Below are 72,089 nucleotides of genomic sequence, written 5' to 3'. Positions count from 1 at the left end.
TTACTTGCATTTTGCATGCATTTTATCGCGCTATCTTGCGCATCGAGCTATTTTGCGCTGTGACCATTACTTGCATTTTGCATGCATTTTATTGCGCTATCTTGCGCACCTCATCGCACTGTTTTCTGCACATTACTTGCGTTTTGCATGCATTTTATCGCGCTATCTTGCGCATCGCGCTATTTTGCGCTGTGACCATGACTTGCATTTTGCATGCATGTTGTTGCGCTATCTTGCGCACCTCATCGCACTGTTTTCTGCACATTACTTGCATTTTGCATGCATTTTATCGCGCTATCTTGCGCACCTCATCGCACGGTTTTTTGCACATTACTTGCATTTTGCATGCATTTTGTCGCGCTATCTTGCGCACCTCATCGCACTTTTTTCGGCACATTACTTGCGTTTTGCATGCATTTTATCGCGCTATCTTGCGCCCTCATCGCACTGTTTTCTGTACATTACTTGCATTTTGCAAACATTTTATCGCGCTATCTTGCGCACCTCATCGCACTGTTTTCTGCACATTAATTGCATTTTGCATGCATTTTATCATGCTATCTTGCGCATCGCGATATATTGCGCTTTGACCATTACTTGCATTTTGCATGCATTTTATCGCGCTATCTTGCGCTCCTCATCGCACTGTTTTCTGCACATTACTTGCATTTTGCATGCATTTTATCGCGCTATCTTGCGCACCTCATCGCACTGTTTTTTGCACATTACTTGCATTTTGCATGCATTTTGTCGCGCTATCTTGCGCACCTCATCGCACTTTTTTCGGCACATTACTTGCATTTTGCATGCATTTTATCGCGCTATCTTGCGCCCCTCATCGCACTGTTTTCTGCACATTACTTGCATTTTGCATGCATTTTATCGCGCTATCTTGCGTACCTCATCGCACTGCTTTCTGCACATTACTTGCATTTTGCATGCATTTTGTCGCGCTATCTTCCTCACCTCATCGCACTCTTTTTTGCACATTACTTGCATTTAGCATGCAGTTTATCGCGCTATTTTGCGCATCGCGCTATTTTGCGCTGTGACCATTACTTGCATTTTGCATGTACTTTATCGCGCTATCTTGCACATCGCGCTATTTTGCGCTGTGACCATTACTTGCATTTTCCATGCATTTTATCGCGCTATCTTGCGCACCTCATCGCACTGTTTTCTGCACATTACTAGCATTTTGTATGCATTTTATCGCGCTATCTTGCGTACCTCATCGCACTGTTTTCTGCACATTACTTGCATTTTGCATGCATTTTATCGCGCTATCCTGCGCATCGCGCTATCTTGCGCATCGCGCTATTTTGCGCTGTGACCATTACTTGCATTTTGCATGTGTTTTATCGCGCTATCTTGCGTAGCTCATCGCACTGTTTTCTGCACATTACTTGCATGTTGCATGCATTTTGTCGCGCTATCTTACGCACCTCATATTTTGCGCTGTGACCATTACTTGCATTTTGCATGCATTTTGTCGTGCTGTCTTGCGCACCTCATCGCACTGTTTTCTGCACATTACTTGCATTTTGCATGCATTTTATCGCGCTATCTTGCGCATCGCGCTATTTTGCGCTGTGACCATTACTTGCATTTTGCAAACATTTTATCGCGCTATCCTGCGCACCTCATCGCACTATTTTCTGCACATTACTTGCATTTTGCATGCATTTTATCGCGCTATCTTGCGCACCTCATCGCACTATTTTCTGCACATTACTTGCATTTTGCATGCATTTTATCACGCTATCTTGCGCATCGAGCTATTTTGCGCTGTGACCAATACTTGCATTTTGTATGCATTTTGTCGCGCTATCTTGCGTACCTCATCGTACTGTTTTCTGCACATTACCTGCATTCTGCATGCATTTTGTCGCGCTGTCTTGCGCACCTCATATTTTGCGCTGTGACCATTACTTGCGTTTTGCATGCATTTTGTCGTGCTATGTTGCGCACCTCATCGCACTGTTTTCTGCACATTACTTGCATTTTGCATGCATTTTATCGCGCTATCTTGCGCATCTCATCGCACTGTTTTCTCCACATTACTTGCATTTTGCATGCATTTTATCGCGCTATCTTGCGCACCACATCGCACTGTTTTCTGCATATTACTTGCATTTTGCATGCATTTTATTGCGCTATCTTGCGCATCGCGCTATTTTGCGCTGTGAACATTACTTGCATTTTGCATGCATTTTGTCACGCTATCTTGCGCACCTCATCGCACTATTTTCTGCACATTACTTGCATTTTGCATGCATTTTGTCGCGCTATCTTGCGTACCTCATTGCACTGTTTTCTGCACATTACTTGCATTCTGCATGCATTTTGTCGCGCTATCTTACGCACCTCATATTTTGCGCTGTGACCATTACTTCCATTTTGCATGCATTTTGTCGTGCTATCTTGCGCACCTCATCGCACTGTTTTCTGCACATTACTTGCATTTTGCATGTATTTTATCACGCTATCTAGCGCATCGCGCTATTTTGCGCTGTGACCAATAATTGCATTTTGCATGCATTTTGTCGCGCTATCTTGCGTACCTCATCGCACTGTTTTCTGCACATTACCTGCATTCTGCATGCATTTTGTCGCGCTATCTTGCGCACCTCATATTTGGCTCTGTGACCATTTCTTGCATTTTGCATGCATTTTGTCGTGCTATGTTGCGCACCTCATCGCACTGTTTTCTGCACATTACTTTCATTTTGCATGCATTTTGTCGCGCCATCGTGCGCCCCTCATCGCACTTTTTTCTGCACATTATTTGCATTTTGCATGCATTTTATCGCCCTATGTTGCGCATCGCGGTACATTGCGCTGTGACCATTACTTGCATTTTCCATTCATTTTATCACGCTGTCTTGCGCACCACATCGCACTGTTTTCTGCACATTACATGCATTTTATGGCGCTGTCTTGCGCATCGCACTATTTTGCGCTGTGACCATCACTTGCATTTTGCATGCATTTTGTCGCGCTATCTTGCGCACCTCATCGCACTGTTTTCTGCACATTACTTTCATTTTGCATGCATTTTGTCGCGCCATCGTGCGCCCCTCATCGCACTTTTTTCTGCACATTATTTGCATTTTGCATGCATTTTATCGCCCTATGTTGCGCATCGCGCTACATTGCGCTGTGACCATTACTTGCATTTTCCATTCATTTTATCGCGCTATCTTGCGCACCTCATCGCACTGTTTTCTGCACATTACTTGCATTTTGTATGCATTTTATCGCGCCATCTTGCGCGCCTCATCGCACTATTTTCTGCACATTACTTGCATTTTCCATGCGTTTTATGGCGCTATCTTGCGCACCTCATCGCACTGATTTCTGCACATTACTTGCATTTTGCATGCATTTTGTCGCGCTTTCTTGCGCACCTCATCGCACTGTTTTCTGCACATTACTTGCATTTTGCATGCATTTTATCGCGCTATCTTTCGCATCGCGCTATTTTGCGCAGTGACCATTACTTGCATTTTGCATGAATTTTATCTTGCTATCTTGCGCACCTCATCGCACTGTTTTCTGCACATTACTTGCATTTTCCACGCATTTTATCGCGCTATCTTCGCACCTCATTGCACTGTTTTCTGCACATTACTTGCATTTTGCATGCATTTTATCGCGCTATCTTGCGCATCGAGCTATTTTGCGCTGTGACCATTACTTGCATTTTGCATGCATTTTATTGCGCTATCTTGCGCACCTCATCGCACTGTTTTCTGCACATTACTTGCGTTTTGCATGCATTTTATCGCGCTATCTTGCGCATCGCGCTATTTTGCGCTGTGACCATGACTTGCATTTTGCATGCATGTTGTTGCGCTATCTTGCGCACCTCATCGCACTGTTTTCTGCACATTACTTGCATTTTGCATGCATTTTATCGCGCTATCTTGCGCACCTCATCGCACGGTTTTTTGCACATTACTTGCATTTTGCATGCATTTTGTCGCGCTATCTTGCGCACCTCATCGCACTTTTTTCGGCACATTACTTGCGTTTTGCATGCATTTTATCGCGCTATCTTGCGCCCCTCATCGCACTGTTTTCTGTACATTACTTGCATTTTGCAAACATTTTATCGCGCTATCTTGCGCACCTCATCGCACTGTTTTCTGCACATTACTTGCATTTTGCATGCATTTTATCATGCTATCTTGCGCATCGCGATATATTGCGCTTTGACCATTACTTGCATTTTGCATGCATTTTATCGCGCTATCTTGCGCTCCTCATCGCACTGTTTTCTGCACATTACTTGCATTTTGCATGCATTTTATCGCGCTATCTTGCGCACCTCATCGCACTGTTTTTTGCACATTACTTGCATTTTGCATGCATTTTGTCGCGCTATCTTGCGCACCTCATCGCACTTTTTTCGGCACATTACTTGCATTTTGCATGCATTTTATCGCGCTATCTTGCGCCCCTCATCGCACTGTTTTCTGCACATTACTTGCATTTTGCATGCATTTTATCGCGCTATCTTGCGTACCTCATCGCACTGCTTTCTGCACATTACTTGCATTTTGCATGCATTTTGTCGCGCTATCTTCCTCACCTCATCGCACTCTTTTTTGCACATTACTTGCATTTAGCATGCAGTTTATCGCGCTATTTTGCGCATCGCGCTATTTTGCGCTGTGACCATTACTTGCATTTTGCATGTACTTTATCGCGCTATCTTGCACATCGCGCTATTTTGCGCTGTGACCATTACTTGCATTTTCCATGCATTTTATCGCGCTATCTTGCGCACCTCATCGCACTGTTTTCTGCACATTACTAGCATTTTGTATGCATTTTATCGCGCTATCTTGCGTACCTCATCGCACTGTTTTCTGCACATTACTTGCATTTTGCATGCATTTTATCGCGCTATCCTGCGCATCGCGCTATCTTGCGCATCGCGCTATTTTGCGCTGTGACCATTACTTGCATTTTGCATGTGTTTTATCGCGCTATCTTGCGTACCTCATCGCACTGTTTTCTGCACATTACTTGCATGTTGCATGCATTTTGTCGCGCTATCTTACGCACCTCATATTTTGCGCTGTGACCATTACTTGCATTTTGCATGCATTTTGTCGTGCTGTCTTGCGCACCTCATCGCACTGTTTTCTGCACATTACTTGCATTTTGCATGCATTTTATCGCGCTATCTTGCGCATCGCGCTATTTTGCGCTGTGACCATTACTTGCATTTTGCAAACATTTTATCGCGCTATCCTGCGCACCTCATCGCACTATTTTCTGCACATTACTTGCATTTTGCATGCATTTTATCGCGCTATCTTGCGCACCTCATCGCACTATTTTCTGCACATTACTTGCATTTTGCATGCATTTTATCACGCTATCTTGCGCATCGAGCTATTTTGCGCTGTGACCAATACTTGCATTTTGTATGCATTTTGTCGCGCTATCTTGCGTACCTCATCGTACTGTTTTCTGCACATTACCTGCATTCTGCATGCATTTTGTCGCGCTGTCTTGCGCACCTCATATTTTGCGCTGTGACCATTACTTGCGTTTTGCATGCATTTTGTCGTGCTATGTTGCGCACCTCATCGCACTGTTTTCTGCACATTACTTGCATTTTGCATGCATTTTATCGCGCTATCTTGCGCATCTCATCGCACTGTTTTCTCCACATTACTTGCATTTTGCATGCATTTTATCGCGCTATCTTGCGCACCACATCGCACTGTTTTCTGCATATTACTTGCATTTTGCATGCATTTTATTGCGCTATCTTGCGCATCGCGCTATTTTGCGCTGTGAACATTACTTGCATTTTGCATGCATTTTGTCACGCTATCTTGCGCACCTCATCGCACTATTTTCTGCACATTACTTGCATTTTGCATGCATTTTGTCGCGCTATCTTGCGTACCTCATTGCACTGTTTTCTGCACATTACTTGCATTCTGCATGCATTTTGTCGCGCTATCTTACGCACCTCATATTTTGCGCTGTGACCATTACTTCCATTTTGCATGCATTTTGTCGTGCTATCTTGCGCACCTCATCGCACTGTTTTCTGCACATTACTTGCATTTTGCATGTATTTTATCACGCTATCTAGCGCATCGCGCTATTTTGCGCTGTGACCAATAATTGCATTTTGCATGCATTTTGTCGCGCTATCTTGCGTACCTCATCGCACTGTTTTCTGCACATTACCTGCATTCTGCATGCATTTTGTCGCGCTATCTTGCGCACCTCATATTTGGCTCTGTGACCATTTCTTGCATTTTGCATGCATTTTGTCGTGCTATGTTGCGCACCTCATCGCACTGTTTTCTGCACATTACTTTCATTTTGCATGCATTTTGTCGCGCCATCGTGCGCCCCTCATCGCACTTTTTTCTGCACATTATTTGCATTTTGCATGCATTTTATCGCCCTATGTTGCGCATCGCGGTACATTGCGCTGTGACCATTACTTGCATTTTCCATTCATTTTATCACGCTGTCTTGCGCACCACATCGCACTGTTTTCTGCACATTACATGCATTTTATGGCGCTGTCTTGCGCATCGCACTATTTTGCGCTGTGACCATCACTTGCATTTTGCATGCATTTTGTCGCGCTATCTTGCGCACCTCATCGCACTGTTTTCTGCACATTACTTTCATTTTGCATGCATTTTGTCGCGCCATCGTGCGCCCCTCATCGCACTTTTTTCTGCACATTATTTGCATTTTGCATGCATTTTATCGCCCTATGTTGCGCATCGCGCTACATTGCGCTGTGACCATTACTTGCATTTTCCATTCATTTTATCGCGCTATCTTGCGCACCTCATCGCACTGTTTTCTGCACATTACTTGCATTTTGTATGCATTTTATCGCGCCATCTTGCGCGCCTCATCGCACTATTTTCTGCACATTACTTGCATTTTCCATGCGTTTTATGGCGCTATCTTGCGCACCTCATCGCACTGATTTCTGCACATTACTTGCATTTTGCATGCATTTTGTCGCGCTTTCTTGCGCACCTCATCGCACTGTTTTCTGCACATTACTTGCATTTTGCATGCATTTTATCGCGCCATCTTGCGCTCCTCATCGCACTATTTTCTGCACATTACTTGCATTTTCCATGCGTTTTATGGCGCTATCTTGCGCACCTCATCGCACTGATTTCTGCACATTACTTGCATTTTGCATGCATTTTGTCGCGCTTTCTTGCGCACCTCATCGCACTGTTTTCTGCACATTACTTGCATTTTGCATGCATTTTGTCGCGCTATCTTGCGCACCTCTTCACACTGTTTTCTGCACATTACTTGCATTTTGCATCCATTTTATTGCACTATCTTGCGCATCGCGCTATTTTGCGCATCGCGCTATTTTGCGCTGTGACCATTACTTGCATTTTGCATGCATTTTTTCGCGCTATCTAGCGCACCTCATCGCACCGTTTTCTGCACATTACTTTCATTTTGTATACATTTTGTCGCGCTATCTTGCTCACCTCATCGCACTGTTTTCTGCACATTACTTGCATTTTGCTTGCATTTTATCGCGCTATCTTGCGCTGTGACCATTACTTGCATTTTGCATGCATTTCGTCGCGCTATCATGCGCACCTCATCGCACTGTTTTCTGCACATTACTTGCGTTTTGCATGCATTTTGTCACGCTATGTTGCGCACCTCATCGTACTTTTTTCGGCACATTACTTGCGTTTTGCATGCATTTTATCGCGCTATCTTGCGCCCCTCATCGCACTGTTTTCCGCACATTACCTACATTTCGCATGCATTTTATCGCGCTATCTTGCGCACCTCATCGCACTATTTTCTCCACATTACTTGCATTTTGCATGCATTTTATCGCGCTATCTTGCGCATCACGCTATTTTGCGCTGTGACCATTACTTGCATTTTGCATGCATTTTATCGCGCTATCTTGCGCACCTCATCGCACTGTTTCCTGCACATTACTTGCATTTTCCATGCATTTTATCGCGCTATCTTGTGCACCTCATCGCACTGTTTTTTGTACATTACTTGCATTTTGCAAACATTTTATCGCGCTATCTTGCGCACCTCATCGCACTATTTTCTGCACATTACTTGCATTTTGCATGCATTTTATCACGCTATCTTGCGCATCGCGATATTTTGCGCTTTGACCATTACTTGCATTTTGCATGCATGTTATAGCGCTATCTTGCGCTCCTCATCGCACTATTTTCTGCACATTACTTGCATTTTGCATGCATTTTATCGCGCTATCTTGCGCACCTCATCGCACGGTTTTTTGCACATTACTTGCATTTTGCATGCATTTTGCCGCGCTATCTTGCGCACCTCATCGCACTTTTTTCGGCACATTACTTGCGTTTTGCATGCATTTTATCGCGCTATCTTGCACCCCTCATCGCACTGTTTTCTGTACATTACTTGCATTTTGCAAACATTTTATCGCGCTATCTTGCGCACCTCATCGCACTGTTTTCTGCACATTACTTGCATTTTGCATGCATTTTATCATGCTATCTTGCGCATCGCGATATATTGCGCTTTGACCATTACTTGCATTTTGCATGCATTTTATCGCGCTATCTTGCGCTCCTCATCGCACTGTTTTCTGCACATTACTTGCATTTTGCATGCATTTTATCGCGCTATCTTGCGCACCTCATCGCACTGTTTTTTGCACATTACTTGCATTTTGCATGCATTTTGTCGCGCTATCTTGCGCACCTCATCGCACTTTTTTCGGCACATTACTTGCATTTTGCATGCATTTTATCGCGCTATCTTGCGCCCCTCATCGCACTGTTTTCTGCACATTACTTGCATTTTGCATGCATTTTATCGCGCTATCTTGCGTACCTCATCGCACTGCTTTCTGCACATTACTTGCATTTTGCATGCATTTTGTCGCGCTATCTTCCTCACCTCATCGCACTCTTTTTTGCACATTACTTGCATTTAGCATGCAGTTTATCGCGCTATTTTGCGCATCGCGCTATTTTGCGCTGTGACCATTACTTGCATTTTGCATGTACTTTATCGCGCTATCTTGCACATCGCGCTATTTTGCGCTGTGACCATTACTTGCATTTTCCATGCATTTTATCGCGCTATCTTGCGCACCTCATCGCACTGTTTTCTGCACATTACTAGCATTTTGTATGCATTTTATCGCGCTATCTTGCGTACCTCATCGCACTGTTTTCTGCACATTACTTGCATTTTGCATGCATTTTATCGCGCTATCCTGCGCATCGCGCTATCTTGCGCATCGCGCTATTTTGCGCTGTGACCATTACTTGCATTTTGCATGTGTTTTATCGCGCTATCTTGCGTACCTCATCGCACTGTTTTCTGCACATTACTTGCATGTTGCATGCATTTTGTCGCGCTATCTTACGCACCTCATATTTTGCGCTGTGACCATTACTTGCATTTTGCATGCATTTTGTCGTGCTGTCTTGCGCACCTCATCGCACTGTTTTCTGCACATTACTTGCATTTTGCATGCATTTTATCGCGCTATCTTGCGCATCGCGCTATTTTGCGCTGTGACCATTACTTGCATTTTGCAAACATTTTATCGCGCTATCCTGCGCACCTCATCGCACTATTTTCTGCACATTACTTGCATTTTGCATGCATTTTATCGCGCTATCTTGCGCACCTCATCGCACTATTTTCTGCACATTACTTGCATTTTGCATGCATTTTATCACGCTATCTTGCGCATCGAGCTATTTTGCGCTGTGACCAATACTTGCATTTTGTATGCATTTTGTCGCGCTATCTTGCGTACCTCATCGTACTGTTTTCTGCACATTACCTGCATTCTGCATGCATTTTGTCGCGCTGTCTTGCGCACCTCATATTTTGCGCTGTGACCATTACTTGCATTTTGCATGCATTTTGTCGTGCTATGTTGCGCACCTCATCGCACTGTTTTCTGCACATTACTTGCATTTTGCATGCATTTTATCGCGCTATCTTGCGCATCTCATCGCACTGTTTTCTGCACATTACTTGCATTTTGCATGCATTTTATCGCGCTATCTTGCGCACCACATCGCACTGTTTTCTGCATATTACTTGCATTTTGCATGCATTTTATCGCGCTATCTTGCGCATCGCGCTATTTTGCGCTGTGAACATTACTTGCATTTTGCATGCATTTTGTCACGCTATCTTGCGCACCTCATCGCACTATTTTCTGCACATTACTTGCATTTTGCATGCATTTTGTCGCGCTATCTTGCGTACCTCATTGCACTATTTTCTGCACATTACTTGCATTCTGCATGCATTTTGTCGCGCTATCTTACGCACCTCATATTTTGCGCGGTGACCATTACTTCCATTTTGCATGCATTTTGTCGTGCTATCTTGCGCACCTCATCGCACTGTTTTCTGCACATTACTTGCATTTTGCATGTATTTTATCACGCTATCTTGCGCATCGCGCTATTTTGCGCTGTGACCAATAATTGCATTTTGCATGCATTTTGTCGCGCTATCTTGCATACCTCATCGCACTGTTTTCTGCACATTACCTGCATTCTGCATGCATTTTGTCGCGCTATCTTGCGCACCTCATATTTGGCTCTGTGACCATTTCTTGCATTTTGCATGCATTTTGTCGTGCTATGTTGCGCACCTCATCGCACTGTTTTCTGCACATTACTTGCATTTTGTATGCATTTTATCGCGCTATCTTGCGCATCGCGCTATCTTGCGCTGTGACCATTACTTGCATTTTGCATGCATTTTATCGCGCTATCTTGCGCATCTCATCGCATTGTTTTCTGCACATTACTTGCATTTTGCATGCATTTTATCGCGCTATCTTGCGCACCTCATCGCACTGTTTTCTGCATATTACCTGCATTTTGCATGCATTTTATCGCACTATCTCGCGCATCGCGCTACTTTGCGCTGTGACCATTGCTTGCATTTTGCATGCATTTTATCGCGCTATCTTGCGCACCTCATCGTACTGTTTTCTGCACATTACTGGCATTTTCCATGCATTTTATCGCGCTATCTTGTGCACCTCATCGCACTGTTTTCAGCACATAACTTGCATTGTGCAAGCATTTCATCGCGCTATCTTGCGCAACTCATCGCACTGTTTTCTGCACATTACTTGCATTTTGCATGCATTTTATTGCGCTATCTTGCGCATCGCGATATTTTGCGCTTTGACCATTACTTGCATTTCGAATGCATTTTATCGCGCTATCTTGCGCACCTCATCGCACTATTTTCTGCACATTACTTGCATTTTCCACGCATTTTATCGCGCTATCTTCCGCACCTCATCGCACTGTTTTCTGCACATTACTTGCATTTTGCATGCATTTTGTCGTGCTATCTTGCGCACCTCATCGCACTTTTTTCGGCACATTACTTGCATTTTACATTCATTTTATCGCGCTATCTTGCGCCCCTCATCGCACTGTTTTCTGCACATTACTTGCATTTTGCATGGATTTTGTCGCGCTACCTTGCGCACCTTATCGCACTGTTTTCTGCACATTACTTGCATTTTGCATGCATTTTATCGCGCTATTTTGCGCATCGCGCTATTTTGCGCTGTGACCATTACTTGCATTTTGCATGCATTTTATCGCGCTATCTTGCGCATCGCGCTATTTTGCGCTGTGACCGTTAGTTGCATTTTCCATGCATTTTATTGCGCTATCTTGCGCACCTCATCGCACTGTTTTCTGCACATTACTTGTATTTTGCATGCATTTTGTCGCGCTATCTTGCGCACCTCATCGCACTGTTTTCTGCACATTACTTGCATTTGGCATGCATTTTATCGTGCTATCTTGCGCATCGCGCTATTTTGCGCTGTGACCACTACTTGCATTGTGCATGCATTTTGTCGCGCCATCTCGCGCACCTCATCGCACTGTTTTCTGCACGTTACTTGAATTTTGCGTGCATTTTGTCGCGCCATCTTGGGCACCTCATATTTTGCGCTGTGACCATTACTTGCATTTTGCATACATTTTGTCGTGCTATCTTGCGCACCTCGTTGCACTGTTCTCTGCACATTACTTGCATTTTGCATGCACTTTATCGCGCTTTCTTGCACACCTCATCGCACTATTTTCTGCACATTACTTGCATTTTGCATGCATTTTATCGAGCTATCTTGCGCATCGCGCTAATTTGCGCTGTGACCATTACTTGCATTTTCCATGCATTTTGTCGCGCTATCTTCCGCACCTCATCGCACTGTTTTCTGCACATTACTTTCATTTTGCATGCATTTTGTCGCACTATCTTGCGCACCTCATCGCACTTTTTTCTGCACATTACTTCCATTTTGCATGCATTTTATCGTCCTATTTTGCGCATCGCGCTATTTTGCGCTGTGACCACTACTTGCATTTTCCATGCATTTTATCGCGCTATCTTGTGCACCTCATCGCACTGTTTTATGCACATTACTTGCATTTTGCATGCATTTTATCGCGCTATTTTGCGCTCCTCATCGCACTGTTTTCTGCCCATTAGTTGCATTTTCCATGCCTTTTATCGCGCTATCTTGCGCACCTCATCGCACTGTTTTCTGCACAGTACTTGCATTTTGCATGCCTTTTGTCGCGCTATCTTGCGCACCTCATCGCACGGTTTTCTGCACATTACTTGCATTTTGCATGCATTTTGTCGCGCTATCTTGCGCACCTCATCGCACAGTTTTCTGCACATTACTTGCATTTTGCATGCATTTTGTCGCGCTATCTTGCGCACCTCATCGCACTGTTTTCTGCACATTACTTGCATTTTGCATGCATTTTGTCGAGCTATCTTGCGCACCTCATCGCACTTTTTTCGGCACATTACTTGCATTTTGCACGCATTTTATCGCGCTATCTTGCCCCCCTCATCGCACTGTTTTCTGCACATTACTTGCATTTTGCATGCATTTTATCGCGCTATCTTGCGCACCTCATCGCACTGTTTTCTGCACATTACTTGCATTTTGCATGCATTTTATCGCGCTATCTTGCCCATCGCGCTATTTTGCACTGAGACCATTAATTGCATTTTGCATGCATTTTATCGCGTTATCTTGCGCGCCTCATCGCACTGTTTTCTGCACATTACTTGTATTTTGCATGCATTTTGTCGCGCTATCTTGCGCACCTCATCGCACTGTTTTCTGCACATTACTTGCATTTGGCATACATTTTATCGCGCTATCTTGCGCATCGCGCTATTTTGCGCTGTGACCATTACTTGCATTGTGCATGCATTTTCTCGCGCTATCTCGCGCACCTCATCGCACTATTTTCTGCACGTTACTTGCATTTTGCGTGCATTTTGTCGCACCATCTTGGGCACCTCATATTTTCCACTGTGACCATTACTTGCATTTTGCATACATTTTGTCGCGCTATCTTGCGCACCTCGTCGTACTGTTTTCTGGACATTACTTGCATTTTTGCATGCATTTTATCGCGCTTTTTTGCACACCTCATCGCACTATTTTCTGCTCATTACTTGCATTTTGCATGCATTTTATCGAGCTATCTTGCGCACCGCGCTAATTTGCGCTGTGACTATTACTTGCATTTTGCATGCATTTTGTCGCGCTATCTTGCGCACCTCATCGCACTGTTTTCTGCACATTACTTTCATTTTGCATGCATTTTGTCGCGCTATCTTGCGCACATCATCGCACTGTTTTCTGCACATTACTTGCATTTTGCATGCATTTTGTCGCGCTATCTTGCGCACCTCATCGCACTGTTTTCTGCACATTACTTGCATTTTGCATGCATTTTGTCGAGCTATCTTGCGCACCTCATCGCACTTTTTTCGGCACATTACTTGCATCTTGCATGCATTTTATCGCGCTATCTTGCGCCCCTCATCGCACTGTTTTCTGCACATTACTTGCATTTTGCATGCATTTTATCGCCCTATCTTGCGCACCTCATCGCACTGTTTTCTGCACATTACTTGCATTTTGCATGCATTTTGTCGCGCTATCTTGCGCACCTCATCGCACTGTTTTCTGCACATTATTGCATTTTGCAGGCATTTTATCGTGCTATCTTGCGCATCGCGCTACTTTGCACTGAGCCCATTAATTGCATTTTGCATGCATTTTATCGCGTTATCTTGTGCACCTCATCGCACTGTTTTCTGCACATTACTTGTATTTTGCATGCATTTTGTCGCGCTATCTTGCGCACCTCATCGCACTGTTTTCTGCACATTACTTGCATTTGGCATGCATTTTGTCGCGCTATCTTGCGCATCGCGCTATTTTGCGCTGTGACCATTACTTGCATTGTGCATGCATTTTGTCGCGCTATCTCGCGCACCTCATCGCACTGTTTTCTGCACGTTACTTGCATTTTGCATGCATTTTGTCGCGCCATCTTGGGCACCTCATATTTTGCGCTGTGACCATTACTTGCATTTTGCATACATTTTGTCGCGCTATCTTGCGCACCTCGTCGCACTGTTTTCTGGACATTACTTGCATTTTGCATGCATTTTATCGCGCTTTCTTGCACACCTCTTCGCACTATTTTCTGCACATTACTTGCATTTTGCATGCATTTTATCGAGCTATCTTGCGCATCGCGCTAATTTGCGCTGTGACCATTACTTGCATTTTGCATGCATTTTGTCGTGTTTTCTTGCGCACCTCATCGCACTGTTTTCTGCACATTACTTTCATTTTGCATGCATTTTGTCGCGCTATCTTGCGCACCTCCTCGCACTGTTTTCTGCACATTATTGCATTTTGCAGGCATTTTATCGTGCTATCTTGCGCATCGCGCTACTTTGCACTGAGACCATTAATTGCATTTTGCATGCATTTTATCGCGTTATCTTGTGCACCTCATCGCACTGTTTTCTGCACATTACTTGTATTTTGCATGCATTTTGTCGCGCTATCTTGCGCACCTCATCGCACTGTTTTCTGCCCATTACTTGCATTTGGCATGCATTTTATCGCGCTATCTTGCGCATCGCGCTATTTTGCGCTGTGACCATTACTTGCATTGTGCATGCATTTTGTCGCGCTATCTCGCGCACCTCATCGCACTGTTTTCTACACGTTACTTGCATTTTGCATGCATTTTGTCGCGCCATCTTGGGCACCTCATATTTTGCGCTGTGACCATTACTTGCATTTTGCATACATTTTGTCGCGCTATCTTGCGCACCTCGTCGCACTGTTTTCTGGACATTACTTGCATTTTGCATGCATTTTATCGCGCTTTCTTGCACACCTCTTCGCACTATTTTCTGCACATTACTTGCATTTTGCATGCATTTTATCGAGCTATCTTGCGCATCGCGCTAATTTGCGCTGTGACCATTACTTGCATTTTGCATGCATTTTGTCGTGTTTTCTTGCGCACCTCATCGCACTGTTTTCTGCACATTACTTTCATTTTGCATGCATTTTGTCGCGCTATCTTGCGCACCTCATCGCACTGTTTTCTGCACATTATTGCATTTTGCAGGCATTTTATCGTGCTATCTTGCGCATCGCGCTACTTTGCACTGAGACCATTAATTGCATTTTGCATGCATTTTATCGCGTTATCTTGTGCACCTCATCGCACTGTTTTCTGCACATTACTTGTATTTTGCATGCATTTTGTCGCGCTATCTTGCGCACCTCATCGCACTGTTTTCTGCACATTACTTGCATTTGGCATGCATTTTGTCGCGCTATCTTGCGCATCGCGCTATTTTGCGCTGTGACCATTACTTGCATTGTGCATGCATTTTGTCGCGCTATCTCGCGCACCTCATCGCACTGTTTTCTGCACGTTACTTGCATTTTGCATGCATTTTGTCGCGCCATCTTGGGCACCTCATATTTTGCGCTGTGACCATTACTTGCATTTTGCATACATTTTGTCGCGCTATCTTGCGCACCTCGTCGCACTGTTTTCTGGACATTACTTGCATTTTGCATGCATTTTATCGCGCTTTCTTGCACACCTCTTCGCACTATTTTCTGCACATTACTTGCATTTTGCATGCATTTTATCGAGCTATCTTGCGCATCGCGCTAATTTGCGCTGTGACCATTACTTGCATTTTGCATGCATTTTGTCGTGTTTTCTTGCGCACCTCATCGCACTGTTTTCTGCACATTACTTTCATTTTGCATGCATTTTGTCGCGCTATCTTGCGCACCTCCTCGCACTGTTTTCTGCACATTATTGCATTTTGCAGGCATTTTATCGTGCTATCTTGCGCATCGCGCTACTTTGCACTGAGACCATTAATTGCATTTTGCATGCATTTTATCGCGTTATCTTGTGCACCTCATCGCACTGTTTTCTGCACATTACTTGTATTTTGCATGCATTTTGTCGCGCTATCTTGCGCACCTCATCGCACTGTTTTCTGCCCATTACTTGCATTTGGCATGCATTTTATCGCGCTATCTTGCGCATCGCGCTATTTTGCGCTGTGACCATTACTTGCATTGTGCATGCATTTTGTCGCGCTATCTCGCGCACCTCATCGCACTGTTTTCTACACGTTACTTGCATTTTGCATGCATTTTGTCGCGCCATCTTGGGCACCTCATATTTTGCGCTGTGACCATTACTTGCATTTTGCATACATTTTGTCGCGCTATCTTGCGCACCTCGTCGCACTGTTTTCTGGACATTACTTGCATTTTGCATGCATTTTATCGCGCTTTCTTGCACACCTCTTCGCACTATTTTCTGCACATTACTTGCATTTTGCATGCATTTTATCGAGCTATCTTGCGCATCGCGCTAATTTGCGCTGTGACCATTACTTGCATTTTGCATGCATTTTGTCGTGTTTTCTTGCGCACCTCATCGCACTGTTTTCTGCACATTACTTTCATTTTGCATGCATTTTGTCGCGCTATCTTGCGCACCTCATCGCACTGTTTTCTGCACATTATTGCATTTTGCAGGCATTTTATCGTGCTATCTTGCGCATCGCGCTACTTTGCACTGAGACCATTAATTGCATTTTGCATGCATTTTATCGCGTTATCTTGTGCACCTCATCGCACCGTTTTCTGCACATTACTTGTATTTTGCATGCATTTTGTCGCGCTATCTTGCGCACCTCATCGCACTGTTTTCTGCACATTACTTGCATTTGGCATGCATTTTATCGCGCTATCTTGCGCATCGCGCTATTTTGCGCTGTGACCATTACTTGCATTGTGCATGCATTTTGTCGCGCTATCTCGCGCACCTCATCGCACTGTTTTCTGCACGTTACTTGCATTTTGCATGCATTTTGTCGCGCCATCTTGGGCACCTCAAATTTTGCGCTGTGACCATTACTTGCATTTTGCATACATTTTGTCGCGCTATCTTGCGCACCTCGTCGCACTGTTTTCTGGACATTACTTGCATTTTGCATGCATTTTATCGCGCTTTCTTGCACACCTCTTCGCACTATTTTCTGCACATTACTTGCATTTTGCATGCATTTTATCGAGCTATCTTGCGCATCGCGCTAATTTGCGCTGTGACCATTACTTGCATTTTGCATGCATTTTGTCGTGTTTTCTTGCGCACCTCATCGCACTGTTTTCTGCACATTACTTTCATTTTGCTTGCATTTTGTCGCACTATCTTGCGCACCTCATCGCACTTTTTTCTGCACATTACTTGCATTTTGCATGCATTTTGTCGTCCTGTTTTGCGCATCGCGCTATTTTGCGCTGTGACCACTACTTGCATTTTCCATGCATTTTATCGCGCTATCTTGTGGACCTCATCGCATTGTTTTCTGCACATTACTTGCATTCTGCATGCATTTTATTGCGCTATCTTGCGCTCCTCATCGCACTGTTTTCTGCACATTACTTGCATTTTCCATGCGTTTTATCGCGCTATCTTGCGCACCTCATCGCACTGTTTTCTGCACAGTACTTGCATTTTGCATGCATTTTGTCGCGCTATCTTGCGCACCTCATCGCACTGTTTTCTGCACATTACTTGCATTTTGCATGCATTTTGTCGCGCTATCTTGCGCACCTCGTCGCACGGTTTTCTGCACATTATTTGCATTTTGCATGCATTTTGTCGAGCTATCTTGCGCACCTCATCGCACTTTTTTCGGCACATTACTTGCATTTTGCATGCATTTTATCGCGCTATCTTGCGCCCCTCATCGCACTGTTTTCTGCACATTACTTGCATTTTCCATTCATTTTATAGCGCTATCTTGCGCACCTTATTGCACTGTTTTCTGCACATTGCTTGCATTTTGCTTGCATTTTATCGCGCTATCTTGCGCATCGCGCTATTTTGCGCTGTGACCATCACTTGCATTTTGCATGCATTTTATCGCGCTATCTTGCGCACCTCATCGCACTGTTTTCTGCACATTACTTGCATTTTGCATGGATTTTGCCGCGCTATCTTGCGCTCCTCATCTCACTGTTTTCTACACATTACTTACATTTTGAATGCATTTTATCGCGCTATCTTGCGCATCGCGCTATTTTGCGCTGTGACCATTACTTGCATTTTGCATGCATTTTTTCGCGGTATCTAGCGCACCTCATCGCACGGTTTTCTACACATTACTTTCATTTTGCATACATTTTGTCGCGCTATCTTGCGCACCTCATCGCACTGTTTTCTGCACATTACTTGCATTTTGCATGCATTTTATCGCGCTATCTTGCGCATTGCGATATCTTGCGCTGTGACCATTACTTGCATTTTGCATGCATTTTGTCGCGCTATCATGCGCACCTCATCGCACTGTTTTCTGCACGTTACTTGCATTTTGCATGCATTTTGTCGCGCTATCTTCCGCACCTCATCGCACTTTTTTTGGCACATTACTTGCGTTTTGCATGCATTTTATCGCGCTATCTTGCGCCCTCATCGCACTGTTTTCTGCACATTACTTGCATTTTGCATGCATTTTATCGCGCTATCTTGCGCTCCTCATCGCACTATTTTCTGCACATTACTTGCATTTTCCATGCATTTTATTGCGCTATCTTGCGCACCTCATCGCACTGTTTTCTGCACATTACTTACGTTTTGCGTGCATTTTGTCGCGCTATCTTGCGCACCTCATCGCACAGTTTTCTGAACATTATTTGCATTTTGCCTGCATTTTGTCGCGCTATCTTGCGCACCTCATCGCACTGTTTTCTGCACATTACTTGCATTTTGCATGCATTTTGTCGAGCTATCTTTCGCACCTCATATTTTGCGCTGTGACCTTTACTTGCATTTTGCATGCATTTTGTCGCGCTATCTTGCACACCTCGTCGCACTATTTTCTGCACATTACTTGCACTAGGCACGCATTTTATCGGGCTATCTTGCGCACCTCATCGCACTGTTTTCTACACATTACTTGCATTTTGCATGCATTTTGTCGCGCTATCTTGCGCACCTCATCGCACTGTTTTCTGCACATTACTTGCATTTTGCATGCATTTTGCCGCGCTATCTTGTGCACCTCATCGCACTGTTTTCTGCACATTGTTTGCATTTTGCATGCATTTTATCGCGCTGTCTTGCGCTCCTCATCGCACTGTTTTCTGCACATTACTTGCATTTTGCATGCATTTTATCGCGCTATCTTGCGCATCGCGCTATTTTGCACTGTGACCATTACTTGCATTTTGCATTCATTTTGTCGCGCTATCTTGCGCATCTCATCGCACTGTTTTCTGCACATTACTTTCATTTTGCATGCATTTTGTCGCGCTATCTTGCGCACCTCATCGCACTTTTTTCTGCACATTACACTCATTTTGCATGCATTTTATCGCCCTATTTTGCGCATCTCGCTGTTTTGCGCTGTGACCATTACTTGCATTTTCCATGCATTTTATCGTGCTATCTTGCGCACCTCATCGCACTGTTTTCTGCACATTGCTTGCATTTTGCATGCATTTTATCGCGCTATCTTGCGCTCCTCATCGCACTGTTTTCTGCACATTACTTGCATTTTCCATGCGTTTTATCGCGCTATCTTGCGCATCTCATCGCACTGTCTTCTGCACATTACTTGCATTTAGCATGTCTTTTGTGCCGCTATCTTGCGCGCCTCATCGCACTGTTTTCTGCACATTACTTGCATTTTGCATGCATTTTATCGCGCCATCTTGCGCACCTTATCGCACTGTTTTCGGCACATTACTTGCATTTTGCATGCATTTTATCGCGCTATCTTGCGCTCCTCATCGCACTATTTTCTGCACATTACTTGCATTTTGCACGCATTTTATCGGGCTATCTTGCGCACCTCATCGCACTGTTTTCTGCACATTACTTGCATTTTGCATGCATTTTATCGAGCTATCTTGCGCATCGCGCTAATTTGCGCTGTGACCATTACTTGCATTTTGCATGCATTTTGTCGCGTTTTCTTGCGCACCTCATCGCACTGTTTTCTGCACATTACTTTCATTTTGCATGAATTTTGTCACACAATCTTGCGCACCTCATCGCACTTTTTTCTGCACATTACTTGCATTTTGCATGTATTTTATCGTCCTGTTTTGCGCATCGCGCTATTTTGCGCTGTGACCACTACTTGCATTTTCCATGTATTTTATCGCGCTATCTTGTGCACCTCATCGCATTGTTTTCTGCACATTACTTGCATTTTGCATGCATTTTATTGCGCTATCTTGCGCTCCTCATCGTACTGTTTTCTGCACATTACTTGCATTTTCCATGCGTTTTATCGCGCTATCTTGCGCACCTCATCGCACTGTTTTCTGCACAGTACTTGCATTTTGCATGCATTATGTTGCGCTATCTTGCGCACCTCTTCGCACTGTTTTCTGCACATTACTTGCATTTTCCATGCATTTTGTCGCGCTATCTTGCGCACCTCGTCGCACAGTTTTCTGCACATTATTTGCATTTTGCGTGCATTTTGTCGAGCTATCTTGCGCACCTCATCGCACTTTTTTCGGCACATTACTTGCATTTTGCATGCATTTTATCGCGCTATCTTGCGCATCGCGCTATTTTGCGCTGTGACCATCACTTGCATTTTTCATGCATTTTATCGCGCTATCTTGCGCACCTCATCGCACTGTTTTCTGCACATTACTTGCATTTTGCATGCATTTTGCCGCGCTATCTTGCGCTCCTCATCGCACTGTTTCTGCACATTACTTGCATTTTGAATGCATTTTATCGCGCTATCTTGCGCATCGCGCTACTTTGCGCTGTGACCATTACTTGCATTTTGCATGCATTTTTTCACGGTATCTAGCGCACCTCATCGCACGGTTTTCTGCACATTACTTTCATTTTGCATACATTTTGTCGCGCTATCTTGCGCACCTCATCGCACTATTTTCTGCACATTACTTGCATTTTGCATGCATTTTATCGCGCTGTCTTGCGCATCGCGCTATCTTGCGCTGTGACCATTACTTGCATTTTGCATGCATTTTGTCACGCTATCATGCGCACCTCATCGCACTGTTTTCTGCACATTACTTGCATTTTGCATGCATTTTGTCGCGGTATCTTGCGCACCTCATCGCACTTTTTTCGGCACATTACTTGCGTTTTGCATGCATTTTATCGCGCTATCTTGCGCCCCTCATCGCACTGTTTTCTGCACATTACTTGCATTTTGCATGCATTTTATCGCGCTATCTTGCGCTCCTCATCGCACTATTTTCTGCACATTACTTGCATTTTCCATGCATTTTATCGCGCCATCTTGCGCACCTCATCGCACTGTTTTCTGCACATTACTTACGTTTTGCGTGCATTTTGTCGCGCTATCTTGCGCACCTCATCGCACTGTTTTCTGAACATTACTTGCATTTTGCCTGCATTTTGTCGTGCTATCTTGCGCACCTCATCGCACTGTTTTCTGCACATTACTTGCATTTTGCATGCATTTTGTCGCGCTATCTTGCGCACCTCATCGCACTTTTTTCGGCACATTACTTGCGTTTTGCATGCATTTTATCGCGCTATCTTGCGCCCCTCATCGCACTGTTTTCTGCACATTACTTGCATTTTGCATGCATTTTATCGCGCTATCTTGCGCTCCTCATCGCACTATTTTCTGCACATTAGTTGCATTTTGCATGCATTTTGTCGAGCTATCTTGCGCACCTCATATTTTGCGCTGTGACCATTACTTGCATTTTGCATGCATTTTGTCGCGCTATCTTGCACACCTCGTCGCACTATTTTCTGCACATTACTTGCACTAAGCAGGCATTTTATCGGGCTATCTTGCGCACCTCATCGCACTGTTTTCTACACATTACTTGCATTTTGCATGCATTTTGTCGCGCTATCTTGCGCACCTCATCGCACTGTTTTCTGCACATTACTTGGATTTTGCATGCATTTTGCCGCGCTATCTTGTGCACCTCATCGCACCGTTTTCTGCACATTATTTGCATTTTGCATTCATTTTATCGCGCTGCCTTGCACACCTCATCAAACTGTTTTCTGCACATTACTTGCATTTTGCAGGCATTTTATCGCGCTATCTTGCGCATCGCGCTATTTGGCACTGTGACCATTACTTGCATTTTGCATTCATTTTGTCGCGCTACCTTGCGCATCTCATCGCACTGTTTTCTGCACATTACTTTCATTTTGCATGCATTTTGTCGCGCTATCTTGCGCACCTCATCGCACTTTTTTCTGCACATTACACTCATTTTGCATGCATTTTATGGCCCTATTTTGCGCATCCAGCTGTTTTGCGCTGTGACCATTACTTGCATTTTCCATGCATTTTATCGCGCTATCTTGCGCACCTCATCGCACTGTTTTCTGCACATTACTTGCATTTTGCATGCATTTTATCGCGCTATCTTGCGCTCCTCATCGTACTGTTTTCTGCACATTACTTGCATTTTTCATGCGTTTTATCGCGCTATCTTGCGCACCTCATCGCACTGTTTTCTGCACATTACTTGCATTTAGCATGTCTTTTGTCGCGCTATCTTGCGCGCCTCATCGCATTGTTTTCTGCACATTACTTGCATTTTGCATGCATTTTATCGCGCTATCTTGCGCACCTTATCGCACTGTTTTCGGCACATTACTTCCATTTTGCATGCATTTTATCGCGCTATCTTGCGCTCCTCATCGCACTATTTTCTGCACATTACTTGCATTTTGCACGCATTTTATCGGGCTATCTTGCGCACGTCATCGCACTATTTTCTGCACATTATTTGCATTTTGCATGCCCTTTGTCGCGCTATCTTGCGCACGTCATCGCACTATTTTCTATACATTACTTGCATTTTGCACGCATTTTGTCGCGCTATCTTGCGCACGTCGTCGCACTGTTTTCTGCACATTACTTGCATGTTGCATGCATTTTATCGCGCTGTCTTGCGCACCTCATCGCACTGTTTTCTACACAATACTTGCATTTTGCCTGCATTTTGTCGCGTTTTCTTGCGCACCTCATCGCACTGTTTTCTGCACATTACTTTCATTTTGCATGCATTTTGTCACACAATCTTGCGCACCTCATCGCACTTTTTTCTGCACATTACTTGCATTTTGCATGCATTTTATCGTCCTGTTTTGCGCATCGCGCTATTTTGCGCTGTGACCACTACTTGCATTTTCCATGCATTTTATCGCGCTATCTTGTGCACCTCATCGCATTGTTTTCTGCACATTACTTGCATTTTGCATGCATTTTATTGCGCTATCTTGCGCTCTTCATCGTACTGTTTTCTGCACATTACTTGCATTTTCCATGCGTTTTATCGCGCTATCTTGCGCACCTCATCGCACTGTTTTCTGCACAGTACTTGCATTTTGCATGCATTTTGTCGCGCTATCTTGCGCACCTCTTCGCACTGTTTTCTGCACATTACTTGCATTTTCCATGCATTTTGTCGCGCTATCTTGCGCACCTCGTCGCACGGTTTTCTGCACATTATTTGCATTTTGCATGCATTTTGTCGAGCTATCTTGCGCACCTCATCGCACTTTTTTCGGCACATTACTTGCATTTTGCATGCATTTTATCGAACTATCTTGCGCATCGCGCTATTTTGCGCTGTGACCATCACTTGCATTTTGCATGCATTTTATCGCGCTATCTTGCGCACCTCATCACACTGTTTTCTGCACATTACTTGCATTTTGCATGCATTTTGCCGCGCTATCTTGCGCTCCTCATCGCACTGTTTTCTGCACATTACTTGCATTTTGAATGCATTTTATCGCGCTATCTTGCGCATCGCGCTACTTTGCGCTGTGACCATTACTTGCATTTTGCATGCATTTTTTCGCGGTATCTAGCGCACCTCATCACACTGTTTTCTGCACATCACTTGCATTTTGCATGCATTTTTTCGCGCTATCTTGCGCTCCTCATCGCACTATTTTCTACACATTACTTGCATTTTGCATGCATTTTGTCGCGCTATCTGGCGCACCTCACCGCACTGTTTTCTGCACATTACTTTGATTTTGCATGCGTTTTGTCGCGCTATCTTGCGGACCTCATCGCACTTTTTTCTGCACATTACACTCATTTTGCATGCATTTTATCGCCCTATTTTGCGCATCTTGCGCTGTGACCATTACTTGCGCTGTGACCATTACTTGCATTTTCCATGCATTTTGTCGCGCTATCATGCGCACCTCATCGCACTGTTTTTTGCACATTACTTGCATTTTGCATGCATTTTGTCGCGCTATCTTGCACACCTCATCACACTTTTTTCGGCATATTACTTGCGTTTTGCATGCATTTTATCGCGGTATCTTGCGCCCTCATCGCACTGTTTTCAGCACATTACCTGCATTTTGCATGTATTTTATCGCGCTATCTTGCGCACCTCATCGCACTGTTTTCTGCACATTACTTGCATTTTGCATGCATTTTATCGCGCTATCTTGCGCTCCTCATCGCACTGTTTTCTGCACATTACTTGCATTTTCCATGCATTTTATCGCGCTATCCTGCGCACCTCATCGCACTGTTTTCTGCACATTACTTCCATTTTGCGTGCATGTTGTCGCGCTATCTTGCGCACCTCATCGCATTGTTTTCTGCACATTACTTGCATTTTGCCCGCATTTTGTTGCGCTATCTTGCGCACCTCATCGCACTTTTTTCTGCACATTACTTGCATTTTGCATGCATTTTGTCGCGCTATCTTGCGCACCTCATATTTTGCGCTGTGACCATTACTTGCATTTTGCATGCATTTTGCCGCGCTATCTTGCGCACCTCGTCGCACTATTTTCTGCACAATACTTGCATTTTGCACGCATTTTATCGGGCTATCTTGCGCACCTCATCGCACTGTTTACTACACATTACTTGCATTCTGCATGCATTTTGTCGCGCTATCTTTCGTACCTCATCGCAAATTTTTCTGCACATTCCTTGCATTTTGCATGCATTTTATCGCGCTATCTTACGTATCGCACTATTTTGCGTTGTGACCATTACTTGCATTTTGCATGCATTTTGTCGCGCTATCTTGGGCACCTCATCGCACTGTTTTCTGCACATTACTTTCATTTTGCAAGCATTTCGTCGCGCTATCTTTTGCACCTCTCCGCACTTTTTTCTGCACATTACTTGCATTTTGCATGTATTTTATCGCCCTATTTTGCGCATCGCGCTACTTTGCACTGTGACCATTACTTGCATTTTCCATGCATTTTATCGCGCTATCTTGCGCAACTCATCGCACTGTTTTCTGCACATTACTTGCATTTTGCATGCAATTTATCGCGCTATCTTGCGCTCCTCATCGCACTATTTTCTGCACATTACTTGCATTTTCCATGCGTTTTATGGCGCTATCTTGCGTACCTCATCGCACTGTTTTCTGCACAATACTTGCATTTTGCATACATTTTATCGCGCTGTCTAGCGCACCTCATCGCACTGTTTTCTGCACATTACTTGCATTTTGCCAGCATTTTGTCGCGCTATCTTGCGCACCTCATCGCACTGTTTTCTGCACATTACTTGCATTTTGCATGCATTTTATCGCTATCTTGCGCATCGCGCTATGTTGCACTGTGACCATTACTTGCATTTTGCATGCATTTTGTCGCGCTATCTTGCGCACCTCATCGCACCGTTTTCTGCACATTATTTGCATTTTGCATTCATTTTATCGCGTTATCTTGCGCATCGCGCTATCTTGCGCTGTGACCATTACTTGCATTTTGCATGCATTTTGTCGCGCTATCATGCGCACCTCATCGCACTATTTTCTGCACATTACTTGCATTTTGCATGCATTTTGTCGCGCTATCTTGCACACCTCATCACACTTTTTTCGGCATATTACTTGCGTTTTGCATGCATTTTATAGCGGTATCTTGCGCCCTCATCGCACTGTTTTCAGCACATTACCTGCATTTTGCATGTATTTTATCGCGTTATCTTGCGCACCTCATCGCACTCTTTTCTGCACATTACTTGCATTTTCCATGCATTTTATCGCGCTATCTTGCGCTCCTCATCGCACTATTTTCTGCACATTACTTGCATTTTCCATGCATTTTATCGCGCTATCCTGCGCACCTCATCGCACTGTTTTCTGCACATTACTTCCATTTTGCGTGCATGTTGTCGCGCTATCTTGCGCACCTCATCGCATTGTTTTCTGCACATTACTAGCATTTTGCCCGCATTTTATTGCGCTATCTTGCGCACCTCGTCGCACTTTTTTCTGCACATTACTTGCATTTTGCATGCATTTTGTCGCGCTATCTTGCGCACCTCATATTTTGCGCTGTGACCATTACTTGCATTTTGCATGCATTTTGCCGCGCTATCTTGTGCACCTCGTCGCACTATTTTCTGCACAATACTTGCATTTTGCACGCATTTTATCGGGCTATCTTGCGCACCTCATCGCACTGTTTTCTACACATTACTTGCATTTTGCATGCATTTTGTCGCGCTATCTTGCGCTCCTCATCGCACTGTTTTCTGCACATTACTTGCATTTTGCATGCATTTTGCCGCGCTATCTTGCGCACCTCATCGCACTGTTTTCTGCACATTATTTGCATTTTGCATGCATTTTATCGCGCTGTCTTGCGCACCTCATCGCACTGTTTTCTGCACATTACTTGCATTTTGGATGGATTTTATCGCGCTATCTTGCGCATCGCGCTATTTTTCACTGTGACCATTACTTGCATTTTGCATTCATTTTGTCGCGCTATCTTGCGCATCTCATCGCACTGTTTTCTGCACATTACTTTCATTTTGCATGCATTTTGTCGCGCTATCTTGCGCACCTCATCGCACTTTTTTCTGCACATTACACTCATTTTGCATGCATTTTATCGCCCTATTTTGAGCGTCGCGCTGTTTTGCGCTGTGACCATTACCTGCATTTTCCATGCATTTTATCGCGCAATCTTGCGCACCTCATCGCACTGTTTTCTGCACATTACTTGCATTTTGCATGCATTTTATCGCTATCTTGCGCACCTCGTGGCACTGTTTTCTGCACATTACTTGCATTTTGCATGCCTTTTGTCGCGCTATCTTGCGCGCCTCATCGCACTGTTTTCGGCACATTACATGCATTTTGCATCCATTTTATCGCATTATCTTGCGCATCGCGCTATTTTGCGCATGCATTTTGTCGCGCTATCTTGCGCACCACATCGCACTGTTTTCTGCACTTTACTTTCATTTTGCATGCATTTTGTCGCGCTATCTTGCGCACCTCGTCGCAATTTTTTCTGCACATTACTTGCATTTTGCATGCATTTTATCGCGCTATCTTGTGTATCGCACTATTTTGCGCTGTGACCATTACTTGCATTTTGCATTCATTTTGTCACGCTATCTTGCGCACCTCATCGCACTGTTTTCTGCACTTTACTTTCATTTTGCATGCATTTTGCCGCGCTATCTTGCGCACCTCGTCGCAATTTTTTCTGCACATTACTTGCATTTTGCATGCATTTTATCGCGCTATCTTGTGTATCGCACTATTTTGCGCTGTGACCATTACTTGCATTTTGCATGCATTTTGTCGCGCTATCTTGCGCACCTCATCGCACTGCTTTCTGCATATTACTTTCATTTTGCATGCATTTCGTCGCGCTATCTTTTGCACCTCATCGCAATTTTTTCTGCACATTACTTTCATTTTGCATGCATTTTATCGCGCTATCTTGCGTATCGCACTATTTTGCGCTGTGACCATTACTTGCATTTTGCATGCATTTTGTCGCGCTATCTTGCGCACCTCATCGCACTATTTTCTGCACATTACTTTCATTTTGCATGCATTTTGTCGCGCTATCTTGCGCACCTCTTCTCACTTTTTTCTGCACATTACTTGCATTTTGCATGCATCTTATCGCCCTAATTTGCGCATCGCGCTACTTTGCACTGTGACCATTACTTGCATTTTCCATACATTTTATCGCGCTATCTTGCGCACCTCATCGCACTGTTTTCTGCACATTACTTGCATTTTGCATGCATTTTATCGCACTATCTTGCGCTCCTCATCGCACTATTTTCTGCACATTACTTCATTTTCCATGCGTTTTATGGCGCTATCTTGCGCACCTTATCGCACTGATTTCTGCACATTACTTGCATTTTGCATGCATTTTGTCGCGCTATCTTGCACACCTCATCGCACTGTTTTCTGCACATTACTTGCATTTTGCATGCATTTTGTCGGGCTATTTTGCGCACCTCATCACACTGTTTTCTGCACATTACTTGCATTTTGCGTGCATTTTATCGCGCTGTCTTGCGCATCGCTCTATCTTGCGCTGTGAGCATTACTTGCATTTTCCATGCATTTTGTCGCGCTATCTTGCGCACCTCATCGCACTGTTTTCTGCACATTACTTGCATATTGCATGCAATTTGTCGCGCTATCATGCGCACCTCCTCGCACTGTTTTCTGCACATTACTTGCATTTTGCATGCATTTTATCGCGCTATCTTGCGCATCGCACTATTTTGCGCTGTGACCATTACTTGCATTTTGCATGCATTTTGTCGCGCTATCTTGCGCACCTCTTCGCACTTTTTTCTGCACATTACTTGCATTTTGCATGCATTTTAGCGCCCTATTTTGCGCATCGCGCTACTTTGCGCTGTGACCATTACTTGCATTTTCCATGCATTTTATCGCGCTATCTTGCGCACCTCATCGCACTGTTTTCTGCACATTACTTTCATTTTGCATGCATTTTGTCGCGCTATCTTGCGCACCTCTTCGCACTTTTTTCTGCACATTACTTGCATTTTACATGCATTTTAGCGCCCTATTTTGCGCATCGCGCTACTTTGCGCTGTGACCATTACTTGCATTTTCCATGCATTTTATCGCGCTATCTTGCGCACCTCATCGCACTGTTTTCTGCACATTACTTGCATTTTGCATGCATTTTATCGCGCTATCTTGCGCTCCTCATCGCACTATTTTCTGCACACTACTTGCATTTTCCATGCGTTTTGTGGCGCTATCTTGCGCACCTCTTCGCACCGATTTCTGCACATTACTTGCATTTTGCATGCATTTTGTCGCGCTATCTTGCGCACCTCATCGCACTATTTTCTATACATTACTTGCATTTTGCATGCATTTTTTCGCGCTATCTTGCGCACCTCATCGCACTGTTTTCTGTACATTACTTGCATTTTGCATACATTTTATCGCGCTGTCTAGCACACCTCATCGCACTGTTTTCTGCACATTACTTGCATTTTGCATTCATTTTATCACGCTATCTTGCGCATCGCGCTATCTTGCGCTGTGACCATTACTTGCATTTTGCATGCATTTTGTCGCGCTATCATGCGCACCTCATCGCACTATTTTCTGCACATTACTTGCATTTTGCATGCATTTTGTCGCGCTATCTTGCGCAGCTCATCGCACTTTTTTCGGCATATTACTTGCGTTTTGCATGCATGTTATCGCGCTATCTTGCGCCCCTCATCGCACTGTTTTCAGCACATTACTTGCATTTTGCATGCATTTTATCGTGCTATCTTGCGCACCTCATCGCACTGTTTTCTGCACATTACCTGCATTTTGCATGCATTTTATCGCGCTATCCAGCGCACCTCATCGCACTGTTTTCTGCACATTACTTCCATTTTACGTGCATTTTGTCGCGCTATCTTGCGCACCTCATCGCATTGTTTTCTGCACATTACTTGCATTTTGCCTGCATTTTGTCGTGCTATCTTGCGCACCTCATCGCACTGTTTTCTGCACATTACTTGGATTTTGCATGCATTTTGTCGCGCTATCTTGCGCTGTGACCATTACTTGCATTTTGCATGCATTTTGCCGCGCTATCTTGCGCACCTCCTCGCACTATTTTCTGCACAATACTTGCATTTTGCACGTATTTTATCGGGCTATCTTGCGCACCTCATCGCACTGTTTTCTACACATTACTTGCATTTTGCATGCATTTTGTGTCGCTATCTTGCGCACCTCATCGCACTGTTTTCTGCACATTACTTGCATTTTGCCGCGCTATCTTGCGCACCTCATCGCACTGTTTTCTGCACATTATTTGCATTGTGCATGCATTTTATCGCGCTGTCTTGCGCACCTCATCGCACTGTTTTCTGCACATTACTTGCATTTTGCATTCATTTTGTCGCGCTATCTTGCGCATCTCATCGCACTGTTTTCTGCACATTACTTTCATTTTGCATGGATTTTGTCGCGCTATCTTGCGCACCTCATCGCACTTCTTTCTGCACATTACACTCATTTTGCATGCATTTTATCGCCCTATTTTACGCATCGCGCTGTTTTGCGCTGTGACCACTACCTGCATTTTCCATGCATTTTATCGTGCAATCTTGCGCACCTCATCGCACGGTTTTCTGCACATTACTTGCATTTTGCATGCATTTTATCGCGCAATCTTGCGCACCTCATCGCACTGTTTTCTGCACATTACTTGCATTTTGCATGCCTTTTGTCGCGCTATCTTGCGCGCATCATTGCACTGTTTTCGGCACATTACATGCATTTTGCATGCATTTTATCGCGTTATCTTGCGCATCGCGCTATTTTGTGCTATGACCATTACTTGCATTTTGCATGCATTTTGTCGCGCTATCTTGCGCACCTCATAGCACTGTTTTCTACACTTTACTTTCATTTTGCATGCATTTTGTCGCGCTATCTTGCGCACCTCGTCGCAATTTTTTCTGCACATTACTTGCATTTTGCATGCATTTTATCGCGCTATCTTGCGTATCGCACTATTTTGCGCTGTGACCATCACTTGCATTTTGCATGCATTTTGTCCCGCTATCTTGCGCTCCTCATCGCACTGTTTTCTGCACATTACTTTCATTTTGCATGCATTTTGTCGCGCTACCTTGCGCACCTCTTCGCACTTTTCTCTGCACATTACTTGCATTTTGCATGCATTTTATCGCCCTATTTTACGCATCTCGCTACTTTGCGCTGTGACCATTACTTACATTTTCCACGCATTTTGTCGCACTATCTTGCGCACCTCATCGCACTGTTTTCTGCACATTACTTGCATTTTGCATGCATTTTATCGCGCTATCTTTCGCTCCTCATCGCACTATTTTCTGCACATTACTTGCATATTCCATGCGTTTTATGGCGCTATCTTGCACACCTCATCGCACTGATTTCGGCACATTACTTGCATTTTGCATGCATTTTGTCGCGCTATCTTGCGCACCTCATCGCACTGTTTTCTGCACATTACTTGCATTTTACATTCATTTTATCGCGCTATCTTGCGCATCGCACTATTTTGCACTGTGACCATTACTTGCATTTTGCATGCATTTTGTCGCGCTATCTTGCGCACCTCATCGCACTGTTTTCTGCACATTACTTTCATTTTGCATGTATTTTGTCGCGCTATCTTGCGCACCTCTTCGCACTTTTCTCTGCACATTACTTGCATTTTGCATGCATTTTATCGCCCTATTTTACGCATCGCGCTACTTTGCGCTGCGACCATTACTTGCATTTTCCATGCATTTTATCGCACTATCTTGCGCACCTCATCGCACTGTTTTCTGCACATTACTTGCATTTTGCATGCATTTTATCGCGCTATCTTGCGCTCCTCATTGCACTATTTTCTGCACATTACTTGCATTTTCCATGCGTTTTATGGCGCTATCTTGCGCACCCCATCGCACTGATTTCTGCACATTACTTGCATTTTGCATGCATTTTGTCGCGCTATCTTGCGCACCTCATCGCACTGTTTTCTGCACATTACTTGCATTTTGCATGCATTTTGTCGCGCTATCTTGCGCACCTCATCCCACTATTTTCTGCACATTACTTGCATTTTGCGTGCAATTTATCGCGCTATCTTGCGCTGTGACCATTATTTGCATTTTGCATCCATTTTGTCGCGCTATCATGCGCACCTCATCGCACTGTTTTCTGCAGATTACTTGCATTTTGCATGCATTTTATCGCGCTATCTTGCGCATCGCACTATTTTGCGTTGTGACCATTACTTGCATTTTGCATGCATTTTGTCGCGCTATCTTGCGTACCTCATCGTACTGTTTTCTGCACATTACTTTCATTTTGCATCGATTTTGTCGCGCTATCTTGCGCACCTCATCGCAATTTTTTCTGCACATTACTTGCATTTTGCATGCATTTTATCGCGCTATCTTACGCGTCGCCCTATTTTGCGCTGTGACCTTTACTTGCATTTTGCATGCATTTTGTCACGCTATCTTGCGCAACTCCTCGCACTGTTTTCTGCACATTACTTTCATTTTGCATGCAATTTGTCACGCTATCATGCGCACCTCTTCGCACTTTTTTCTACACATTACTTGCATTTTGCATGTATTTTATCGCCCTATTTTGCGCATCGCGCTACTTTGCGCTGTGACCATTACTTCCATTTTCCATGCATTTTATCGTGCTATCTTGCGCACCTCATCGCACTGTTTTCTGCCCATTACTTGCATTTTGCATGCATTTTATCGCGCTATCTTGCGCTCCTCATCGCACTATTTTCTGCACATTACTTGCATTTTCCATGCGTTTTATGGCGCTATCTTGCGCACCTCATCGTACTGATTTCTGCACATTACTTGCATTTTGCATGAATTTTGTCGCGCTATCTTGCGCACCTCATCGCACTGTTTTCTGCACATTACTTGCATTTTGTCGCGCTATCTTGCGCACCTCATCAAACTGTTTTCTGCACATTACTTGCATTTTGTGTGCATTTTATCGCGCTATCTTGCGCATCGCGCTATCTTGCGCTGTGACCATTACTTGCATTTTGCATGCATTTTGTCGCGCTATCATGCGCACCTCATCGCACTGTTTTCTGCACATTACTTGCATTTTGCATGCATTTTATCGCGCTATCTTGCGCATCGCACTATTTTGCGCTGTGACGTTACTTGCATTTTGCATGCATTTTGTCGCGCTATCTTGCGCACCTCATCGCACTGTTTTCTGCACATTACTTTCATTTTCCATGCACTTTGTCGCGCTATCTTGCGCACCTCATCGCACTGTTTTCTGCACATTACTTGCATTTTGCATGCATTTTATCGCGCTATCTTGCGCTCCTCATCGCACTATTTTCTGCACATTACTTGCATTTCCCATGCGTTTTATGGCGCTATTTTGCGCACCTCATCGCACTGATTTCTGCACATTACTTGCATTTTGCATGCATTTTTTCGCGCTATCTTGCGCGCCTCATCGCACTGTTTTCTGCACATTACTTGCATTTTGCATGCATTTTATCGCGCTATCTTGCGCACCTCTTCGCACTTTTTTCTGCACGTTACTTGCATTTTGCATGCATTTTATCGCCCTATTTTACGTATCGCGCTACTTTGCGCTGTGACCTTTACTTGCATTTTCCATACATTTTATCGCGCCATCTTGCGCACCTCATCGCACTGTTTTCTGCACATTACTTGCATTTTGCATGCATTTTATCGCGCTATCTTGCGCTCCTCATCGCACTATTTTCTGCACATTACTTGCATTTTCCATGCGTTTTATGCTGCTATCTTGCACACCTCATCGCACTGATTTCTGCACATTACTTGCATTTTGCATGCATTTTGTCGCGCTATCTTGCGCACCTCATCGCACAGTTTTCTGCAGATTACTTGCATTTTGCATGAATTTTGTCGCGCTATCTTGCGCACCTCATCACACTGTTTTCTGCACATTACTTGCATTTTGCATGCATTTTATCGCGCTATCTTGCGCTGTGACCATTACTTGCATTTTGCATGCATTTTGTCGCGCTATCATGCGCACCTCATTGCACTGTTTTCTGGACATTACTGGCATTTTGCATTCATTTTATAGCGCTATCCTGCGCATCGCACTATTTTGCGCTTTGACCATTACTTGCATTTTGCATGCATTTTGTCGCGCTATCTTGCGCACCTCATCGCACTGTTTTCTGCACATTACTTGCATTTTGCATGCATTTTTCCGCGCTATCTTGCGCACCTCATCGCACTGTTTTCTGCACATTATTTGCATTTTGCATGCATTTTATCGCGCTGTCTTGCGCACCTCATCGCACTGTTTTCTGCACATTACTTGCATTTTGGATGGATTTTATCGCGCTATCTTGCGCATCGCGCTATTTTTCACTGTGACCATTACTTGCATTTTGCATTCATTTTGTCGCGCTATCTTGCGCATCTCATCGCACTGTTTTCTGCACATTACTTTCATTTTGCATGCATTTTGTCGCGCTATCTTGCGCACCTCATCGCACTTTTTTCTGCACATTAGACTCATTTTGCATGCATTTTATCGCCCTATTTTGCGCGTCGCGCTGTTTTGCGCTGTGACCATTACCTGCATTTTCCATGCATTTTATCGCGCAATCTTGCGCACCTCATCGCACTGTTTTCTGCACATTACTTGCATTTTGCATGCATTTTATCGCTATCTTGCGCACCTCGTGGCACTGTTTTCTGCACATTACTTGCATTTTGCATGCCTTTTGTCGCGCTATCTTGCGCGCCTCATCGCACTGTTTTCGGCACATTACATGCATTTTGCATCCATTTTATCGCGTTATCTTGCGCATCGCGCTATTTTGCGCTGTGACCATTACTTGCATTTTGCATGCATTTTGTCGCGCTATCTTGCGCACCTCATCGCACTGTTTTCTGCACTTTACTTTCATTTTGCATGCATTTTGTCGCGCTATCTTGCGCACCTCGTCTCAATTTTTTCTGCACATTACTTGCATTTTGCATGCATTTTATCGCGCTATCTTGTGTATCGCACTATTTTGCGCTGTGACCATTACTTGCATTTTGCATGCATTTTGTCGCGCTATCTTGCGCACCTCATCGCACTGCTTTCTGCACATTACTTTCATTTTGCATGCATTTCGTCGCGCTATCTTTTGCACCTCATCGCAATTTTTTCTGCACATTACTTTCATTTTGCATGCATTTTATCGCGCTATCTTGCGTATCGCACTATTTTGCGCTGTGACCATTACTTGCATTTTGCATGCATTTTGTCGCGCTATCTTGCGCACCTCATCGCACTGTTTTCTGCACATTACTTTCATTTTGCATGCATTTTGTCGCGCTATCTTGCGCACCTCTTCTCACTTTTTTCTGCACATTACTTGCATTTTGCATGCATCTTATCGCCCTAATTTGCGCATCGCGCTACTTTGCACTGTGACCATTACTTGCATTTTCCATACATTTTATCGCGCTATCTTGCGCACCTCATCACACTGTTTTCTGCACATTACTTGCATTTTGCATGCATTTTATCGCGCTATCTTGCGCTCCTCATCGCACTATTTTCTGCACATTACTTCATTTTCCATGCGTTTTATGGCGCTATCTTGCGCACCTTATCGCACTGATTTCTGCACATTACTTGCATTTTGCATGCATTTTGTCGCGCTATCTTGCGCACCTCATCGCACTGTTTTCTGCACATTACTTGCATTTTGCATGCATTTTATCGCGCTATCTTGCGCTCCTCATCGCACTATTTTCTGCACATTACTTCATTTTCCATGCGTTTTATGGCGCTATCTTCCGCACCTTATCGCACTGATTTCTGCACATTACTTGCATTTTGCATGCATTTTGTCGCGCTATCTTGCGCACCTCATCGCACTGTTTTCTGCACATTACTTGCATTTTGCATGCATTTTGTCGGGCTATTTTGCGCACCTCATCACACTGTTTTCTGCACATTACTTGCATTTTGCGTGCATTTTATCGCGCTATCTTGCGCATCGCGCTATCTTGCGCTGTGAGCATTACTTGCATTTTCCATGCATTTTATCGCGCTATCTTGCGCACCTCATCGCACTGTTTTCTGCACATTACATGCATTTTGCATGCAATTTGTCGCGCTATCATGCGCACCTCATCGCACTGTTTTCTGCACATTACTTGCATTTTGCATGCATTTTATCGCGCTATCTTGCGCTCCTCATCGCACTATTTTCTGCACATTACTTGCATTTCCCATGCGTTTTATGGCGCTATTTTGCGCACCTCATCGCACTGATTTCTGCACATTACTTGCATTTTGCATGCATTTTTTCGCGCTATCTTGCGCGCCTCATCGCACTGTTTTCTGCACATTACTTGCATTTTGCATGCATTTTATCGCGCTATCTTGCGCACCTCTTCGCACTTTTTTCTGCACGTTACTTGCATTTTGCATGCATTTTATCGCCCTATTTTACGTATCGCGCTACTTTGCGCTGTGACCTTTACTTGCATTTTCCATACATTTTATCGCGCCATCTTGCGCACCTCATCGCACTGTTTTCTGCACATTACTTGCATTTTGCATGCATTTTATCGCGCTATCTTGCGCTCCTCATCGCACTATTTTCTGCACATTACTTGCATTTTCCATGCGTTTTATGCTGCTATCTTGCACACCTCATCGCACTGATTTCTGCACATTACTTGCATTTTGCATGCATTTTGTCGCGCTATCTTGCGCACCTCATCGCACAGTTTTCTGCAGATTACTTGCATTTTGCATGAATTTTGTCGCGCTATCTTGCGCACCTCATCACACTGTTTTCTGCACATTACTTGCATTTTGCATGCATTTTATCGCGCTATCTTGCGCTGTGACCATTACTTGCATTTTGCATGCATTTTGTCGCGCTATCATGCGCACCTCATTGCACTGTTTTCTGGACATTACTGGCATTTTGCATTCATTTTATAGCGCTATCCTGCGCATCGCACTATTTTGCGCTTTGACCATTACTTGCATTTTGCATGCATTTTGTCGCGCTATCTTGCGCACCTCATCGCACTGTTTTCTGCACATTACTTGCATTTTGCATGCATTTTTCCGCGCTATCTTGCGCACCTCATCGCACTGTTTTCTGCACATTATTTGCATTTTGCATGCATTTTATCGCGCTGTCTTGCGCACCTCATCGCACTGTTTTCTGCACATTACTTGCATTTTGGATGGATTTTATCGCGCTATCTTGCGCATCGCGCTATTTTTCACTGTGACCATTACTTGCATTTTGCATTCATTTTGTCGCGCTATCTTGCGCATCTCATCGCACTGTTTTCTGCACATTACTTTCATTTTGCATGCATTTTGTCGCGCTATCTTGCGCACCTCATCGCACTTTTTTCTGCACATTAGACTCATTTTGCATGCATTTTATCGCCCTATTTTGCGCGTCGCGCTGTTTTGCGCTGTGACCATTACCTGCATTTTCCATGCATTTTATCGCGCAATCTTGCGCACCTCATCGCACTGTTTTCTGCACATTACTTGCATTTTGCATGCATTTTATCGCTATCTTGCGCACCTCGTGGCACTGTTTTCTGCACATTACTTGCATTTTGCATGCCTTTTGTCGCGCTATCTTGCGCGCCTCATCGCACTGTTTTCGGCACATTACATGCATTTTGCATCCATTTTATCGCGTTATCTTGCGCATCGCGCTATTTTGCGCTGTGACCATTACTTGCATTTTGCATGCATTTTGTCGCGCTATCTTGCGCACCTCATCGCACTGTTTTCTGCACTTTACTTTCATTTTGCATGCATTTTGTCGCGCTATCTTGCGCACCTCGTCTCAATTTTTTCTGCACATTACTTGCATTTTGCATGCATTTTATCGCGCTATCTTGTGTATCGCACTATTTTGCGCTGTGACCATTACTTGCATTTTGCATGCATTTTGTCGCGCTATCTTGCGCACCTCATCGCACTGCTTTCTGCACATTACTTTCATTTTGCATGCATTTCGTCGCGCTATCTTTTGCACCTCATCGCAATTTTTTCTGCACATTACTTTCATTTTGCATGCATTTTATCGCGCTATCTTGCGTATCGCACTATTTTGCGCTGTGACCATTACTTGCATTTTGCATGCATTTTGTCGCGCTATCTTGCGCACCTCATCGCACTGTTTTCTGCACATTACTTTCATTTTGCATGCATTTTGTCGCGCTATCTTGCGCACCTCTTCTCACTTTTTTCTGCACATTACTTGCATTTTGCATGCATCTTATCGCCCTAATTTGCGCATCGCGCTACTTTGCACTGTGACCATTACTTGCATTTTCCATACATTTTATCGCGCTATCTTGCGCACCTCATCGCACTGTTTTCTGCACATTACTTGCATTTTGCATGCATTTTATCGCGCTATCTTGCGCTCCTCATCGCACTATTTTCTGCACATTACTTCATTTTCCATGCGTTTTATGGCGCTATCTTGCGCACCTTATCGCACTGATTTCTGCACATTACTTGCATTTTGCATGCATTTTGTCGCGCTATCTTGCGCACCTCATCGCACTGTTTTCTGCACATTACTTGCATTTTGCATGCATTTTATCGCGCTATCTTGCGCTCCTCATCGCACTATTTTCTGCACATTACTTCATTTTCCATGCGTTTTATGGCGCTATCTTCCGCACCTTATCGCACTGATTTCTGCACATTACTTGCATTTTGCATGCATTTTGTCGCGCTATCTTGCGCACCTCATCGCACTGTTTTCTGCACATTACTTGCATTTTGCATGCATTTTGTCGGGCTATTTTGCGCACCTCATCACACTGTTTTCTGCACATTACTTGCATTTTGCGTGCATTTTATCGCGCTATCTTGCGCATCGCGCTATCTTGCGCTGTGAGCATTACTTGCATTTTCCATGCATTTTATCGCGCTATCTTGCGCACCTCATCGCACTGTTTTCTGCACATTACATGCATTTTGCATGCAATTTGTCGCGCTATCATGCGCACCTCCTCGCACTGTTTTCTGCACATTACTTGCATTTTGCATGCATTTTATCGCGCTATCTTGCGCATCGCACTATTTTGCGCTGTGACCATTACTTGCATTTTGCATGCATTTTGTCGCGCTATCTTGCGCACCTCTTCGCACTTTTTTCTGCACATTACTTGCATTTTGCATGCATTTTAGCGCCCTATTTTGCGCATCGCGCTACTTTGCGCTGTGACCATTACTTGCATTTTCCATGCATTTTATCGCGCTATCTTGCGCACCTCATCGCACTGTTTTCTGCACATTACTTGCATTTTGCATGCATTTTATCGCGCTATCTTGCGCTCCTCATCGCACTATTTTCTGCACACTACTTGCATTTTCCATGCGTTTTGTGGCGCTATCTTGCGCACCTCTTCGCACCGATTTCTGCACATTACTTGCATTTTGCATGCATTTTGTCGCGCTATCTTGCGCACCTCATCGCACTATTTTCTATACATTACTTGCATTTTGCATGCATTTTTTCGCGCTATCTTGCGCCCCTCATCGCACTGTTTTCTGCACATTACTTGCATTTTGCATACATTTTATCGCGCTGTCTAGCGCACCTCATCGCACTGTTTTCTGCACATTACTTGCATTTTGCCAGCATTTTGTCGCGCTATCTTGCGCACCTCATCGCACTGTTTTCTGCACATTACTTGCATTTTGCATTCATTTTATCACGCTATCTTGCGCATCGCGCTATCTTGCGCTGTGACCATTACTTGCATTTTGCATGCATTTTGTCGCGCTATCATGCGCACCTCATCGCACTATTTTCTGCACAATACTTGCATTTTGCATGCATTTTGTCGCGCTATCTTGCGCAGCTCATCGCACTTTTTTCGGCATATTACTTGCATTTTGCATGCATGTTATCGCGCTATCTTGCGCCCCTCATCGCACTGTTTTCAGCACATTACTTGCATTTTGCATGCATTTTATCGCGCTATCTTGCGCACCTCATCGCACTGCTTTCTGCACATTACCTGCATTTTGCATGCATTTTATCGCGCTATCCAGCGCACCTCATCGCACTGTTTTCTGCACATCACTTCCATTTTACGTGCATTTTGTCGCGCTATCTTGCGCACCTCATCGCATTGTTTTCTGCACATTACTTGCATTTTGCCTGCATTTTGTCGTGCTATCTTGCGCACCTCATCGCACTGTTTTCTGCACATTACTTGGATTTTGCATGCAATTTGTCGCGCTATCTTGCGCTGTGACCATTACTTGCATTTTGCATGCATTTTGCCGCGCTATCTTGCGCACCTCCTCGCACTATTTTCTGCACAATACTTGCATTTTGCACGTATTTTATCGGGCTATCTTGCGCACCTCATCGCACTGTTTTCTACACATTACTTGCATTTTGCATGCATTTTGTCGCGCTATCTTGCGCACCTCATCGCACTGTTTTCTGCACATTACTTGCATTTTGCCGCGCTATCTTGCGCACCTCATCGCACTGTTTTCTGCACATTATTTGCATTGTGCATGCATTTTATCGCGCTGTCTTGCGCACCTCATCGCACTGTTTTCTGCACATTACTTGCATTTTGCATTCATTTTGTCGCGCTATCTTGCGCATCTCATCGCACTGTTTTCTGCACATTACTTTCATTTTGCATGGATTTTGTCGCGCTATCTTGCGCACCTCATCGCACTTCTTTCTGCACATTACACTCATTTTGCATGCATTTTATCGCCCTATTTTACGCATCGCGCTGTTTTGCGCTGTGACCACTACCTGCATTTTCCATGCATTTTATCGTGCAATCTTGCGCACCTCATCGCACGGTTTTCTGCACATTACTTGCATTTTGCATGCATTTTATCGCGCAATCTTGCGCACCTCATCGCACTGTTTTCTGCACATTACTTGCATTTTGCATGCCTTTTGTCGCGCTATCTTGCGCGCATCATTGCACTGTTTTCGGCACATTACATGCATTTTGCATGCATTTTATCGCGTTATCTTGCGCATCGCGCTATTTTGTGCTATGACCATTACTTGCATTTTGCATGCATTTTGTCGCGCTATCTTGCGCACCTCATCGCACTGTTTTCTACACTTTACTTTCATTTTGCATGCATTTTGTCGCGCTATCTTGCGCACCTCATCGCAATTTTTTCTGCACATTACTTGCATTTTGCATGCATTTTATCGCGCTATCTTGCGTATCGCACTATTTTGCGCTGTGACCATCACTTGCATTTTGCATGCATTTTGTCCCGCTATCTTGCGCTCCTCATCGCACTGTTTTCTGCACATTACTTTCATTTTGCATGCATTTTGTCGCGCTACCTTGCGCACCTCTTCGCACTTTTCTCTGCACATTACTTGCATTTTGCATGCATTTTATCGCCCTATTTTACGCATCTCGCTACTTTGCGCTGTGACCATTACTTACATTTTCCACGCATTTTGTCGCACTATCTTGCGCACCTCATCGCACTGTTTTCTGCACATTACTTGCATTTTGCATGCATTTTCTCGCGCTATCTTTCGCTCCTCATCGCACTATTTTCTGCACATTACTTGCATATTCCATGCGTTTTATGGCGCTATCTTGCACACCTCATCGCACTGATTTCGGCACATTACTTGCATTTTGCATGCATTTTGTCGCGCTATCTTGCGCACCTCATCGCACTGTTTTCTGCACATTACTTGCATTTTACATTCATTTTATCGCGCTATCTTGCGCATCGCACTATTTTGCACTGTGACCATTACTTGCATTTTGCATGCATTTTGTCGCGCTATCTTGCGCACCTCATCGCACTGTTTTCTGCACATTACTTTCATTTTGCATGTATTTTGTCGCGCTATCTTGCGCACCTCTTCGCACTTTTCTCTGCACATTACTTGCATTTTGCATGCATTTTATCGCCCTATTTTACGCATCGCGCTACTTTGCGCTGCGACCATTACTTGCATTTTCCATGCATTTTATCGCACTATCTTGCGCACCTCATCGCACTGTTTTCTGCACATTACTTGCATTTTGCATGCATTTTATCGCGCTATCTTGCGCTCCTCATTGCACTATTTTCTGCACATTACTTGCATTTTCCATGCGTTTTATGGCGCTATCTTGCGCACCCCATCGCACTGATTTCTGCACATTACTTGCATTTTGCATGCATTTTGTCGCGCTATCTTGCGCACCTCATCGCACTGTTTTCTGCACATTACTTGCATTTTGCATGCATTTTGTCGCGCTATCTTGCGCACCTCATCCCACTATTTTCTGCACATTACTTGCATTTTGCGTGCAATTTATCGCGCTATCTTGCGCTGTGACCATTATTTGCATTTTGCATCCATTTTGTCGCGCTATCATGCGCACCTTATCGCATTGTTTTCTGCACATTACTTGCATTTTGCATGCATTTTATCGCGCTATCTTGCGCATCGCACTATTTTGCGCTGTGACCATTACTTGCATTTTGCATGCATTTTGTCGCGCTATCTTGCGTACCTCATCGTACTGTTTTCTGCACATTACTTTCATTTTGCATCGATTTTGTCGCGCTATCTTGCGCACCTCATCGCAATTTTTTCTGCACATTACTTGCGTTTTGCATGCATTTTATCGCGCTATCTTACGCATCGCACTATTTTGCACTGTGACCTTTACTTGCATTTTGCGTGCATTTTGTCACGCTATCTTGCGCAACTCCTCGCACTGTTTTCTGCACATTACTTTCATTTTGCATGCAATTTGTCACGCTATCATGCGCACCTCTTCGCACTTTTTTCTACACATTACTTGCATTTTGCATGTATTTTATCGCCCTATTTTGCGCATCGCGCTACTTTGTGCTGTGACCATTACTTCCATTTTCCATGCATTTTGTCGCGCTATCTTGCGCACCTCTTCGCACTTTTTTCTGCACATTACTTGCATTTTACATGCATTTTAGCGCCCTATTTTGCGCATCGCGCTACTTTGCGCTGTGACCATTACTTGCATTTTCCATGCATTTTATCGCGCTATCTTGCGCACCTCATCGCACGGTTTTCTGCACATTACTTGCATTTTGCATGCATTTTATCGCGCTATCTTGCGCTCCTCATCGCACTATTTTCTGCACACTACTTGCATTTTCCATGCGTTTTGTGGCGCTATCTTGCGCACCTCTTCGCACCGATTTCTGCACATTACTTGCATTTTGCATGCATTTTGTCGCGCTATCTTGCGTACCTCATCGCACTATTTTCTATACATTACTTGCATTTTGCATGCATTTTTTCGCGCTATCTTGCGCACCTCATCGCACTGTTTTCTGCACATTACTTGCATTTTGCATACATTTTATCGCGCTGTCTAGCGCACCTCATCGCACTGTTTTCTGCACATTACTTGCATTTTGCCAGCATTTTGTCGCGCTATCTTGCGCACCTCATCGCACTGTTTTCTGCACATTACTTGCATTTTGCATTCATTTTATCACGCTATCTTGCGCATCGCGCTATCTTGCGCTGTGACCATTACTTGCATTTTGCATGCATTTTGTCGCGCTATCATGCGCACCTCATCGCACTATTTTCTGCACAATACTTGCATTTTGCATGCATTTTGTCGCGCTATCTTGCGCAGCTCATCGCACTTTTTTCGGCATATTACTTGCATTTTGCATGCATGTTATCGCGCTATCTTGCGCCCCTCATCGCACTGTTTTCAGCACATTACTTGCATTTTGCATGCATTTTATCGCGCTATCTTGCGCACCTCATCGCACTGTTTTCTGCACATTACCTGCATTTTGCATGCATTTTATCGCGCTATCCAGCGCACCTCATCGCACTGTTTTCTGCACATCACTTCCATTTTACGTGCATTTTGTCGCGCTATCTTGCGCACCTCATCGCATTGTTTTCTGCACATTACTTGCATTTTGCCTGCATTTTGTCGTGCTATCTTGCGCACCTCATCGCACTGTTTTCTGCACATTACTTGGATTTTGCATGCATTTTGTCGCGCTATCTTGCGCTGTGACCATTACTTGCATTTTGCATGCATTTTGCCGCGCTATCTTGCGCACCTCCTCGCACTATTTTCTGCACAATACTTGCATTTTGCACGTATTTTATCGGGCTATCTTGCGCACCTCATCGCACTGTTTTCTACACATTACTTGCATTTTGCATGCATTTTGTCGCGCTATCTTGCGCACCTCATCGCACTGTTTTCTGCACATTACTTGCATTTTGCCGCGCTATCTTGCGCACCTCATCGCACTGTTTTCTGCACATTATTTGCATTGTGCATGCATTTTATCGCGCTGTCTTGCGCACCTCATCGCACTGTTTTCTGCACATTACTTGCATTTTGCATTCATTTTGTCGCGCTATCTTGCGCATCTCATCGCACTGTTTTCTGCACATTACTTTCATTTTGCATGGATTTTGTCGCGCTATCTTGCGCACCTCATCGCACTTCTTTCTGCACATTACACTCATTTTGCATGCATTTTATCGCCCTATTTTACGCATCGCGCTGTTTTGCGCTGTGACCACTACCTGCATTTTCCATGCATTTTATCGTGCAATCTTGCGCACCTCATCGCACGGTTTTCTGCACATTACTTGCATTTTGCATGCATTTTATCGCGCAATCTTGCGCACCTCATCGCACTGTTTTCTGCACATTACTTGCATTTTGCATGCCTTTTGTCGCGCTATCTTGCGCGCATCATTGCACTGTTTTCGGCACATTACATGCATTTTGCATGCATTTTATCGCGTTATCTTGCGCATCGCGCTATTTTGTGCTATGACCATTACTTGCATTTTGCATGCATTTTGTCGCGCTATCTTGCGCACCTCATCGCACTGTTTTCTACACTTTACTTTCATTTTGCATGCATTTTGTCGCGCTATCTTGCGCACCTCATCGCAATTTTTTCTGCACATTACTTGCATTTTGCATGCATTTTATCGCGCTATCTTGCGTATCGCACTATTTTGCGCTGTGACCATCACTTGCATTTTGCATGCATTTTGTCCCGCTATCTTGCGCTCCTCATCGCACTGTTTTCTGCACATTACTTTCATTTTGCATGCATTTTGTCGCGCTACCTTGCGCACCTCTTCGCACTTTTCTCTGCACATTACTTGCATTTTGCATGCATTTTATCGCCCTATTTTACGCATCTCGCTACTTTGCGCTGTGACCATTACTTACATTTTCCACGCATTTTGTCGCACTATCTTGCGCACCTCATCGCACTGTTTTCTGCACATTACTTGCATTTTGCATGCATTTTCTCGCGCTATCTTTCGCTCCTCATCGCACTATTTTCTGCACATTACTTGCATATTCCATGCGTTTTATGGCGCTATCTTGCACACCTCATCGCACTGATTTCGGCACATTACTTGCATTTTGCATGCATTTTGTCGCGCTATCTTGCGCACCTCATCGCACTGTTTTCTGCACATTACTTGCATTTTACATTCATTTTATCGCGCTATCTTGCGCATCGCACTATTTTGCACTGTGACCATTACTTGCATTTTGCATGCATTTTGTCGCGCTATCTTGCGCACCTCATCGCACTGTTTTCTGCACATTACTTTCATTTTGCATGTATTTTGTCGCGCTATCTTGCGCACCTCTTCGCACTTTTCTCTGCACATTACTTGCATTTTGCATGCATTTTATCGCCCTATTTTACGCATCGCGCTACTTTGCGCTGCGACCATTACTTGCATTTTCCATGCATTTTATCGCACTATCTTGCGCACCTCATCGCACTGTTTTCTGCACATTACTTGCATTTTGCATGCATTTTATCGCGCTATCTTGCGCTCCTCATTGCACTATTTTCTGCACATTACTTGCATTTTCCATGCGTTTTATGGCGCTATCTTGCGCACCCCATCGCACTGATTTCTGCACATTACTTGCATTTTGCATGCATTTTGTCGCGCTATCTTGCGCACCTCATCGCACTGTTTTCTGCACATTACTTGCATTTTGCATGCATTTTGTCGCGCTATCTTGCGCACCTCATCCCACTATTTTCTGCACATTACTTGCATTTTGCGTGCAATTTATCGCGCTATCTTGCGCTGTGACCATTATTTGCATTTTGCATCCATTTTGTCGCGCTATCATGCGCACCTCATCGCATTGTTTTCTGCACATTACTTGCATTTTGCATGCATTTTATCGCGCTATCTTGCGCATCGCACTATTTTGCGCTGTGACCATTACTTGCATTTTGCATGCATTTTGTCGCGCTATCTTGCGTACCTCATCGTACTGTTTTCTGCACATTACTTTCATTTTGCATCGATTTTGTCGCGCTATCTTGCGCACCTCATCGCAATTTTTTCTGCACATTACTTGCGTTTTGCATGCATTTTATCGCGCTATCTTACGCATCGCACTATTTTGCGCTGTGACCTTTACTTGCATTTTGCATGCATTTTGTCACGCTATCTTGCGCAACTCCTCGCACTGTTTTCTGCACATTACTTTCATTTTGCATGCAATTTGTCACGCTATCATGCGCACCTCTTCGCACTTTTTTCTACACATTACTTGCATTTTGCATGTATTTTATCGCCCTATTTTGCGCATCGCGCTACTTTGTGATGTGACCATTACTTCCATTTTCCATGCATTTTATCGCGCTATCTTGCGCACCTCATCGCACTGTTTTCTGCCCATTACTTGCATTTTGCATGCATTTTATCGCGCTATCTTGCGCTCCTCATCGCACTATTTTCTGCACATTACTTGCATTTTCCATGCGTTTTATGGCGCTATCTTGCGCACCTCATCGTACTGATTTCTGCACATTACTTGCATTTTGCATGAATTTTGTCGCGCTATCTTGCGCACCTCATCGCACTGTTTTCTGCACATTACTTGCATTTTGTCGCGCTATCTTGCGCACCTCATCAAACTGTTTTCTGCACATTACTTGCATTTTGTGTGCATTTTATCTCGCTATCTTGCGCATCGCGCTATCTTGCGCTGTGACCATTACTTGCATTTTGCATGCATTTTGTCGCGCTATCATGCGCACCTCATCGCACTGTTTTCTGCACATTACTTGCATTTTGCATGCATTTTATCGCGCTATCTTGCGCATCGCACTATTTTGCGCTGTGACGTTACTTGCATGTTGCATGCATTTTGTCGCGCTATCTTGCGCACCTCATCGCACTGTTTTCTGCACATTACTTTCATTTTGCATGCACTTTGTCGCGCTATCTTGCGCACCTCATCGCACTGTTTTCTGCACATTACTTGCATTTTGCATGCATTTTATCGCGCTATCTTGCGCTCCTCATCGCACTATTTTCTGCACATTACTTGCATTTCCCATGCGTTTTATGGCGCTATTTTGCGCACCTCATCGCACTGATTTCTGCACATTACTTGCATTTTGCATGCATTTTGTCGCGCTATCTTGCGCGCCTCATCGCACTATTTTCTGCACATTACTTGCATTTTGCATGCATTTTATCGCGCTATCTTGCGCACCTCTTCGCACTTTTTTCTGCACGTTACTTGCATTTTGCATGCATTTTATCGCCCTATTTTACGTATCGCGCTACTTTGCGCTGTGACCTTTACTTGCATTTTCCATACATTTTATCGCGCCATCTTGCGCACCTCATCGCACTGTTTTCTGCACATTACTTGCATTTTGCATGCATTTTATCGCGCTATCTTGCGCTCCTCATCGCACTATTTTCTGCACATTACTTGCATTTTCCATGCGTTTTATGCTGCTATCTTGCACACCTCATCGCACTGATTTCTGCACATTACTTGCATTTTGCATGCATTTTGTCGCGCTATCTTGCGCACCTCATCGCACAGTTTTCTGCAGATTACTTGCATTTTGCATGAATTTTGTCGCGCTATCTTGCGCACCTCATCACACTGTTTTCTGCACATTACTTGCATTTTGCATGCATTTTATCGCGCTATCTTGCGCTGTGACCATTACTTGCATTTTGCATGCATTTTGTCGCGCTATCATGCGCACCTCATTGCACTGTTTTCTGGACATTACTGGCATTTTGCATTCATTTTATCGCGCTATCCTGCGCATCGCACTATTTTGCGCTGTGACCATTACTTGCATTTTGCATGCATTTTGTCGCGCTATCTTGCGCACCTCATCGCACTGTTTTCTGCACATTACTTTCATTTTGCATGCATTTTGTCGGGCTATCTTGCGCACCTCTTCGCACTTTTTTCTGCACATTACTTGCATTTTGCATGCATTTTAGCGCCCTATTTTGCGCATCGCGCTACTTTGCGCTGTGACCATTACTTGCATTTTCCATGCATTTTATCGCGCTATCTTGCGCACCTCATCGCACTGTTTTCTGCACATTACTTGCATTTTGCATGCATTTTATCGCTCTGTCTTGCGCTTCTCATCGCACTATTTTCTGCACATTACTTGCATTTGCCATGCGTTTTATGGCGCTATCTTGCGCACCTCATCGCACTGATTTCTGCACATTACTTGCATTTTGCATGCATTTTGTCGCGCTATCTTGCGCACCTCATCGCACTGTTTTCTGCACATTACTTGCATTTTGCATGCATTTTATCGCGCTATCTTGCGCATCGCACTATTTTGCGCTGTGACCATTACTTGCGTTTTGCATGCATTTTGTCGCGCTATCTTGCGCACCTCATCGCACCGTTTTCTGCACATTACTTTCATTTTGCATGCATTTTGTCGCGCTATCTTGCGCACCTCTTCGCACTTTTTTCTGCACATTACTTGCATTTTGCATGCATTTTATCGCCCTATTTTGCGCATCGCGCTACTTTGCGCTGTGACCATTACTTGCATTTTCCATGCATTTTATCGCGCTATCTTGCGCACCTCATCGCACTGTTTTCTGCACATTACTTGCATTTTGCATGCATTTTCTCGCGCTATCTTGCGCTCCTCATCGCACTATTTTCTGCATATTACTTGCATTTTCCATGCGTTTTATGGCGCTATCTTGCGCACCTCATCGCACTGATTTCTGCACATTACTTGCATTTTGCATGCATTTTGTCGCGCTATCTTGCGCACCTCATCGCACTGTTTTCTGCACATTACTTGCATTTTGCATGCATTTTATTGCGCTTACTTGCGCATCGCGCTATTTTGCGCTGTGACCATTACTTGCATTTTGCATGCATTTTGTCGCGCTATCTTGCGCACCTCATCGCACTGTTTTCTGCACATTACTTGCATTTTGCATGCATTTTGCCGCGCTATCTTGCACACCTCATCGCACTGTTTTCTGCACATTATTTGCATTTTGCAAGCATTTTATCGCGCTGTCTTGCGCACCTCATCGCACTGTTTTCTGCACATTATTTGCATTTTGCATGGATTTTATCGCGCTATCTTGTGCATCGCGCTATTTTACACTGTGACCATTACTTGCATTTTGCATTCATTTTGTCGCGCTATCTTGCGCATCTCATCGCACTGTTTTCTGCACATTACTTTCATTTTGCAAGCATTTTGTCGCGCTATCTTGCGCACCTCATCGCACTTTTTTCTGCACAATACACTCATTTTGCATGCATTTTGTCGCCCTATTTTGCGCATCTCGTTGTTTTGCGCTGTGACCATTACCTGCATTTTGCAAGCATTTTATCACGCTATCTTGCGCACCTCATCGCACTGTTTTCTGCACATTACTTGCATTTTGCATGCATTTTATCGCGCTCTCTTGCGCACCTCATCGCACTGTTTTCTGCACATTACTTGCATTTTGCATGCCTTTTGTCGCGCTATCTTGCGCACCTCATCGCACAGTTTTCTGCAGATTACTTGCATTTTGCATGCATTTTGTCGTGCTATCTTGCGCACCTCATCACAATGTTTTCTGCACATTACTTGCATTTTGCATGCATTTTATCGCGCTGTCTTGCGCATCGCGCTATCTTGCGCTGTGACCATTACTTGCATTTTGCATGCATTTTGTCGCGCTATCATGCGCACCTCATCGCACTGTTTTCTGGACATTACTTGCATTTTGCATTCATTTTATCGCGCTATCTTGCGCATCGCACTATTTTGCGCTGTGACCATTACTTGCATTTTGCATGCATTTTGTCGCGCTATCTTGCGCACCTCATCGCACTGTTTTCTGCACATTACTTTCATTTTGGATGCATTTTGTCGCGCTATCTTGCGCACCTCTTCGCACTTTTTTCTGCGCATTACTTGCATTTTGCATGCATTTTAGCGCCCTATTTTGCGCATCGCGCTACTTTGCGCTGTGACCATTACATGCATTTTCCATGCATTTTATCGCGCTATCTTGCACACCTCATCGCGCTGTTTTCTGCACATTACTTGCATTTTGCATGCATTTTATCGGGCTATCTTGCGCTCGTCATCGCACTATTTTCTGCACATTACTTGCATTTTCCATGTGTTTTACGGCGCTATCTTGCGCACCTCATCGCACTGATTTCTGCACATTACTTGCATTTTGCATGCATTTTGTCCCGCTATCTTGCGCACCTCATCGCACTGTTTTCTGCACATTACTTGCATTTTGCATGCATTTTATCGCGCTATCTTGCGCATCGCACTATTTTGCGCTGTGACCATTACTTGCATTTTGCATGCATTTTGTCGCGCTATCTTGCGCACCTCATCGCACCGTTTTCTGCACATTACTTTCATTTTGCATGCATTTTGTCGCGCTCTCTTGCGCACCTCTTCGCACTTTTTTCTGCACATTACTTGCATTTTGCATGCATTTTATCGCCCTATTTTGCGCATCGCGCTACTTTGCGCTGTGACCATTACTTGCATTTTCCATGCATTTTGTCGCGCAATCTTGCGCACCTCATCGCACTGTTTTCTGCACATTACTTGCATTTTGCATGCATTTTATCGCGCTAACTTGCGCATCGCGCTATTTTGCGCCGTGACCATTACTTGCATTGTGCATGCATTTTGTCGCGCTATCTTGCGCACCTCATCGCACTGTTTTCTGCACATTACTTGCATTTTGCATGCATTTTGCCGCGCTATCTTGCGCACCTCATCGCACTGTTTTCTGCACATTATTTGCATTTTGCATGCATTTTATCGCGCTGTCTTGCGCACCTCATCGCACTGTTTTCTGCACATTACTTGCATTTTGCATAGAATTTATCGCGCTATCTTGCGCATCGCGCTATTTTGCACTGTGACCATTACTTGCATTTTGCATTCATTTTGTCGCGCTATCTTGCGCATCTCATCGCACTGTTTTCTGCACATTACGTTCAATTTGCAAGCATTTAGTCGCGCTATCTTGCGCACCTCATCGCACTTTTTTCTACACATTACAATCATTTTGCATGCATTTTGTCGCGCTATCTTGCATACCTCATCGCACTGTTTTCTGCACATTACTTTCATTTTGCATGGATTTTGTCGCGCTATCTTGCGCACCTCATCGCAATTTTTTCTGCACATTACTTGCATTTTGCATGCATTTTATCGCGCTATCTTACGCATCGCACTATTTTGCGCTGTGACCTTTACTTGCATTTTGCATGCATTTTGTCACGCTATCTTGCGCACCTCCTCGCACTGTTTTCTGCACATTTCTTTCATTTTGCATGCAATTTGTCACGCTATCATGCGCAGCTCTTCGCACTTTTTTCTGCACATTACTTGCATTTTGCATGTATTTTATCGCCCTATTTTGCGCATCGCGCTTCTTTGCGCTGTGGCCATTACTTGCATTTTCCATGCATTTTATCGCGCTATCTTACGCACCTCATCGCACTGTTTTCTGCCCATTACTTGCATTTTGCATGCATTTTATCGCGCTATCTTGCGCTCCTCGTCGCACTATTTTCTGCACATTACTTGCATTTTCCATGCGTTTTATGGCGCTATCTTGCGCACCTCATCGCACTGATTTCTGCACATTACTTGCATTTTGCATGCATTTTATCGCGCTATCTTGCGCTGTGACCATTACTTGCATTTTGCATGCAATTTGTCGCGCTATCATGCGCACCTCATTGCACTGTTTTCTGGACATTACTGGCATTTTGCATTCATTTTATCGCGCTATCCTGCGCATCGCACTATTTTGCGATGTGACCATTACTTGCATTTTGCATGCATTTTGTCGCGCTATCTTGCGCACCTCATCGCACTGTTTTCTGCACATTACTTTCATTTTGCATGCATTTTGTCGGGCTATCTTGCGCACCTCTTCGCACTTTTTTCTGCACATTACTTGCATTTTGCATGCATTTTAGCGCCCTATTTTGCGCATCGCGCTACTTTGCGCTGTGACCATTACTTGCATTTTCCATGCATTTTATCGCGCTATCTTGCACACCTCATCGCGCTGTTTTCTGCACATTACTTGCATTTTGCATGCATTTTATCGGGCTATCTTGCGCTCGTCATCGCACTATTTTCTGTACATTACTTGCATTTTCCATGTGTTTTACGGCGCTATCTTGCGCACCTCATCGCACTGATTTCTGCACATTACTTGCATTTTGCATGCATTTTGTCCCGCTATCTTGCGCACCTCATCGCACTGTTTTCTGCACATTACTTGCATTTTGCATGCATTTTATCGCGCTATCTTGCGCATCGCACTATTTTGCGCTGTGACCATTACTTGCATTTTGCATGCATTTTGTCGCGCTATCTTGCGCACCTCATCGCACCGTTTTCTGCACATTACTTTCATTTTGCATGCATTTTGTCGCGCTCTCTTGCGCACCTCTTCGCACTTTTTTCTGCACATTACTTGCATTTTGCATGCATTTTATCGCCCTATTTTGCGCATCGCGCTACTTTGCGCTGTGACCATTACTTGCATTTTCCATGCATTTTGTCGCGCAATCTTGCGCACCTCATCGCACTGTTTTCTGCACATTACTTGCATTTTGCATGCATTTTATCGCGCTAACTTGCGCATCGCGCTATTTTGCGCCGTGACCATTACTTGCATTGTGCATGCATTTTGTCGCGCTATCTTGCGCACCTCATCGCACTGTTTTCTGCACATTACTTGCATTTTGCATGCATTTTGCCGCGCTATCTTGCGCACCTCATCGCACTGTTTTCTGCACATTATTTGCATTTTGCATGCATTTTATCGCGCTGTCTTGCGCACCTCATCGCACTGTTTTCTGCACATTACTTGCATTTTGCATAGAATTTATCGCGCTATCTTGCGCATCGCGCTATTTTGCACTGTGACCATTACTTGCATTTTGCATTCATTTTGTCGCGCTATCTTGCGCATCTCATCGCACTGTTTTCTGCACATTACGTTCAATTTGCAAGCATTTAGTCGCGCTATCTTGCGCACCTCATCGCACTTTTTTCTACACATTACAATCATTTTGCATGCATTTTGTCGCGCTATCTTGCATACCTCATCGCACTGTTTTCTGCACATTACTTTCATTTTGCATGGATTTTGTCGCGCTATCTTGCGCACCTCATCGCAATTTTTTCTGCACATTACTTGCATTTTGCATGCATTTTATCGCGCTATCTTACGCATCGCACTATTTTGCGCTGTGACCTTTACTTGCATTTTGCATGCATTTTGTCACGCTATCTTGCGCACCTCCTCGCACTGTTTTCTGCACATTTCTTTCATTTTGCATGCAATTTGTCACGCTATCATGCGCAGCTCTTCGCACTTTTTTCTGCACATTACTTGCATTTTGCATGTATTTTATCGCCCTATTTTGCGCATCGCGCTTCTTTGCGCTGTGGCCATTACTTGCATTTTCCATGCATTTTATCGCGCTATCTTACGCACCTCATCGCACTGTTTTCTGCCCATTACTTGCATTTTGCATGCATTTTATCGCGCTATCTTGCGCTCCTCGTCGCACTATTTTCTGCACATTACTTGCATTTTCCATGCGTTTTATGGCGCTATCTTGCGCACCTCATCGCACTGATTTCTGCACATTACTTGCATTTTGCATGCATTTTATCGCGCTATCTTGCGCTGTGACCATTACTTGCATTTTGCATGCAATTTGTCGCGCTATCATGCGCACCTCATTGCACTGTTTTCTGGACATTACTGGCATTTTGCATTCATTTTATCGCGCTATCCTGCGCATCGCACTATTTTGCGATGTGACCATTACTTGCATTTTGCATGCATTTTGTCGCGCTATCTTGCGCACCTCATCGCACTGTTTTCTGCACATTACTTTCATTTTGCATGCATTTTGTCGGGCTATCTTGCGCACCTCTTCGCACTTTTTTCTGCACATTACTTGCATTTTGCATGCATTTTAGCGCCCTATTTTGCGCATCGCGCTACTTTGCGCTGTGACCATTACTTGCATTTTCCATGCATTTTATCGCGCTATCTTGCGCACCTCATCGCACTGTTTTCTGCACATTACTTGCATTTTGCATGCATTTTATCGCTCTATCTTGCGCTTCTCATCGCACTATTTTCTGCACATTACTTGCATTTGCCATGCGTTTTATGGCGCTATCTTGCGCACCTCATCGCACTGATTTCTGCACATTACTTGCATTTTGCATGCATTTTGTCGCGCTATCTTGCGCACCTCATCGCATTGTTTTCTGCACATTACTTGCATTTTGCATGCATTTTATCGCGCTATCTTGCGCATCGCACTATTTTGCGCTGTGACCATTACTTGCATTTTGCATGCATTTTGTCGCGCTATCTTGCGCACCTCATCGCACCGTTTTCTGCACATTACTTTCATTTTGCATGCATTTTGTCGCGCTATCTTGCGCACCTCTTCGCACTTTTTTCTGCACATTACTTGCATTTTGCATGCATTTTATCGCCCTATTTTGCGCATCGCGCTACTTTGCGCTATGACCATTACTTGCATTTTCCATGCATTTTATCGCGCTATCTTGCGCACCTCATCGCACTGTTTTCTGCACATTACTTGCATTTTGCATGCATTTTCTCGCGCTATCTTGCGCTCCTCATCGCACTATTTTCTGCATATTACTTGCATTTTCCATGCGTTTTATGGCGCTATCTTGCGCACCTCATCGCACTGATTTCTGCACATTACTTGCATTTTGCATGCATTTTGTCGCGCTATCTTGCGCACCTCATCGCACTGTTTTCTGCACATTACTTGCATTTTGCATGCATTTTATCGCGCTTACTTGCGCATCGCGCTATTTTGCGCTGTGACCATTACTTGCATTTTGCATGCATTTTGTCGCGCTATCTTGCGCACCTCATCGCACTGTTTTCTGCACATTACTTGCATTTTGCATGCATTTTGCCGCGATATCTTGCGCACCTCATCGCACTGTTTTCTGTACATTATTTGCATTTTGCAAGCATTTTATCGCGCTGTCTTGCGCACCTCATCGCACTGTTTTCTGCACATTATTTGCATTTTGCATGGATTTTATCGCGCTATCTTGTGCATCGCGCTATTTTACACTGTGACCATTACTTGCATTTTGCATTCATTTTGTCGCGCTATCTTGCGCATCTCATCGCACTGTTTTCTGCACATTACTTTCATTTTGCAAGCATTTTGTCGCGCTATCTTGCGCACCTCATCGCACTTTTTTCTGCACAATACACTCATTTTGCATGCATTTTGTCGCCCTATTTTGCGCATCGCGTTGTTTTGCGCTGTGACCATTACCTGCATTTTGCAAGCATTTTATCACGCTATCTTGCGCACCTCATCGCACTGTTTTCTGCACATTACTTGCATTTTGCATGCCTTTTGTCGCGCTATCTTACGCACCTCATCGCACAGTTTTCTGCAGATTACTTGCATTTTGCATGCATTTTGTCGCGCTATCTTGCGCACCTCATCACAATGTTTTCTGCACATTACTTGCATTTTGCATGCATTTTATCGCGCTGTCTTGCGCATCGCGCTATCTTGCGCTGTGACCATTACTTGCATTTTGCATGCATTTTGTCGCGCTATCATGCGCACCTCATCGCACTGTTTTCTGGACATTACTTGCATTTTGCATTCATTTTATCGCGCTATCTTGCGCATCGCACTATTTTGCGCTGTGACCATTACTTGCATTTTGCATGCATTTTGTCGCGCTATCTTGCGCACCTCATCGCACTGTTTTCTGCAAATTACTTTCATTTTGCATGCATTTTGTCGCGCTATCTTGCGCACCTCTTCGCACTTTTTTCTGCACATTACTTGCATTTTGCATGCATTTTAGCGCCCTATTTTGCGCATCGCGCTACTTTGCGCTGTGACCATTACATGCATTTTCCATGCATTTTATCGCGCTATCTTGCACACCTCATCGTGCTGTTTTCTGCACATTACTTGCATTTTGCATGCATTTTATCGGGCTATCTTGCGCTCCTCATCGTACTATTTTCTGCACATTACTTGCATTTTCCATGCGTTTTACGGCGCTATCTTGCGCACCTCATCGCACTGATTTCTGCACATTACTTGCATTTTGCATGCATTTTGTCGCGCTATCTTGCGCACCTCATCGCAATGTTTTCTGCACATTACTTGCATTTTGCATGCATTTCATCGCGCTATCTTGCGCATCGCACTATTTTACGCTGTGACCATTACTTGCATTTTTGCATGCATTTTGTCGCGCTATCTTGCGCACCTCATCGCACCGTTTTCTGCACATTACTTTCATTTTGCATGCATTTTGTCGCGCTATCTTGCGCACCTCTTCGCAATGTTTTCTGCACATTACTTGCATTTTGCATAGAATTTATCGCGCTATCTTGCGCATCGCGCTATTTTGCACTGTGACCATTACTTGCATTTTGCATTCATTTTGTCGCGCTATCTTGCGCATCTCATCGCACTGTTTTCTGCACATTACGTTCATTTTGCAAGCATTTAGTCGCGCTATCTTGCGCACCTCATCGCACTTTTTTCTACACATTACAATCATTTTGCATGCATTTTGTCGCGCTATCTTGCGTACCTCATCGCACTGTTTTCTGCACATTACTTTCATTTTGCATGGATTTTGTCGCGCTATCTTGCGCACCTCATCGCAATTTTTTCTGCACATTACTTGCATTTTGCATGCATTTTATCGCGCTATCTTACGCATCGCACTATTTTACGCTGTGACCTTTACTTGCATTTTGCATGCATTTTGTCACGCTATCTTGCGCACCGCCTCGCACTGTTTTCTGCACATTACTTTCATTTTGCATGCAATTTGTCACGCTATCATGCGCAGCTCTTCGCACTTTTTTCTGCACATTACTTGCATTTTGCATGTATTTTATCGCCCTATTTTGCGCATCGCGCTACTTTGCGCTGTGGCCATTACTTGCATTTTCCATGCATTTTATCGCGCTATCTTGCGCACCTCATCGCACTGTTTTCTGCCCATTACTTGCATTTTGCATGCATTTTATCGCGCTATCTTGCGCTCCTCATCGCACTATTTTCTGCACATTACTTGCATTTTCCATGCGTTTTATGGCGCTATCTTGCGCACCTCATCGCACTGATTTCTGCACATTATTTGCATTTTGCATGCATTTTATCGCGCTATCTTGCGCTGTGACCATTACTTGCATTTTGCATGCATTTTGTCGCGCTATCATGCGCACCTCATTGCACTGTTTTCTGGACATTACTGGCATTTTGCATTCATTTTATCGCGCTATCCTGCGCATAGCACTATTTTGCGATGTGACCATTACTTGCATTTTGCATGCATTTTGTCGCGCTATCTTGCGCACCTCATCGCACTGTTTTCTGCACATTACTTTCATTTTGCATGCATTTTGTCGGGCTATCTTGCGCACCTCTTCGCACTTTTTTCTGCACATTACTTGCATTTTGCATGCATTTTAGCGCCCTATTTTGCGCATCGCGCTACTTTGCGCTGTGACCATTACTTGCATTTTCCATGCATTTTATCGCGCTATCTTGCGCACCTCATCGCACTGTTTTCTGCACATTACTTGCATTTTGCATGCATTTTATCGCTCTATCTTGCGCTTCTCATCGCACTATTTTCTGCACATTACTTGCATTTGCCATGCGTTTTATGGCGCTATCTTGCGCACCTCATCGCACTGATTTCTGCACATTACTTGCATTTTGCATGCATTTTGTCGCGCTATCTTGCGCACCTCATCGCACTGTTTTCTGCACATTACTTGCATTTTGCATGCATTTTATCGCGCTATCTTGCGCATCGCACTATTTTGCGCTGTGACCATTACTTGCATTTTGCATGCATTTTGTCGCGCTATCTTGCGCACCTCATCGCACCGTTTTCTGCACATTACTTTCATTTTGCATGCATTTTGTCGCGCTATCTTGCGCACCTCTTCGCACTTTTTTCTGCACATTACTTGCATTTTGCATGCATTTTATCGCCCTATTTTGCGCATCGCGCTACTTTGCGCTATGACCATTACTTGCATTTTCCATGCATTTTATCGCGCTATCTTGCGCACCTCATCGCACTGTTTTCTACACATTACTTGCATTTTGCATGCATTTTCTCGCGCTATCTTGCGCTCCTCATCGCACTATTTTCTGCATATTACTTGCATTTTCCATGCGTTTTATGGCGCTATCTTGCGCACCTCATCGCACTGATTTCTGCACATTACTTGCATTTTGCATGCATTTTGTCGCGCTATCTTGCGCACCTCATCGCACTGTTTTCTGCACATTACTTGCATTTTGCATGCATTTTATCGCGCTTACTTGCGCATCGCGCTATTTTGCGCTGTGACCATTACTTGCATTTTGCATGCATTTTGTCGCGCTATCTTGCGCACCTCATCGCACTGTTTTCTGCACATTACTTGCATTTTGCATGCATTTTGCCGCGCTATCTTGCGCACCTCATCGCACTGTTTTCTGCACATTATTTGCATTTTGCAAGCATTTTATCGCGCTGTCTTGCGCACCTCATCGCACTGTTTTCTGCACATTATTTGCATTTTGCATGGATTTTATCGCGCTATCTTGTGCATCGCGCTATTTTACACTGTGACCATTACTTGCATTTTGCATTCATTTTGTCGCGCTATCTTGCGCATCTCATCGCACTGTTTTCTGCACATTACTTTCATTTTGCAAGCATTTTGTCGCGCTATCTTGCGCACCTCATCGCACTTTTTTCCGCACAATACACTCATTTTGCATGCATTTTGTCGCCCTATTTTGCGCATCGCGTTGTTTTGCGCTGTGACCATTACCTGCATTTTGCAAGCATTTTATCACGCTATCTTGCGCACCTCATCGCACTGTTTTCTGCACATTACTTGCATTTTGCATGCATTTTATCGCGCTATCTTGCGCACCTCATCGCACTGTTTTCTGCACATTACTTGCATTTTGCATGCCTTTTGTCGCGCTATCTTGCGCACCTCATCGCACAGTTTTCTGCAGATTACTTGCATTTTGTCGCGCTATCTTGCGCACCTCATCACAATGTTTTCTGCACATTACTTGCATTTTGCATGCATTTTATCGCGCTGTCTTGCGCATCGCGCTATCTTGCGCTGTGACCATTACTTGCATTTTGCATGCATTTTGTCGCGCTATCATGCGCACCTCATCGCACTGTTTTCTGGACATTACTTGCATTTTGCATTCATTTTATCGCGCTATCTTGCGCATCGCACTATTTTGCGCTGTGACCATTACTTGCATTTTGCATGCATTTTGTCGCGCTATCTTGCGCACCTCATCGCACTGTTTTCTGCACATTACTTTCATTTTGCATGCATTTTGTCGCGCTATCTTGCGCACCTCTTCGCACTTTTTTCTGCACATTACTTGCATTTTGCATGCATTTTAGCGCCCTATTTTGCGCATCGCGCTACTTTGCGCTGTGACCATTACATGCATTTTCCATGCATTTTATCGCGCTATCTTGCACACCTCATCGCGCTGTTTTCTGCACATTACTTGCATTTTGCATGCATTTTATCGAGCTATCTTGCGCTCCTCATCGCACTATTTTCTGCACATTACTTGCATTTTCCATGCGTTTTACGGCGCTATCTTGCGCACCTCATCGCACTGATTTCTGCACATTACTTGCATTTTGCATGCATTTTGTCGCGCTATCTTGCGCACCTCATCGCAATGTTTTCTGCACATTACTTGCATTTTGCATGCATTTTATCGCGCTATCTTGCGCATCGCACTATTTTGCGCTGTGACCATTACTTGCATTTTTGCATGCATTTTGTCGCGCTATCTTGCGCACCTCATCGCACCGTTTTCTGCACATTACTTTCATTTTGCATGCATTTTGTCGCGCTATCTTGCGCACCTCTTCGCACTTTTTTCTGCACATTACTTGCATTTTGCATGCATTTTATCGCCCTATTTTGCGCATCGCGCTACTTTGCGCTGTGACCATTACTTGCATTTTCCATGCATTTTGTCGCGCAATCTTGCGCACCTCATCGCACTGTTTTCTGCACATTACTTGCATTTTGCATGCATTTTATCGCGCTAACTTGCGCATCGCGCTATTTTGCGCCGTGACCATTACTTGCATTTTGCATGCATTTTGTCGCGCTATCTTGCGCACCTCATCGCACTGTTTTCTGCACATTACTTGCATTTTGCATGCATTTTGCCGCGCTATCTTGCGCACCTCATTGCACTGTTTTCTGCACATTATTTGCATTTTGCATGCATTTTATCGCGCTGTCTTGCGCACCTCATCGCACTGTTTTCTGCACATTACTTGCATTTTGCATAGAATTTATCGCGCTATCTTGCGCATCGCGCTATTTTGCACTGTGACCATTACTTGCATTTTGCATGCATTTTATCGCGCTATCTTGCGCATCGCACTATTTTGCGCTGTGACCATTACTTGCATTTTTGCATGCATTTTGTCGCGCTATCTTGCGCACCTCATCGCACCGTTTTCTGCACATTACTTTCATTTTGCATGCATTTTGTCGCGCTATCTTGCGCACCTCTTCGCACTTTTTTCTGCACATTACTTGCATTTTGCATGCATTTTATCGCCCTATTTTGCGCATCGCGCTACTTTGCGCTGTGACCATTACTTGCATTTTCCATGCATTTTGTCGCGCAATCTTGCGCACCTCATCGCACTGTTTTCTGCACATTACTTGCATTTTGCATGCATTTTATCGCGCTAACTTGCGCATCGCGCTATTTTGCGCCGTGACCATTACTTGCATTTTGCATGCATTTTGTCGCGCTATCTTGCGCACCTCATCGCACTGTTTTCTGCACATTACTTGCATTTTGCATGCATTTTGCCGCGCTATCTTGCGCACCTCATTGCACTGTTTTCTGCACATTATTTGCATTTTGCATGCATTTTATCGCGCTGTCTTGCGCACCTCATCGCACTGTTTTCTGCACATTACTTGCATTTTGCATAGAATTTATCGCGCTATCTTGCGCATCGCGCTATTTTGCACTGTGACCATTACTTGCATTTTGCATTCATTTTGTCGCGCTATCTTGCGCATCTCATCGCACTGTTTTCTGCACATTACGTTCATTTTGCAAGCATTTAGTCGCGCTATCTTGCGCACCTCATCGCACTTTTTTCTACACATTACAATCATTTTGCATGCATTTTGTCGCGCTATCTTGCGTACCTCATCGCACTGTTTTCTGCACATTACTTTCATTTTGCATGGATTTTGTCGCGCTATCTTGCGCACCTCATCGCAATTTTTTCTGCACATTACTTGCATTTTGCATGCATTTTATCGCGCTATCTTACGCATCGCACTATTTTCCGCTGTGACCTTTACTTGCATTTTGCATGCATTTTGTCACGCTATCTTGCGCACCTCCTCGCACTGTTTTCTGCACATTACTTTCATTTTGCATGCAATTTGTCACGCTATCATGCGCAGCTCTTCGCACTTTTTTCTGCACATTACTTGCATTTTGCATGTATTTTATCGCCCTATTTTGCGCATCGCGCTACTTTGCGCTGTGGCCATTACTTGCATTTTCCATGCATTTTATCGCGCTATCTTGCGCACCTCATCGCACTGTTTTCTGCCCATTACTTGCATTTTGCATGCATTTTATCGCGCTATCTTGCGCTCCTCATCGCACTATTTTCTGCACATTACTTGCATTTTTCATGCGTTTTATGGCGCTATCTTGCGCACCTCATCGCACTGATTTCTGCACATTACTTGCATTTTGCATGCATTTTGTCGCGCTATCTTGCGCACCTCATCGCACAGTTTTCTGCACATTACTTGCATTTTGCATGCATTTTGCCGCGCTATCTTGCGCACCTCATCGCACTGTTTTCTGCACATTATTTGCATTTTGCAAGCATTTTATCGCGCTGTCTTGCGCACCTCATCGCACTGTTTTCTGCACATTACTTGCATTTTGCATGGATTTTATCGCGCTATCTTGTGCATCGCGCTATTTTGCACTGTGACCATTACTTGCATTTTGCATTCATTTTGTCGCGCTATCTTGCGCATCTCATCGCACTGTTTTCTGCAAATTACTTTCATTTTGCAAGCATTTTGTCGCGCTATCTTGCGCACCTCATCGCCCTTTTTTCTGCACAATACACTCATTTTGCATGCATTTTGTCGCCCTATTTTGCGCATCGCGTTGTTTTGCGCTGTGGCCATTACCTGCATTTTCCATGCATTTTATCACGCTATCTTGCGCACCTCATCGCACTGTTTTCTGCACATTACTTGCATTTTGCATGCATTTTATCGCGCTATCTTGCGCACCTCATCGCACTGTTTTCTGCACATTACTTGCATTTTGCATGCCTTTTGTCGCGCTATCTTGCGCACCTCATCGCACAGTTTTCTGCAGATTACTTGCATTTTGCGTGCATTTTGTCGCGCTATCTTGCGCACCTCATCACAATGTTTTCAGCACATTACTTGCATTTTGCATGCATTTTATCGCGCTATCTTGCGCTGTGACCATTACTTGCATTTTGCATGCATTTTGTCGCGCTATCATGCGCACCTCATCGCACTGTTTTCTGGACATTACTTGCATTTTGCATTCATTTTATCGCGCAATCTTGCGCATCGCACTATTTTGCGCTGTGACCATTACTTGCATTTTGCATGCATTTTGTCGCGCTCTCTTGCGCACCTCATCGCACTTTTTTCTGCACATTACTTGCATTTTGCATGCATTTTGTCACGCTATCTTGCGCACCTCCTCGCACTGTTTTCTGCACATTACTTTCATTTTGCATGCAATTTGTCACGCTATCATGCGCACCTCTTCGCACTTTTTTCTGCACATTACTTGCATTTTGCATGTATTTTATCGCCCTATTTTGCGCATCGCGCTACTTTGCGCTGTGACCATTACTTGCATTTTCCTTGCATTTTATCGCGCTATCTTGCGCACCTCATCGCACTGTTTTCTGCCCATTTCTTGCATTTTGCATGCATTTTGTCGCGCTATCATGCGCACCTCATCGCACTGTTTTCTGGACATTACTGGCATTTTGCATTCATTTTATCGCGCTATCTTGCGCATCGCACTATTTTGCGCTGTGACCATTACTTGCATTTTGCATGCATTTTGTCGCGCTATCTTGCGCACCTCATCGCACTGTTTTCTGCACATTACTTTCATTTTGCATGCATTTTGTCGCGCTATCTTGCGCACCTCTTCGCACTTTTTTCTGCACATTACTTGCATTTTGCATGCATTTTAGCGCCCTATTTTGCGCATCGCGCTACTTTGCGCTGTGACCATTACTTGCATTTTCCATGCATTTTATCGCGCTATCTTGCGCACCTCATCGCACTGTTTTCTGCACATTACTTGCATTTTGCATGCATTTTATCGCGCTATCTTGCGCTCCTCATCGCACTATTTTCTGCACATTACTTGCATTTTCCATGCGTTTTATGGCGCTATCTTGCGCACCTCATCGCACTAATTTCTGCACATTACTTGCATTTTGCATGCATTTTGTCGCGCTATCTTGCGCACCTCATCGCACTGTTTTCTGCACATTACTTGCATTTTGCATGCATTTTATCGCGCTATCTTGCGCATCGCACTATTTTGCGCTGTGACCATTACTTGCATTTTGCATGCATTTTGTCGCGCTATCTTGCGCACCTCATCGCACCGTTTTCTGCACATTACTTTCATTTTGCATGCATTTTCTCGCGCTATCTTGCGCACCTCTTCGCACTTTTTTCTGCACATTACTTGCATTTTGCATGCATTTTATCGCCCTATTTTGCGCATCGCGCTACTTTGCGCTGTGACCATTACTTGCATTTTCCATGCATTTTATCGCGCTATCTTGCGCACCTCATCGCACTGTTTTCTGCACATTACTTGCATTTTGCTTGCATTTTCTCGCGCTATCTTGCGCTCCTCATCGCACTATTTTCTGCACATTACTTGCATTTTCCATGCGTTTTACGGCGCTATCTTGCGCACCTCATCGCACTGATTTCTGCACATTACTTGCATTTTGCATGCATTTTGTCGCGCTATCTTGCGCACCTCATCACAATGTTTTCTGCACATTACTTGCATTTTGCATGCTTTTTATCGCGCTATCTTGCGCATCGCACTATTTTGCGCTGTGACCATTACTTGCATTTTGCATGCATTTTGTCGCGCTATCTTGCGCACCTCATCGCACTGTTTTCTGCACATTACTTGCATTTTGCATGCATTTTGTCGCGCTATCTTGCGCACCTCATCGCACTGTTTTCTGCACATTATTTGCATTTTGCATGCATTTTATCGCACTGTCTTGCGCACCTCATCGCACTGTTTTCTGCACATTACTTGCATTTTGCATGGATTTTATCGCGCTATCTTGTGCATCGCGCTATTTTGCACTGTGACCATTACTTGCATTTTGCATTCATTTTGTCGCGCTATCTTGCGCATCTCATCGCACGGTTTTCTGCACATTACTTTCATTTTGCAAGCATTTTGTCGCGCTATCTTGCGCACCTCATCGCACTTTTTTCTGCACAATACACTCATTTTGCATGCATTTTGTCGCCCTATTTTGCGCATCGCGTTGTTTTGCGCTGTGACCATTACCTGCATTTTCCATTCATTTTATCACGCTATCTTGCGCACCTCATCGCACTGTTTTCTGCACATTACTTGCATTTTGCATGCATTTTATCGCGCTATCTTGCGCACCTCATCGCACTGTTTTCTACACATTACTTGCATTTTGCATGTATTTTATCGCGCTATCTTGCGCATCGCGCTATCTTGCGCTATGACCATTACTTGCATTTTGCATGCATTTTGTCGCGCTATCATGCGCACCTCATCGCACTGTTTTCTGGACATTACTTGCATTTTGCATTCATTTTATCGCGCTATCTTGCGCATCGCACTATTTTGCACTATGACCATTACTTGCATTTTGCATGCATTTTGTCGCGCTATCTTGCGCACCTCATCGCACTGTTTTCTGCACATTACTTTCACTTTGCATGCATTTTGTCGCGCTATCTTGGGCCCCTCTTCGCACTTTTTTCGGCACATTACTTGCATTTTGCATGCATTTTAGCGCCCTATTTTGCGCATCGCGCTACTTTGCGCTGTGACCATTACTTGCATTTTCCATGCATTTTGTCGCGCTATCTTGCGCACCTCATCGCACTGTTTTCTGCACATTACTTGCATTTTGCATGCATTTTATTGCGCTATCTTGCGCATCGCGCTATTTTGCACTGTGACCATTACTTGCATTTTGCATTCATTTTGTCGCGCTATCTTGCGCATCTCATCGCACTGTTTTCTGCACATTACTTTCATTTTGCAAGCATTTTGTCGCGCTATCTTGCGCACCTCATCGCACTTTTTTCTACACATTACCCTCATTTTGCATGCATTTTGTCGCCTTATTTTGCGCATCGCGTTGTTTTGCGTTGTGACCATTACCTGCATTTTCCATGCATTTTATCGCGCTATCTTGTGCACCTCATCGCACTGTTTTCTGCACATTAATTGCATTTTGCATGCATTTTATCGCGCTATCTTGCGCACCTCATCGCACTGTTTTCTGCATATTACTTGCATTTTGCATGCCTTTTGTCGGGCTATCTTGGGCGCCTCATCGCACTGTTTTCGGCACATTACTTGCATTTTGCATGCATTTTATCGCGTTATCTTGCGCATCGCGCTATTTTGCGCTGTGACCATTACTTCATTTTGCATGCATTTTGTCGCGCTATCTTTCGCACCTCATCGCACTGTTTTCTGCACTTTACTTTCATTTTGCATGCATTTTGTCGCGCTATCTTGCGCACCTCATCGCAATTTTTTCTGCACATTACTTGCATTTTTTGAATGCATTTTATCGCGCTATCTTGCGTATCGCACTATTTTGCGCTGTGACCATTACTTGCATTTTGCATGCATTTTGTCGCGCTATCTTGCCCACCTCTTCGCACTTTTTTCTGCACATTACTTGCATTTTGCATGCATCTTATCGCTCTATTTTGCGCATCACGCTACTTTGCACTGTGACCATTACTTGCATTTTCCATACATTTTATCGCGCTATCTTGCGCACCGCATCGCACAGTTTTCTGCACATTACTTGCATTTTGCATGCATTTTATCGCGCTATCTTGCGCTCCTCATCGCACTATTTTCTGCACATTACTTGCATTTTCCATGCGTTTTATGGCGCTATCTTGCGCACCTCATCGCACTGATTTCTGCACATTACTTGCATTTTGCATGCATTTTGTCGCGCTATCTTGCGCACCTCATCGCACTGTTTTCTGCAGATTACTTGCATTTTGCATGCATTTTGTCGCGCTATCTTGCGCTTCGCGCTATCTTGCGCTGTGACCATTACTTGCATTTTGCATGCATTTGTCGCGCTATCATGCGCACCTCATCGCACTGTTTTCTGCACATTACTTGCATTTTACATTCATTTTATCGCGCTATCCTGCGCATCGCAGTATTTTGCGCGGTGACCATTACTTGCATTTTGCATGCATTTTGTCGCGCTATCTTGCGCCTCATCGCACTGTTTTCTGCACATTACTTTCATTTTGCATGCATTTTGTCGCGCTATCATGCGCACCTCATCGCACTGTTTTCTGGACATTACTTGCATTTTGCATTCATTTTATCGCGCTATCTTGCGCATCGCACTATTTTGCGCTGTGACCATTACTTGCATTTTGCATGTATTTTGTCGCGCTATCTTGCGCACCTCATCGCACTGTTTTCTGCACATTACTTTCATTTTGCATGCATTTTGTCGCGCAATCTTGCGCACCTCTTCGCACTTTTTTCTGCACATTACTTGCATTTTCCATGCGTTTTACGGCGCTATCTTGCGCACCTCATCGCACTGATTTCTGCACATTACTTGCATTTTGCATGCATTTTCTCGCGCAATCTTGCGCTCCTCATCGCACTATTTTCTGCACATTACTTGCATTTTCCATGCGTTTTACGGCGCTATCTTGCGCACCTCATCGCACTGATTTCTGCACATTACTTGCATTTTGCATGCATTTTGTCGCGCTATCTTGCGCACCTCATCGCAATGTTTTCTGCACATTACTTGCATTTTGCATGCATTTTATCGCGCTATCTTGCGCATCGCACTATTTTGCGCTGTGACCATTACTTGCATTTTGCCTGCATTTTGTCGCGCTATCTTGCGCACCTCATCGCACCGTTTTCTGCACATTACTTTCATTTTGCATGCATTTTGTCGCGCTATCTTGCGCACCTCTTCGCACTTTTTTCTGCACATTACTTGCATTTTGCATGCATTTTATCGCCCTATTTTGCGCATCGCGCTACTTTGCGCTGTGACCATTAGTTGCATTTTCCATGCATTTTGTCGCGCAATCTTGCGCACCTCATCGCACTGTTTTCTGCACATTACTTGCATTTTGCATGCATTTTATCGCGCTATCTTGCGCATCGCGCTATTTTGCACTGTGACCATTACTTGCATTTTGCATTCATTTTGTCGCGCTATCTTGCGCATCTCATCGCACTGTTTTCTGCACATTACTTTCATTTTGCAAGCATTTTGTCGCACTATCTTGCGCACCTCATCGCACTTTTTTCTACACATTACACTCATTTTGCATGCATTTTGTCGCCCTATTTTGCGCATCGCGTTGTTTTGCGCTGTGACCATTACCTGCATTTTCCATGCATTTTATCGCGCTATCTTGTGCACCTCATCGCACTGTTTTCTGCACATTACTTGCTTTTTGCATGCATTTTATCACGCTATCTTGCGCACCTCATCGCACTGTTTTCTGCATATTACTTGCATTTTGCATGCCTTTTGTCGCGCTATCTTGCGCGCCTCATCGCACTGTTTTCGGCACATTACTTGCATTTTGCATGCATTTTATCGCGTTATCTTGCGCATCGCGCTATTTTGCGCTGTGACCATTACTTCTTTTTGCATGCATTTTGTCGCGCTATCTTTCGCACCTCATCGCACTGTTTTCTGCAGATTACTTGCATTTTTTGCATGCATTTTATCGCGCTATCTTGCGTATCGCACTATTTTGCGCTGTGACCATTACTTGCATTTTGCATGCATTTTGTCGCGCTATCTTGCGCACCTCTTCGCACTTTTTTCTGCACATTACTTGCATTTTGCATGCATCTTATCGCCCTATTTTGCGCATCGCGCTACTTTGCACTGTGACCATTACTTGCATTTTCCATACATTTTATCGAGCTATCTTGCGCACCTCATCGCACAGTTTTCTGCACATTACTTGCATTTTGCATGCATTTTATCGCGCTATCTTGCGCTCCTCATCGCACTATTTTCTGCACATTACTTGCATTTTCCATGCGTGTTATGGCGCTATCTTGCGCACCTCATCGCACTGATTTCTGCACATTACTTGCATTTTGCATGCATTTTGTCGCGCTATCTTGCGCACCTCATCGCACTGTTTTCTGCAGATTACTTGCATTTTGCATGCATTTTGTCGCGCTATCTTGCGCTTCGCGCTATCTTGCGCTGTGACCATTACTTGCATTTTGCATGCATTTGTCGCGCTATCATGCGCACCTCATCGCACTGTTTTCTGCACATTACTTGCATTTTGCATTCATTTTACCGCGCTATCCTGCGCATCGCACTATTTTGCGCTGTGACCATTACTTGCATTTTGCATGCATTTTGTCGCGCTATCTTGCGCCTCATCGCACTGTTTTCTGCACATTACTTTCATTTTGCATGCATTTTGTCGCGCTATCTTGCGCACCTCTTCGCACTTTTTTCTGCACATTACTTGCATTTTGCATGCATTTTAGCGCCCTATTTTGCGCATTGCGCTACTTTGCGCTGTGACCATTACTTGCATTTTCCATGCATTTTATCGCGCTATCTTGTGCACCTCATCGCACTGTTTTCTGCACATTACTTGCATTTTGCATGCATTTTATCGCGCTATCTTGCGCTCCTCATCGCACTATTTTCTGCACATTACTTGCATTTTCCATGCGTTTTATGGCGCTATCTTGCGCACTTCATCGCACTGATTTCTGCACATTACTTGCATTTTGCATGCATTTTGTCGCGCTATCTTGCGCACCTCATCGCACGGTTTTCTGCACATTACTTGCATTTTGCATGCATTTTGTCGCGCTATCTTGCGCACCACATCGCACTATTTTCTGCACATTACTTGCATTTTGCATGCATTTTATCGCGCTAACTTGCGCATCGCGCTATTTTGCGCTGTGACCATTACTTGCATTTTGTCGCGCTATCTTGCGCACCTCATCGCACTGTTTTCTGCACATTACTTGCATCTTGCATGCATTTTGCCGCGCTATCTTGCGCACCTCATCGCACTGTTTTCTGCACATTATTTGCATTTTTCATGCATTTTATCGCGCTGTCTTGCGCACCTCATCGCACTGTTTTCTGCACATTACTTGCATTTTGCATGGATTTTATCGCGCTATCTTGCGCATCGCGCTATTTTGCACCGTGACCATTACTTGCATTTTGCATTCATTTTGTCGCGCTATCTTGCGCATCTCATCGCTCTGTTTTCTGCACATTACTTTCATTTTGCAAGCATTTTGTCGCGCTATCTTGCGCACCTCATCGCACTTTTTTCTGCACATTACACTCATTTTGCATGCATTTTGTCGCCCTATTTTGCGCATCGCGCTGTTTTGCGCTGTGACCATTACCTGCATTTTTCATGCATTTTATCGCGCTATCTTGCGCACCTCATCGCACTATTTTCTGTACATTACTTGCATTTTGCATGCATTTTATCGCGCTATCTTGCGCACCTCATCGCACTGTTTTCTGCACATTACTTGTATTTTGCATGCCTGTTGTCGCGCTATCTTGCGCGCCTCATCGCACTGTTTTCGGCACAATACTTGCATTTTGCATGCATTTTATCGCGTTATCTTGCGCATCGCGCTATTTTGCGCTGTGACCATTACTTGATTTTGCATGCATTTTGTCGCGCTATCTTGCGCACCTCATCGCACTGTTTTCTGCACTTTACTTTCATTTTGCATGCATTTTGTCGCGCTATCTTGCGCACCTCATCGCAATTTTTTCTGCACATTACTTGCATTTTTTGCATTCATTTTATCGCGCTATCTTGCGTATCGCACTATTTTGCGCTGTGACCATTACTTGCATTTTGCATGCATTTTGTCGCGCTATCTTGCGCACCTCTTCGCACTTTTTTCTTCACATTACTTGCATTTTGCATGCATCTTATCGCCCTATTTTGCGCATCGCGCTACTTTGCACTGTGACCATTACTTGCATTTTCCATACATCTTATCGCGCTATCTTGCGCACCTCATCGCACAGTTTTCTGCACATTACTTGCATTTTCCATGCGTTTTATGGCGCTATCTTGCGCACCTCATCGCACTGATTTCTGCACATTACTTGCATTTTGCATGCATTTTGTCGCGCTATCTTGCGCACCTCATCGCACGGTTTTCTGCACATTACTTGCATTTTCATGCATTTTGTCGCGCTATCTTGCGCAACACATCGCACTATTTTCTGCACATTACTTGTATTTTGCATGCATTTTATCGCGCTAACTTGCGCATCGCGCTATTTTGCGCTGTGACCATTACTTGCATTTTGCATGCATTTTGTCGCGCTATCTTGCGCACCTCATCGCACTGTTTTCTGCACATTACTTGCATTTTGCATGCATTTTGCATGCATTTTGCCGCGCTATCTTGCGCACCTCATCGCACTGTTTTCTGCACATTATTTGCATTTTTCATGCATTTTATCGCGCTGTCTTGCGCACCTCATCGCACTGTTTTCTGCACATTACTTGCATTTTGCATGGATTTTATCGCGCTATCTTGCGCATCGCGCTATTTTGCACTGTGACCATTACTTGCATTTTGCATTCATTTTGTCGCGCTATCTTGCGCATCTCATCGCACTGTTTTCTGCACATTACTTTCATTTTGCAAGCATTTTGTCGCGCTATCTTGCGCACCTCATCGCACTTTTTTCTGCACATTACACTCATTTTGCATGCATTTTGTCGCCCTATTTTGCGCATCGCGCTGTTTTGCGCTGTGACCATTACCTGCATTTTTCATGCATTTTATCGCGCTATCTTGCGCACCTCATCGCACTATTTTCTGCACATTACTTGCATTTTGCATGCATTTTATCGCGCTATCTTGCGCACCTCATCGCACTGTTTTCTGCACATTACTTG

Source organism: Camellia sinensis, chromosome 5, assembly GCF_055761805.1.
Source record: "Camellia sinensis isolate YWXY chromosome 5, ASM5576180v1, whole genome shotgun sequence".
Lineage (NCBI taxonomy): Eukaryota > Viridiplantae > Streptophyta > Magnoliopsida > Ericales > Theaceae > Camellia > Camellia sinensis.
This window is presented reverse-complemented; position numbering follows the sequence as displayed.